Below are 67867 nucleotides of genomic sequence, written 5' to 3'. Positions count from 1 at the left end.
CAAATCTGTTAACACGTTCCTTCGTCTGAAGAACTTCCTTCTGCAGGAGATGAATTCTCTCCATCTGTGTCTGTTTGAATAAGTCTTTATCTCTCTTGCGTTTGGGAAAGATGTTTTTCTCCTGGGTATGGACTTCGGGGTTGCCAGTTCCTTCCTTGGAGTATTTTAAAGACATTATTATCCCTGGTTGGCATAGTTTCTGACAAGACATCTGCTTGGATTCCTATCTCTGTTCCTCTGTAAGCTGTGTCCTCAATTTTCTCTCTTTCTCCTACCTTTGTAGCAGTTAGAGTATGTTGTGTCTAGGAGGGGTTTTTTTGGGGGGAGGGGGTAGGTTTTTCACTTATCCTGCTTGGGGTTCTCTGAGATTTCTTGATCTGTAGTTTGATGTCTTTCATTATTAGGAGATATATATAGATATAGACATAGACACAGACATAGATATAGATATAGATAGATATAGATAGATATGTGTAATATCTATATCTATCTATCTATCTATATCTATGTCTATGTCTATGTCTATGTCTATATCTATATCTATATCTATATGCCATTCATTATCTCTTCCAGCTGTTTGATATCATCACAGCTCTGGTGCCCTATTGTTTTGTGTTTTTTTTTTCTTTCCATTCTTTCTTCTCTTTGTGTTTCAGTTTTGGTCATTTCTATTGACCTTCGAGCTCACTGCTTCTTCCCTCAGCTGTGTTGAGCTTACTGATGAGCCTTCGTCTGATGTATGTGGGTTTGTCTTCCGGTTTCCATGGGACTCTTCCTCATAGTCTCCAGCTCCCTGCTGAAGTTCCCCCATCTCTTCAGGCATGTATTCTACATCTTCCATGGGAGGCTTCAACTTATGAATCTTTTAATTATTTAAAAATTCCGGCCTAATACTGTCAACACCTAGATCACCTGAGTCTGGCTCTGTGGAGTGATCTGTTTCTGGGCAGTGGGTTGTTTTTACCTGCTGTCTGGCGTGTCTTGTAATATTTTTAATGAACTCCAGATCTGTGCAGGGCGGTGGGCAGACTGAAGTAAGAATGTGCCCGGAAACGGGCACGCCTTTTCTCCTGCCAGGCTGTCAGTGGGAGGGGGTGAGTCGCCCACGTCGTGAGCTGAGCTGGATCAGGGTTGGTTGGTGTTAGGTCACCTTCTGCGCCTCACTGGCTTCAAGTTCCCCTGGCGTTGCCATGTTCTTGGTGGCAGAGGGTGGCCGGGTTTGTAATGTTCCTGCTACACCCTTGGCTCTACACCTTCCCTGAGTGCCTCTGCCTAAAGAGGGTCTATCTCCATTCTGGGCCTTCCGTCGGGGGAGACTACCCTACTTGGTGCTTGCCAGCCTAGGCGGCGGCGGGAGCTGCCTGCGGTCCTGTTCCATCTCAGTGGTGGGCAGGCCACGTTCCTGGGCTGGGGGAATCAGCCTCGTCCGGTGATCCCTCCCTCCCTCTAGGAATGGAACCCCCTCCCATGGGTCGGGCCCACGACAGCTTCCTGCCCAGCCGCAGTAGAGGGTATGTTCCTTCCTACCGCCCGCGATGGGTTTGAAGTCCGTGGACAAGAACGTGCAAGTGGGTGCTGACGCCCCTTGTTTGCAGTTTCCAGAAGTTCTATGCTCTCATGCTAATCCATACTCAGTCTTCGGCAATTCTTTAAAGCATTGGAAGGACTCCTCTTGCCCACTCGCGTGGCGGCTCTGCCTTCTTCCCTGCGGCCGCCGTTCACGTCGCCACTCTCCTCGGAGGCACCTGCCTCCCTTAGACTTCAGGCTACTTGGTTGCCCTGTGGCTGCAGCTCACAGATGGGCTCAGAGAAGACACGGTTTGGGGGGTTATCCAGCTTATTATCACTTAGGGAGGAGTGGTCCTCTCTCTGGCTTCCTACTTCCTAGGTGCCACTGGAAGCCAGGGAGATCTGTTAAAAATAGCACTTACAGGGGCGCCTGAGTGGCTCAGTCGGTTGGGCGTCCGACTTCGGCTCAGGTCATGATCTCGTGGTCCGTGAGTTCGAGCCCCGCGTCGGGCTCTGTGCTGACAGCTCAGAGCCTGGAGCCTGTTTCAGATTCTGTGTCTCCCTCTCTCTCTGACTTTCCCCCATTCATGCTCTGTCTCTCTCTGTCTCAAAAATGAATAAATGTTAAAAAAATATATATATCACTTACATCCTGTCTTTTCGCGGCTTAAACCCCTCCAGTGGGTTCTCCACACAGAATCAAAGCTCAGCCTCTTACAAGGGCCTTTGAGCCCCATGTGCCCTGGCCTCCTCTCAAACTCCTCTCAAACTCTGCTCCTATCACACCCCATGGCACCCACCAGCCTCCAGCCCCACTCGCCCTCGTCCTCAGGGAGGTTTTCCTTTCCTCAGGCCTGCCCTGAGGCCTTGGCCTTTGCTGTTCCCTCTCCCAGGAATGCCCTTCCCTGCATCTTCACTCAGGTTGAAGGGGTGTTCCTATCGTGCAAGCCTCAGCTCAAACGCCACCTTCTCAGAGGCCCTTTCCCTCCACAGTTTCCCTTCTCCCTGATTTCCCAAAATTTCAAAAATCTCCCAGATACGATCTTGGAACAGAGGAGACAGGGAAGGGAGAGAGTTCCTCCAGCTGTCCTTCTCTGGCTCCTGATATTTTACTGGGGCTACCGGGCCGGCGGCTCTCAGCCTTAGCTGAACATTAGAACCCCGGGGCGGGGAATCTGTAAAAATTCCCGAGGCCTGGGCCACACCTCAGACCAATTAAACAAGATTATCCGGAGTTGGGGGGCAGGCCTCAAGAGGCTTTGTAGGCTCCCAGGTGGTTCCAGGCGGAGAACCAAGTGGTCTGGTCCTAAAACGGGCCCTGTCACCCACCAGCCTGACATTCGGTGTCTTTCGAACAGGACAGGTCCCACATCTCTGCCTCGCAAAACACCCTGCTTCTCCTTCCCAATTTTTGTTGACACTCTCATTTATAGACTAATCAAAGGAAAATCCCAAAACGTGTCCCAGGAAAGGGGCATCTGTGCTTGTTATGCATTTTCCTGTTGGAAAATACACCGCAGATCCCAAACAGCCCCGAGCTTTGCTCTCGGGCTTGGGGCTTTAGAGAAATATTTACAGAATTCTTACTACATGCCAAGCAGTTTTCCTAAGCAGGGTGCAATTGTTTTCCATAGAACAATCCTGTGAGAGGATGTTACTAATGTCCCCATTTTATAGGGGAGGCTCACGGTTACCCAAAGGTACCCAGAACCAGGATTCAGGCTCAGGCGGTCTGGCTCCACAGTCTGCCTCTTAATCACTGGAATATACTACAGAGAGGGTTCAAATTACAATGTAGGGTATTAGGGAAGCTGGAACTTCTATATCTTAGCACGCAGAGCGTGCCGCTGACACGGGGCAGGGAAACCACACGAACCCGCTGGTGTGGAAAGCATGAACCATCCTGGCTGGAGACCAGGAGGAATTTTTCCACCGGCTCCGGGTGAGAACCAGGTCACAACATCGGTCAGAGGTGCAGTGGTCACACAACGTGCTTCCTGCAAGCCCTCGAGACTCGGCTTTTGGAATCAAGGGGAAACCGCCAGTGTGAACAGGATTCAACGGGAGACGGCAGGGCGCTCGCTAAGGTGTGTCCCTCTGAGCCTCAGTTTACCCATCTTTGAGGACACGCCATTCCTTTTGCCTGGAACGTTCTACCTCTGAGAGCCTGTGCTCAGTCTCCCTTCATTCAGGTCCCTGCCCCGAGGTCGTCTAATGGGAGAGCCATTTGACCACCTGTGTCAACAGCATGCCCACTGCTGTCCCGCTCTGGCCCCCGAGCCTGTCTCTTCTACGCAGCCTGGCACATATGTGTCCCCATCAGACCGGACGCTCCACGAGAGCGGGACTGTGGCCTCTCCCTTCCTAGTGTCCAGAACAGTCCGAGCCCTGCGGGTGTCAAACAGTTGCCAAATGAATGAATTCAGGAGCCCAACGTGATCATTGCTAAAGTCATTTCTAGTTTGAACATCCTACAAACAGGCAACTTATTTACCCTTCCTCTTCCTCTCTTAGCTACTGGCATTTACATCCGTTGGTGACTGGTTTCACCACCAGGAGAAGCAGGGAGAAAAAAATCTTTAGACTCATCCAACGTCAGGGTTGGGAGGGAGATTCCCGACCACCCGTTTTAAGCTCTGCCTCTTCCTCAAGAGAGTCTCGAGCCGCTGGAGGCACTGCCAGAGAGCACGGAGCCCCAACTAGAGGGGTCATCTCTTGTCCCCTGAGAAGAGTCTTTCCTGCTACACCGAACCGCTCTTTCTGGAAGCAGACCGAGACAGGATGGAGGGGGTCTCGGGGAGCTCTCCTTGGTCCGTGTTAGTCTTCACAAATTCGTGGCATGAAGGGGCGCCTGGGTGGCTCAGTCAGTTAAGCGTCCGACTTCGGCTCAGGTCATGAGCTCACGGTTCATGGGTTCGAGCCCCGCATCAGGCTCTGTGCTCACAGCTCAGGAGCTGGAGCCTGCTTCAGATTCTGTGTCCAGCCCCCTCCCACCCTCCCCTGCTCGCACTCTGTCTCTCTCTCTCAAAAATAAACATTTAAAAAATTTAAACAACAACAACAAAAACAAATTTGTGGCATGAAGCGTATTGGTCTCAAACTTAGATGGCCCCCACATTGGGATAAAGTGCACAAGGTTTCAGGCGGATACATTTCTTCCCATGGAAAAGATGGAATACGCCTCCCTCACTGGCAGAGCTGTGTGTGTGGGGGGGAGCTGGGGACCCGGAGAGAGCCAGGGAGGAAACCGTCCTGCCCTGTGAAATTGGTCCAGGTTGATGCTTCAGGTCTGCTCTGGATTCCACTGGCCATCGTGCCTGCCGCGGGATGGGACCGTGTGCCTGTACTAATGCACGAATCTGAGAGTCCCAGGAGTCAGAGATGTCACTGAGCGTGATGGGCACTGTGGTGCACGCCCCAGGACCCCCAGGCCTGAAGCACTCGGTTCCTCCTCTGGAGAGCTGCTTGTCAGTGGCTCTAGTAACTGCCCTCTAATCAACAGAGCCACCTCACCCGCACCATTACCCTGTCCTGCTGAATGTCACTTCCTCAACTAGGCTCCCAAGAGCCCTGTAAGGTTTCCAGAGCACAGTCACCTGAGTTTGTCCGCATGTCTCACAGATACTATGTCAGCGCTTACTTCCCTTCCCGTAAGTTCCTTGGGGACAGGACCTGGTCCCTTTTTGCTCAGCGTCATATTCCACTGGAGATATTCTCTTGGGACCGGAGTCCCAGGCTGAGTAGGAGAGTCCACGAATATTACGGACCAGACACTATGTTAAGTGCTGTGGATACGAAAAGACTAGATCTGGCCCATCCGCATTTCTACATATCATTCTTTTATCGATGCAGCCCAAGACAATAGCTTTTTTTAAAAAAAAAAAAAAAAAACAAGTATTTTTTGCTCACGTAACCTGTCCGTCCAGCCACCTACAGGTTCTCCTCCATGTCATTCTTTATCCAGGACATTCTGGTTGATGGACACTCCTTAACCGAACACTGCCAGTGGAGGCAGAGGGGGAAAGAGAGCGCAGGGAAACATGTACCGGTTCTCAGAGAGTCTGTCCAGAAATTGCACATACCATGTTTTTTTAATGGAAATCTGTTCCATCCACTCTGGGGTTAATTCCCCAGTTCCCAAGTGTATAGTGCGTATCCTTGGCCATTAACAGGATCCCTGTATTGACTTTTTATCTGCTACACGAGGGCTACTGTGGTTGGAAGGATTATGTGGAGATTCCTGGAACTTCACCTCCCCAGCAGGACCACACACCAGGAAGCAATATGTAGTCGTGGGGGGATTTCCAAGGGTAACGCCCCATCAAAGAATTAAAAGACGCAGCAGTGATAATACCTATCACATTCCCACTTAACTCCCTTGCACGGCCTGTGCTGAAGATGTGAGAGGACAATGGCAGACTACTATAAACCTAATCCAGTGCTGTCCAACTGCAGCTGCTGTCACAGAGGTAGTGACAGCTTTCCTGGAGCAAACCAACATGGCGCCCGGCACTAACTATGCATCCACTGACCTGGTTGATGCATGTTTCTCCCATACCCATTAGTAAGGACCACCAAGGCAGTCTGCTTTTACTTGTCAGGGCCAACAGCATACCTTCATGGCATACACTTGGGGCCACATTAATTCAGCTTTCTGCTCCAAGAGTCTACATACACATTGACCACCTTGTTGTTCCAGAATTCATTGCTCTGGTCCACCATACTGATGACATTTTGCTGACCGCATCTGATAAGCAGGAGGTAGTAAATGCTTTAGTAAGGCAAGGGAACTAAAGCATGAGAAATACGCTCCCCAAAACTCAGGGGTCCCCAACTCAATGAAGTTTCTGGGGGTTCAGCAGTCTGAAGCCTATCAAGATAGCCTCCTCAAGGTGAAGGACAAATTGCCTCCACTCGCACCACCTACTGTGCAAAAACAATGGCTGACAGGTGTTGGGTGTTGGAGGCAGCTTATACCGCATCTGAGTGTGTTAACTCGATCCACCTACAGAGGCTCCATATGGCTCCCAGTGTCAAGTAGGACCCAAGTTCAGGCTGTCACACATGTTGTACTACCACTCCAATCTTATGATCCAGAAGATCCAAGGATACTTAAAATGTCCCTGGCAAGTAAGGATGCTTTATGGACACTCCAGCAAGGACCAATAGGAGAGAAACAGCATAGAGCTCCAGGATTTCAGAGCAACTCCAATCTATGTCCTCCTCTGCAGATATACGCACTTTCTAGAAACAGCTTCTGCTTGTTCCTTAGACGCAGCAGCCCGGGCGAGTAATCACAGGACACCAGTTGACCATGCAGCCTGGCCCTCCCATAACGAAAGGAGTGTTGTCTGACCCGTTCGGCCTTCAGGCTGGGCGTGCGCAGCAGCCATCCACCGTCTGGCAGAAAGCGCACGTCAAAGGGGGAGCGTGGGCACGTCCGGAAGGTAAACTGCAGGAGTAGGTGTCTCAGACTTTCAGCGGACACCTGCTGCATGGCATCGTTTTTTGTGGCCAGATGACTGAGGACGCTTAAGGACAGTGACGAAGGCAAGTCCTCCGAGGGGAACTCTGAGCCGTACGTCTGGTTACCCGCCTTGTCTGGAATGAGATGGGGCCAAAAGTACTGATCTACATGGACTTGCGGTGAATTGCTAACAGCTCGGCTGGATAGTCAAGCATCTGGAGCAGGATTCAAAGATTAGTGACAAGGTCTGGTTGGGGACAGACCTCTCAAAATGGGCACAGGCTGTGAGGATGTGTGTATCCATGTGTGCCTGCCAGAAAACCCCTAGAGGGGAGGCTATTAATGATCAGGGGGACAAAATGGCCTGCCTTGTAAATGTAGTCAGGGTCCTTCCCCAGTCACCATGCTTGCTGGATGGACCCGTGAACTAAGTGGCCATCAAGACGGGTGGGGACTAGAATAGGCTCAACATCTTAAACTTGCCCTGCCCAAGGTCACCAAACTAACGACTGCTACGTGACTTCTATGCATTTAACCAGAGGCTATTATCCACTGCAGATGCCCCACCACCCCCCCCCTCACTGCAGCCAGAATACAGGGGTCTGAGGATAAGGTGCAGGAGTGGGGTTGACACTTTCCAGTCTTATACTTAAGAACCCAATTACAGAATCTTTTTATTCTAGGCCAGGAAAGTTTGGGCATTGCTGGTTTGATGGTCTTAGACCTTAAGGGGGATAAACTTCCCCTGAGGGTCACAATGCTGGTTCCAGTTCATTTGAAGAGAGTGCCTAGGACCCAGAGTGATTCTCTGGCATCTCTTGGTATTTGCATGTAAGGGAAGTAAAGGAACTTGCAGCAAAGGTCTCTAAAAAAGAACAATTCCGCCATGAAGGTCTGGGTCAACCAGGTAATAACCAGCTGGGGGAGGTTCTGAGGACAAGGGAAGTGGGGAGGTTGGAGGGGAAGAAGGATGTCACGAATGTCAACTACGGTCCTGTACCAATTACAGAATCAAGGGCAGTGCAAACTGGACACATTTTCTCCTTATTTCTACACGCTATTTTCTCATTTGGGGAGCTGAATGCAAAACCACACGTATTGTTATACCACGTCCCAGATCCTGTCGTCGAACCCTGGTAAGGATTCCTGAATTTAAAGAAGCTCCTGAAAGCCCACGGTTGTCCTGAGTCCATGGATATGTCCCCACAAGAGGAGTGGGCCAAAGAGCAGTGAGCCCATCACAGGACATGAGGAAACGTGGGGTGTGTGGACTCCCCCACACTCAGAGCAGTCGCTAGACTGGTCCAAACCAAGCATGAGGTCTGGCCGCGGACCTTGGCGGGGTTCCCGTCACGACAAAGTGTGCCCAGGCATCCACACGGTGTGGCCACTCATCCACCGTGCCCTTTTCAGCTGCCGTCATTAGTAACAGAAGAGCTGGCCAGATTTCGGAAGAAAATGTAGCTTTATTATGACATAGGAAAGACTACAAGCCATTAAGGTAGAAGGGTCGACAGTTCCTTAAAATGACAGGTAAGAGGGGGGTGTAAACATCTTGGTAATAAAATCCACAGCACGATCATTGGAATCTTTTTCTCACGATTTTCGTTTTCAAGATTATAGTAAATGAAACAGTCACTTGAATCGTCAAAAGAATGGCAATTTTACCCGGTGAGAGCATACACACCAAGCCAAACTACAACAGCACGGGGCGACGTGTCGTGGGGGCGGGGGCGCTGCCGCAGGAAGGAGACCTCAGACTGTCCTTCGCCCTGGAGCAGAGGCCCGGCCGCTCGGGCCGCCTGCCCCGCTGTCCCGGCCCGGACACTGCTCAGAATGCACAGCAGACTCTGAAGATGGAAAGCTGGTCTCACCGTGGAGCATGGAAATGACTGCCAACATCTCAGAAAGGCAGGTGTTTTAAAAACACTGGTGGGGGCGCGGGGGTGGGGGTGGGGGGGAGGTCACCCAGTGATCCCTTAGTGTCAGACGCACTTGGTAACGACCTGAACACCTATACAGGGGTGGTTACTAGGAAATAAGAAAGCCATTTTCTGGAATTTCACAGCTGGATCGGGAGCAAAAGGAAAAATTCCCAGGTCCGTCACGGAGGATTTTGTTCCTAACGTGGTAAATTCACACGAAAACGCCGACGGCAGGATGCCCTGCTGGCGGCACGGGGAGAGGGCAACCCCTGCGGTAACAGCTTGGCCAGTTCCTCCTGCCACGGGGGGCTTCCCGGCACAGGCAGAGAGCGCCAGGGCCAAAGGGAAGGCAGAGGATTCATTTGGGTATAAGCATTTAATGTCTACAAAGGTTAACGTGGCCTGTCTGTCCCCAGTCCTCCTGTTCTTGGAGCAGCCGAGCTCCTGAACACGAGCAGCGACAGACGGGGGAAGCAGGGCTGACCAGACCACAGGGAACCTGCCAGAAAACCCAGAACAATCCAGTAAAGCCAGGCCACAAGGCAGCAAAGCACATGGCTCAGAACTCTGCAGGCCAAGTCAGCTCTTCTCCCAGGGTGCTCCTTATTAACGGGCAACGGCTCTCCCCAAAAGACATCTTCACAACACAGCCGGCCTCTCTCTCTGTCACACACACACACACACACACACACTCAGCACACGTGGCCATTTCTGGAAATCTGCGCCCGTCCGTATTTCTGATGACGCCTGCTATCTTCAAACACTTATTCCTAAAATGAGAACGAACTGAGCAAGTGCTTTAAAAACTGCATCACTAGGGAGTCCGTCACGTGTGATGCTGCTGCAGCAGATGACTGCTGTTTCACGTATTCTAGCATCTTCCACGCTGAGCAGTAACTACTCCACTCCTGCTGTTGCTACCACTTCCTCAATTGACTAGGCTAATGAGCTGGATGTGGTCCGCTGTTTCCGCACGGCCTGCCGGCTAAGAACAGTTTGTACATTTTTATGTAGCAGGAAAAAAAATTTCATGACATGTGAAAACTGTCCAATTTCAGCGTCCACGGGAAGGTTTCCTGGAACGCAGCCACACTCACGTCTTTATGTATTACCTGTGGCAGAGACCACTTGGCCCACAAAGCCTGAAATATTTACCACCTGGCTCTGTACGAAACGGCGTGCTGAGCCTGAAACAGGATTCTCCTCCTCTCCAGGAAAGAACATTCCACAGTTCAGATGCAGACCAGGCTCCCGGGACAAGCACTGCTTGTTGCACGAATCATATGCTAAAGCAGCATTTCCTCCCCCACATCTCTGGGTTGGTAAGTTCTCAGAAGCGGACAATCTAAGCTTGGGTTTGGACAGACAGATGCATGCAAGGTATCTTACAAGGAACAATGCAAAGTGTTTCCATCTCCTCAAGCGGCTCCTCCCTCTCCCCCCCAGCTCGATCACAAAGCCATTTTCTCCCTGCTACCAATTCAAACTACACCAAATACAGAGCAGAGGCACACGGCAATGAAAGCAGGCCCCACCGGGGGCCACTCCCGCTTCAGTCCCCCACGGGAGCCGCCAAGCGGCGACAGGACAAAGTATGAGGAAGGGAAACGAAGAAGCCACTGAAAACACTTCATTTACTCAAAAGGTTAATACGACAGAGACACTTAGCTGCAGCCTGATTCTCCTCTGCTGCGTCTGCCTGGTTAAAACCAGGACACGGACACTTCCGGAGGGAAGGGCGGAGGGGAAGCAACAAAATCGGCCCCGATTCAGAAGCAAGATTCACTCTCGAGAAAATAAAGGGAAACGACCTCAACTTCAGTATAAATTCAGTAATTCATTCACGTTACTACCATTACGTTTATGAAAGTCACCATCGTGGAAAAAGAGAGAAAAGGGGAGGGAGGATTAGAAAGTGCCTATTTCTAAAAAAAAAAAAAAACAAACCAAGAGAGAACACCTGGGCTGACGCTTCCACATGCAGTTTGATGCTAAGTTATCTGCAGAACAGATGTGCCTGGAAACCCCAGGGAGTGTGTCTTCGGTTCCACAGGCTCTGGGGGGGGGGGTTCTCTGTATCTGCTGACAAGACGGCGGCTAAGAGTTCCACACTATATATATATTTAATACTAAACTCACAGAGAGAAAGGTACTTGCAAAGTCCTTTGTCCTCACGCAGTGTCTTTGGCTCCTCTACTTTCCTGCTTTAATGGACCCATGATTTAAAAATGGACCCCCCCCCCACCCCGGCCCCCGCACATTTTCTTGAGGAGCACAGGAGACACCAGGGACGCGGCCACTCTGCCCCCGCCCACGCAGCGCACACCCGCCTTTAAATGCTTCCGTGGTGCGGTCCCCGGGGCCTCCTTCCGAGCGCAGCGCTCATCCATGCCAACGCCACGACCCCCCAGGCACCGACCCGGGCCGCCGCTGGGCCCAGGCCACGGAGGAAGCCGGCGCTCTTGGGGGCGCTTCCGTGGGGGGAGGTGGCGTCATGCAGTCGGGGAGGACGGGGACCGTTCTGTGAGGCTCTGCCAACTCATCGCCCTCATCTCTCCTGTCCGGCCGCAGATAAGGCTACTCGTATTCCAGGAACTGTTTGTGGTAGAACAGCAGGTACCTGAGGAGGCGAAGAGGAAAGCAAGCTTATGTTCTAACTCATGAGAAGGGAAAACAAAACCACCCCCCCCAACCTGCCACTGGCCTTGCACGGTGGCCTTGGCACACGCTGCCAGTCTGACTGCTCGCTTGGCTGGGTTTTGAGTCTTAGTTCCCAAGGGGGAGGGTCCTTGCCCCCGCCTAACGCTGGAGCCCCAAGCCCATCCTCCCACCTGCCCACCGGCAAGTCGTGAGCCCCATCAGTCCTGCCTCCCGCTTCTCTGGGTGAGACCCCGCAACGGCATCTAGTCCAAACCCGCCCCTTTGGGTGGCCTCCTCAGGCCCACAAACTGTGCTCTCAACACAAATTCCACACCGATTCTAGCAAGAGGCCTCCCTGCTGCAAGTAAACACCAAGGGCAGATGCCTCACAGAGTTCACGGCGGCTCATCCCAGCCCACCCCTGGGGCTGGGATCCCACTGACAGCCTTAGGAGGAATAGGGATTTAACAAAGCGGGGGGCCAAGGAGGAATACGATGGGTAGAGAAGAATGAGCTCCCCGAGAACTGATGTGTCAGCTCACGTCGTGGGTAAAATAAATGACTGCGTGGCCTGAATTAAGGTACGATCCAGAGTGACCAAGAGGTGTATCCTCTCCTGGCCAGCGACCGACCCAGGCTGGTGTCCTGTCCAGAACAAGCCTCATTACTTCAGCGACTGACGGTGAAAATCCCTGAATGGCTACACACTCGGGGAGTCAGCTGCTACCCAGACATACCCCTCGCTGTCCAGCACGTCCTCGATGCTGGCCTTGGTGATGATGGCATCGTCACATTTGAACCACTGATCCTTGTGCTGCCGGATGAAGCTGGTGTAGTGGCCGCTCTCCAAGGTCCCTTGGTGGTTAACTACCGCAAACAGGGAGTACCTAGCGTGGGAGCAAGGGTGAGGGGACAGAGGGGTGGGGAGGGGGCGTGGTTAGCTCAGTGGTATCACGGTCGGAAACCACAGAGTCTGAGGCGGCCAGAAGCCTTGCAGTCAGTAGCCCCCTGACACTAAATGGGAACACCCCAGGAATGAGAGCTGCAGCACGGAGGGAAAGAAAGCCTGCCTAGCCCCACTTGGCTCTCGGGCTGCTTTGCGGGAACCACATTTAGTGGAAGTGGGGACAGCAATCCGTCCTGGGGGTACTGGAACCACGCTCTGCCTTGTGCTTTCTACCACACCACCAGTAAAAAGGGTGGTGGAGGAAACAACAGAGGCTTTGGGGCGCCTGGGTGGCTCAGCTGGTCAAGCGTCTGCTTTCAGCTCATGATCTCATGGTTCATGGGTTCGAGCCCCACGTCGGGGTCTACGCTGACAGCTCAGAGCCTGGAGCCTGCTTTGGATTCTGTGTCTCCCTTTCTCTTCCTCCCTGCCCCCGCTCGTGCACGCTCTTGTGCTCTCTCTCTCTAAAATAAATTCAACGTAAAAAAAAAAGAACAGAGACCTTATTGCAATGCCAGTGAAGGCAGAGGCCAAGAGGCCTACAATTCAGACTCCGAGCCTTCGCTCTAGAAATGCAGGGGCCAGGATGACCCTCGTGCATGCACAGAAGCCAGGAGAGACGGGTCAGGCTCCTACATCAGGGAGGTTTATGGTGCAGCTGTGAAAAGTCCTTTCCTAACAGGGCTTAAGCGTCTTCAACAGGGGTCGGGGGGCAGCAAGACAGGCAGCGGGCCAGGGGCCGAAAGAAACAGGAGGGCTGCCACCACAGGGCCCTCCCTGCCAGGCCTACCGGAGGTCCCGCACCTCACCCCCCACCTTGGAGATGCCCAGGGCAACCCCACAAGGTGCCACTTACTTATTGTCATTATTGAGACTATCCGTTGGCTGCTGGTACTGTCCGTTCATCCTGCTCTCTTTGCTGTAAGAAACAGGAGCAAGACTCAGCATCGTTGGAAATAATAACCAAGCAGACGCCTGGCTCAAATGACGTACCACCACGACCGGGGCCTCCTACCCCAGACGCGGCACCAGGTACGCTCCAGACCTGCTTTCTAGGTCTTCCAGCAGCTCTCCCTTCTAGGGGCAGACTATGCCCAGGTGAAGGTGAGACGATGGGAGGCTTAGGCTGGCGAACTGACCTGCCCAGAGCGTCTGCCACGAGGCGCAGAGCCAGCCCAGATCGAACTGACCCCATGTCCCGGCAAGGAACAGAGTCTTCCCCAGGCGCTTCCAAGGATGAGCGGCTGTGGCGACACCTTGCTGCCTCAGGCCAAGTTTGTGGTAATTTGTTACAGTGGCCTAGGAAACTAACACATGTCTAACATATTAGGGAAGGTTGCCCTTACTTGGAGGATAGATTTGAGGTGGTCTCGGATATCAAGACTTGAAAACAAGAGAAATGGAATCTACAACTCTAAAATCAACTGTGTTTATCTGTAGCCAACATCAGTCCCACCGGCGATCATGCTGTTTTCTCGCGGTGATCCCACCTCGACAACCTGCCAAGTCTGAAACCTGATCGAGGATCACTAGGGAGAACCCAAAGCTGAAGCAGCACATCTGAGGAAACTAAAATGTGTCTTGGGTCAAGATCAGGATAACAATTCAGTTTTAGCACGTATGGATACATCAATGTCTAAACCGGCTCATCGGGACCCCAGTGCCAATCACTGACCCCATAGAACCACACCCTCCTGATCACAGATACGGCTTAACAAACCCTTTCATACCTGGACGCCATGAAGGGGGTCATGTCCAGTTCCAGGGGAAAGGACACATACGTGGTGATCTTCCTCCTCAGTTTGGCCGAGTGTTCAAATCGCTACAGAAATTTGGGGTGGGGGTGGGGGGAGAGAAGGAAGAGGATGAAGCTCTAAGGGTCTCCCCTGATGGTGCCTCTCTGTGCACTCCCAAAAGTGGGCTTTCCCTTTCTGAATTGCCCTTCGGCCACGTCTAGAGCTAACAGATTCAGCAACATGATATTAATCCATACAAATCTAATTTATACAGTTCAAAAACGAAGTCTTGAAACGATGGGACTGTTCAAAGTGATCGACACCAAGCGTACAAAAAAGTAATCCTACGACAAACGCGGCAAAGTGCAAGGTAGTAGAAAACAGAATATCCGTAACGTCTGGGAGCAAAAAGGAACATACTGTTCTTTTCACCAGACAAAGACATTCCTCTGCCTAGACTCGGGCCACCAAATCCAGCTAGAAAGCCAGGAATGGTTCGGTTTTGTTTTTTGTTTTTGAAAGGGCCATAAAATAAAACAAAGATTAGAAAACAAAGGTTCTGTGTGGCTGTGAAACCTAAAATATGTACTGTCTGACCCTTTACAGAAAAAGCTGACCCACCCCTGGACTGGATCATAATGCTAAGGGTCTTGTTTGCTTTTAAAAAGTAAAAGGACAACAGAAAACTGATGTCGAGGGGGTAAGAATCCGGGTGGGAGGAGAAGTAAAATTTTAACCCCCCCCCCACCCCAGTAGAGCAACTCACATCCTATTTTCATCATGAAGTCATTACTTTCGTTTACCACAAGCCTCTCTGGGCAACAGAAGACGGGGAAAGAGTTACAACTTACCACCCTCTGGTTTCTCCAGTGTTCTTTCCCGAGTCACCGCAGTTACAAGACATACTTCCTACACCAGACCAAGAGGCTCTCAGTTGTACTGGGGATTAAATATGGAGTCTGCCACTGGAAAACTTACTTTGAGATGAAAGCAGGCTACGATGGGCAGTTTCTTCATGGTGAGCTGCTTAGTGGACTCCTGGTAGCTATGGCAGCCGCTACACTTGATCTTGGCGCTGCTTCCTAAGTGCTCTGGTCTCGTAAATCTATGAGACATTTGTATTTTCAGGAAAAAAAGGTGGGAGAGGTGAGAAAAGGAAAAGACAGAAAAGAATTATTTTACCACTTTTGATCGGCTAATTTCCCTACTTAAAAACATGCATATAGTTAGGGGTGTTTGGATTTCAGAAAAAGGAGATGACGCTCACACAAAAACTGTACACAGATGTTCTGAGCAGCTTTATCTGCTTTAATAGCAAAACAAAAAACAAAAGAAAAACCACGAAAGAAGCAACCCAGATGTTCCTTAGTGTACGAAAGGTTACGTGACACCATGGAATACTGCTAGTCAGGAACAGAAAGGGACAAACTATGGATCCACACAACCGGAAGAATCTCCAGAGAATTACGACTGGGGAGGTAAATGGGGCCCTAAAATTACATGTCCCAGGGTTCCATTTACAGAACATTCTTGGAATACTGAATTTACAGAAATGGAGAACAGATTCCCGCTGCCAGGGGTTAAGAGACAGCAGCGGTGGGAGGGCAGGAGGAGTGGCTGTGAGTCGCGATGCAGGGCTGGGTACCAATGTCAGTACCGTGGTTGTGATCTTGAACTCTAAATTTACAAGATGTCACCACTGGGGGAAATGGTAAAGAGTAAAGGGTATCCAGTTATTTCAGATAAATGCATGTGAATCTGTCTCTCAAAAGTTAAATCTAAACAATGGGGAAACGAACATTTTCTAGTGGTGAAGACAGATCACAACATAGAATAGAAACGTTGCACTAAGTAAGTCGGCAAGCATTTCTGTCACAGGTGGTGGTTACTAGAGGGAAAAACGCATGAAACAGGATGTTTCAATAGGACTTAATGCCAAATTTTTTAAGTTTAAAGCTGAAAAACAAATCAAATTCATGTTTTCACATTGGGCCTGGAAATCTTTGTTTATGCTTTGGAAATTCTGGGATCTCACTAGGGGCACGATGACGCCCCCTTATGAACAACGCTGGCCCTGCCTGCCCCATGTGGTGCCCAGGAAGTGGAAATCTGAGGAGAGCAGTTAGATCTCATTGGGGAGAAGAAGGACGGAACAAGGCATCTGTGTTCGCTGTAACCTGCGAGAACTAGCCCACAAAGGCAATCAACAAAATCCAGAGTGTGCATAATTCTGTGGAAAACGAGCTTCTCGGCACAGAAACAGCAAGAAAACAAAAGGGGGAGCGGAAGCCTACGGATTGGGAAGGGACCTGTGAAAGCAACCAACCAAATGTAATGTGTGGTCCCAGTCTGGGATCCTGATTTGAACAAAGTGCACAAAATAGTTTTTTATAAAAACAATCAGGGTAGTTTGAATACTGGATACCTGACTGGAGGGAGAGAAGAATGCACCTGTGTTGAGAGTGAAGACTTTGGATATACCTGAATCGCCACAACCCTACCCCACGATCCAATTTTCCAACTCAAAACAGTCTGGCCCCATCCCAACCAGACTGCTCAGGGCCACCCCAGGGGCCACACCCGCCTCCCTAGCGTCTCCACAAGCTGGTCCAGCCAGCACTGGCGATGGCAGGCCCAGGCTCGAGTACTCAGACCATGCGTCACTACTGAGCAGAGAGCACTGTGCGCTCAGGAAGAACACTGACTTCTAGATCTGGAAGCCCGATGCCAACCCACAGCTAAAATTAGGCCTAGACTCTGCTGGCCTGCAAACACTCAGAAAGGTGATCGACAGCAGAAAGCAAGCGCCCAGGGCAACAAACCTACCAGGCCTGGCTGCAAAGAACACTTCCTTAGTGGAGCCCCCGGCCCGCACCAACCTCGCCAGAGAAGGAACGAAAGCCAGACACTCTGCTCGGTAACAGAGGCTCCAACTCCCCGAAACGCAGCGTTCTGGGGCTTGTCAATCAGACCGCGGGTGAAACATTCCATCTCTCCTCAAATCTGATTCACACACTTTATGCCAATTATATTCACTTGACTACCTAGTCTTGATTAAGCTACTGACCAATAAGCACACTGCTTCTCACGATGAGACGCTTATACAATGTGCACCAATGGGGGTGCCTGGGCAGCTAAGTCGGTTAAGTGTCCGATTTCGGCTCAGGTCATGATCTCACAGCTCGTGAGTTCGAGCCCCGTGTGGGGCTCTGTGCTGACAACTCAGAGACTGGAGCCTGCTTCGGATTCTGTGTCTCCCTCTCTCTCTGCCCCTCTCCCCCTCGTACATGCCCTCTCTTCTCTCTCAAAAAAAAACCAAAAACCAAAAAACAAAAAAATTACAAAAAAATAACATGTGCATGTAAGTCAAGAGTCATCTTTTGAGGTTTTCCCATTTTTAATTCTTCTGGAAGTTCCTAATCATCTGTCATTTTTCTTTCCATGTGCAGTGCCCCTAAGCTGAAACACGCCTACCCCCACCCAAATCCCTGTCATCTCTGCCAAACTATGTGAACTTTCTGACACGAAATATGTCAACCAAACCTGCTTCAGCGCCAAGAAAATGTACTGAACAAGTCCCACGGTGCCAGACACGAAGAGGATTTGGCTTCAAATTCACATAGCCGTAAGTAAAGAATGGAAGGACGACAGAGCCCAGGTCACAGATCTTGTCAATTATGTATCCGGCTCACCCTCCACTCGTGTTCGGGGAATTTCCAAACCTAGGTGGGAGGCAGGGCTGTCTCCCTTCATGGAGGTTTACCACAAAAGCCAGGTCGTTGCTTTTCCCACCCACCTGCATGGTGGGCACACGACCTAGGCTTGACCAGCCGGATGCCCGTCATTAGGCCTCGGTATCTGGAAAAATCATACTAAAGAAGCAAGTGCAGGAAGAACTTGTACTGTCAGGGAGCAGCATCTCAACTGCACCTGAGGGCAGCCGGCCCAGCAGCCGGCTGCACCTTCCGGATGCTGGTCGCCGAGCCTCTTCTGGAGACCACCTGCTTGCTGAGCAGGCTTTTCTTTAGCCTTCCTGTGGATTCTGCGAACTCCCTGGTACCTTTACCCACTTAAGCTCACCGGAGTCCATTTCTGCCGTCTGCCGCCTCGCAAGCCCTCCGGCCTGGCATACGCGGGCACGCACACACTCACGGGCACTCACTCGCGTGTCTACGAGACACCCATCGCCACGGGAGGGGCCGCGGGGGCGCACAGAGGTGGTATGAGGCTGTCTCCTCCGCACTGAGAAGACACAGCACGTAAACGCAGCAGAACTGAGAGCAACACAAAGAGTCGGAGCCCACAGAAAGGGGGACATGGAAACCTAGGAAAGCGACAGGCCCGTTCTCAGGAAGGCCTTCGTGGTCCCGCTGAGAGTCCACCTCCTCCGCAAAGGGTTCAGGGCGCACAGTGAGTGCTCCCTCAGGGCAGCTACAGAGGGGTGACCGCCTCCTAGCCGCGCCGGCACTTGCTGAAGACTCAGGAGGGAGGGTCTCTGCAGCCACGGAATCACAAACACCCCCGCCGGCTTCGTCATCTACTCCCACGGCGGAACTGGAAAAGGGACCCTTTGCAAGTGACACAAACTGGAGACAGATGTGCTCCGCCTCTTCTTGGCCACTCGGGCAGGGACCTGGCTCCGCGGCACTCCTGCTCCCGACCTGGCACTCCCTGTACATCTCAGCTTGCCGAGTGCTCCCTCCCTGCCTCTGCACTGTGGGCAACCTTCCAGTTTTACTGAAATTCACAACTAAGTTCAACGGAGTTGTAAAGACTCCCTTGGAAAATGGTGGGGTTTTTTGCTTTGAGCGTTCGCTTGTTTTCCAAATTACAAGTCTGATGCCCCATTTACATCTGGACCTACCAGTGTGACACAGCCGATGCACTGAAAAATTCTACACATGCGCCTGTGAGCCTGCTGATGTACAGGGCAAGATAAATGCCAAGAAGGTTGTCCCTCTTTTTAAGGAACGCCTCCGCCCAAGAACGTATCTACAGCAACCTTTAATTCAACAAAGGTTGTCGAACACTAAACTCAATTAAAATAAAGCGTGGGAAGGGCTTCCGTTCCACAACACTGCAGGTGACACCAGCTACCTTAACACGTTTCACAGCAACCCTGCCCTAAACCTCAGCACTTGTCGAAATCGGTGGTGTGGTAAAGGGACACACACAACACCACAATGGGCTAATCGCCTCCAGGAAGGGCCGTGTGCCACAGCGGGGGCCAGACTCGGGTGCAGAGCATTAGTCCCAGAACGTGAGGGAACTTCAACTTCTGCTCTGTGGCTCCCTGTTAACGGACACGGGGCGGGGCGGGGAGCGGGGGTAAGCAGCCGTGCCACACACAGGCTACAAGCAAAGCCGGCTGAATAGAAATCTCTAGTCATCGTGCAAACATGTGACAGACCACGGGAGCCACCTGCAGGCTGTCACATCTTTCCGTGTTGTCTACACAGGACATGTGAATAAAAATACTACTGGGGCCCTGGGGTAGCCCTGAACTTATCAGGACTTTACTCTGACCAACCACTACCCCAAAGAGCCTCAAGGCAAGGAGAGACAAGTGCCTGCAAGGAGAGACCATTCTTCTTCTACAAAAGCGCGGGCGGCTTTCTTACCTTCGCAAGCAGTCCGTGAGCGTAGTGGTTCCCGCTACGTGGCTTTCCCCATTCACCACGCTGCCCTCGCTGCCTGGGCTCAGGGGCCAGAACGGGGTGGAAGAGCCAGGCAGGTCTAAACTGATGTCCCAGAAGGGGTCGATGGTGGTGGAGACTCCACTAGAAGCAAGAGGAGATAAACGCAGAGCTGAGAAGGGACAGCCATGCAGCTTCAGGGGCACCCCCTGGCGGACGGCACCTCGACGTCCTCTCACAGCTCTGCCCCTTCATCCAAAGGGCATCGAAGGTCAGAAAACACACTGAGTGCCCCCACACACCACGTCCTGGGCCCCCAAGGTGGCCCTACAGAGGAACAGCACGCAAAGGCTGCTCCCAAAGCAACCATTTCCAAACCCAGGAGATCATCACAATCATTTTGGGGTTTTTGTGAAAAACAGAAACTTCTGGGCCCCACATCCAGAGACTCTGAATTGATGGATGTGTGGCCGCAGCATCTGAGAACCGCAGAATGTTTGCCTGGGAGCTGGAAACCGCGGGCCTACGTGGAATGGAGACATCAAGCACACCTGACGTGGAGAGAACACCGACCAGGCACAGCCCCACAGCCGGACAGCGGCATTTAATGCTCTATTTAACAAAGCCGGTTCCCTCTAGTGGAGAGGTTTATTTTATTTAATTAATTAATTTATTTTTTTAATGTTTATTTATTTTTGAGACAGACAGAGACAGAGCATGAACAGGGGAGGGGCAGAGAGAGAGGGAAACACAGAATCGGAAGCAGGCTCCAGGCTCTGAGCCATCAGCCCAGAGCCCGACGCGGGGCTCGAACTCACGGATTGCGAGATCGTGACCTGAGCTGAAGTCGGACGCTTAACCGACTGAGCCACCCAGGCGCCCCAAGAGGTTTATTTTAAAGGACACAGAAAGGAAACTCACAGACTGGAATGTTACTACAAATATTTAAGCAGGGTATTGGGGCCCCTGGGTGGCTCAGTCGGTTAAGTGTTGGACTCCGGCTCAGGTCACGATCTCATAGTTTGTGAGTTCGAGCCCCGCATCGGGCTCTCTACTGTCAGCGCAGAGCCTGCTTGGGATCCTCTGTCTCCCTCTGTCACTGCCCCTCCCCAGCTCGCACCCTTTCTCTCTTGCTCTCAAAAATAAACACTAAAAAAATAAAATAAAATAAACAGGATATTAATCCAAGACAACCTCCTGCTGAAGGAGTTCAGCAACACAGAGCCGACGAGGAGGTTCTTCAAAACTGTAAGTCTAGGGGCACCTGGGTGGCTCAGTTGGTTGAGCGTCCCACTTTGGCCCAAGTCACGATCTCACGGGCCCCACTTCTGCTGTCAGTGCAGAGCCCACTTCAGATCCTCTGTCTCCTCTCTCTGCCCCTCTCCTGCTTGCGCTCTCTTAAAAATAAATAAAACTTTTAAAAAAGAAGGAAAAACTGGGAGTCTAAACACTGCTTAGAGCAACGGCCCACGATGACACAAGCTGTGTCACAGAAAACGGTGTTCGTAACAGGCAAACTGTCCCTCTTCTGGTATCTAGTCCATCCTATACAAAGTGCAAGTGGTAATCCCATAGGTTCTGAAATAATTTTAACGGGATCATGACTAGGTTTTTTAAAAAACTGAAAAAAAAAAAAAAAAAAAAAAAAAAAAAACCAGGAGCATGAGCTGAGGTCGAAAGGGAGGGTTCCTGCAACCTCGCCAGTCAGTGCCTTCTTGAAGCTCCTGGAAATAAAAGCTCTGCATGCCAAGCAGAGGCTCCAGCTGTAAAGAATCAGGGACGCTACTCTGGAGAAAATGGAAAAGGAAACCGTAAAATAAAAAGCAACCCACTCTGGAGCACGTGTGCCAAGAATCTGCCGTGTGCGCCCCAGCCCCCCCGGAAGGCAGGGCTCTTATTCAGCTCCTGGTGTCAGGGACACCGGAGAGCAGAGATGGGAGGGGGGGAAACACAAGAACAAAGGGGGCCTCAGCACGAAGGGCCGCTGGTCCCTGGGGACCCTGCTCTGGACGACCTACTAATGTGCATCTTCTGTACTGGAGCTATTTTATCTCAACACATCTGGTGACTTGGCTGCTTACACTGAACCTCTCCTTCTACCATGGCGTATTACCATTAGCCATCAGAAAGAATGAACTCTTGGCATCTGTAATGACATGGATGGAGCTAGAGAATCTGACGCTAAGTGAAATAAGCCAGCCAGAGAAAGACAAACACCATATGATTTCACCCCTATGTGGAATCTGAGAAACAAAACAGATGAACACAGGGGAAGGGGGAAAACAAAAGAGAGAGGGAAGGAAACCACAAGAGACTTAACTGTAGAGAACTGAGCACTGGAGGGAGGTGGGTGGGGATGGGGGGTGGGCTAGATGGGGGATGGGTATTAACTAAGGAGGCAACTGTTGGGATGAGCATGGGGCGCTATATGTTAAGTGATGAATCACTGATTCTGTATCTGAAGCCTATTTTACCATATGTGTCAACTAACTAGAATTTAAATAAAAACTTAAAAAAACTATAAATTTCGAGAATTGTACGTTCCACAAAAACAAAAAGTAAGTATCAAAGCAAAATTATCAATCTAAAAAAAATAACAGAATCTGGTTCACAACTGCTTGCTGCTGCAGATGCTCCCCTATAAGGACCAAACGTTCTTTTTTTTTTCTCTTTGAATGTTTGTTTATTTTTGAAGGAGTGTGAGCAGGGAAGGGAAAGGGAGGGGACGGAGGATCCGAAGCGGGCTCTGCGCTGACAGCAGAGAGCCCGACACGGGACCTGAACTCATGAACTGTGAGATCAGGACATGAGCCGAAGCCAGATGCTTAACCGACTGAGCCAGCCACGCGCCCCACCAAACATTGTATTTATCCGCACGTCACCAAAAAGGCACTGTGGTGGCACCAACTTCTAGCTCTAAATATAAAACTTGTTAAGTTTGAGAGAGAGAGTACGCATGCGTGCACGCACACACAGAAGGGGCGGGGTGGGTGTGGGGGGAGAAAGAATCCCAAGCAAGCCCCACGCTGTCCGCGCGGAGGCCGACGTGGGGCTCCAACTCATGAACCACGAGATCCTGACCTGAAAGCAAGAGTCACGCTTAACCACCTGAACCACTCAGGCGCCCCTCTAAGTGTAAAACTTTTAAAAACTGTGCAGAACGCAGCAGTTTCGGCGGCTAAACATGTGCCACGATGTTCAACAAGCAGCACCCAGAGTAAAGTCGGCCTCACCGACAGGCCCCGGGGTCCCACATCACGGTCTGGCCGGCACGGCCCCGACAGCTCTCCGTGTTCCGGAAGAACCCTCGCTGCAGTGCGGGACGCCTCGCACTTACTGGCAGACTTGGCAGGTGACGTCCGACTGCAGTCCGCCCGTGAAGATCTGGTCTATGATGCAGTTGCAGTGGTTGGGGTTGTTGGCCTTCTTCCCGTTGTCATCACCTGGGGAAAGACCGCAGCTGTGTGATCTGCAGCTGTGCCCCCGGAGTCCGCGCGTTGCCGGGAGCCACGACCCAAGGGGCAAGGCCATCCGCCTACAGAGGCGTGAGGAAGCCAGAAGCGCCGACGCTTTCGAAAGGGCACAGGAAGACACTTCAAAGAGGGAGACTTGGCGGGCAAAGAGGAAAAACAACCCGGCTGGCTTCTTCTCAACTCTCCTCTTTGTCTCCACTCCCTAAGATCTGCTTGGCTTCTACCTTGGCACCAAAACGTATCTAATGCCCAGTAACTGGGGAGAGTTACGGATTCCCTTTTCCACGTATGGAATGACCGAAGAGTTTCGCGGTGGCGTGGCCCGGTGGACTGTGCCTGTGGCGAGCCCGGGGAAGCCCCCCCCCCTTCCCTGCGCTAGTCCTGCCCGGGGCCCTGACTTCAGGAAGTCCCTGTGCAGCACTCCTGCCAGTCTCTGCTCTTCTCGTCAGCTCCTGCTCTCCGGAACCTCAAGAACAGCTCTGCTTTCCTTCCGATCGGTTGGACCGAGGTAAGTACTATTCCCACCCTCTCTACTTCGATGTGTGTGCACACACAGGGGTACCAAGCTTACGTGGTGGAGCACGGTACACATTAAGAAATACTGTAAACACATACCGTGGAACTTTCATCCAACTAGACCACGGGGATAGACTATCTGTGCCTATCTATATATATTACATATCAAAAAGGTTAAATTATTACACAGGAATGAAGGATGCCCATAAGGTCTTTTGACAGCAAGAAGACACAGAGGAAAATAAGCCAAAAGACGCCGGATGGTCATAACCACACAAAGGAACACAGTCAAGGGCATGGCAGGCCTGGCTAACGGGCCTTCCTGTGTGCTGTGGCCTAGCAAGGCTGAAGGAGAATTCTGATGACTGCGCTTCTAATGAGAAGAGCCGGACGTTTCTTTTCACATGTGAAATGGGATCATGTCAGAGAACGGGATCACAATCACTGTATTGTGTTTTCATCACATGAACGTTGTTTTAACACCAGTGCATGGTCAAGCAGTTGATTTTCAGCATAGACTAATGCTGGTTACAGAAATTTCCTGATTATCCTCAAATGCTTGGAATAATAATTTAATAATCTTACACAGTGGCTCTTTTCTGTGTGTACGTTGTACTTCGTGCTGGGAAACCAAACCCTACCCGAGCCACGAAGCACTGTTTATTAGGCTTCCCAGGCAAGCACTGAAAGGATCGTGTGTGTGTCTTTCAGGAAAAAACAAATTAAGTACACAAAAAAGCCAGAACCCAAAGCCACGACAGCTGATCGGAACAAGCCGCCTTATTTCAGGTTTGGCTTGCCTCTAAGTTGTAATGTGAGACAACACAGGGCATTTGTGAGAGCAGCTCAGTGACCGGAGAGAGGCTGGGAAGGAGCCGTAGGAGGCCGTTCAACAAGACCTGGAAAAAGTGGACTCTGCTCTTTAACAGCATCCATGGAAGACAAAAAGAGCCAGTCAGGAACCCCCTACCACCGGCTGTACCAGCCTGGAGGCCACAGGTTACCCCGGCACACTCCAGCTACACTGGGGCGTGCTACCTGAACGGGCCGCATCAGCACCGCGTGGGAACGCGTCAGGAACAGAAACTCCTGACCTCACTCCGCACCCAGCAAAGAGGAACACCAGCAAGCCCTCCAGGGGCTTGCTGTTATTCAGCGGCGTGTTATTCGGTCCTAATCTCCTGTCCGCTGTCCCCTTTCTGAAACTCTCAAAACCCACACGCATCTGAGACCCCTGGGGAGGCTGTGACCCTCTGGGGCTGGGCTGTGAGACAGAAGCCAAGATCCAGGGAGCTCCTAAGAGAGATCTGAAAAAGCCCTTGGCTGGACCCAGAAATAAACGTGACTCAGGGTCAGGGAAACTGCCAAGTGTGAAGGTCTGGTTTGTGTTCTCAGCTGTCTGGCTATGTCAGAGCAATGACCAGTCCTTCTGGAGACCCGTGACGGCAGGGAGCCGGTTTTGATGGCGTCTGAAGCATTTTTACAGGCCCGCTGCCACGCTCTTCCACCCCAGCAAGGTCAGAAGACAGCACCCAGAACGTTTCCTCCGCCCTTAAAAACAAACTGTGAAGAACCTCTTTGAGGTATTAACGGCGTGTTTCTTACGGGAGATGAAAACCCCACCAGGTCATCAGGGAGCTGTAGCAGGCCCCCCACCTTTGCAGTGCCGGTGCAGGACGTCCAGCGCCGCGATGAGGAATTCGTGGGCGTCCTGCTGCTCGTACCCCGCCAGGTGCCGGGCGTGAGTCCACACCAGGTGCAGCAGCTTGTACGGGATGTGGGGGGACCGGTGCCCAGAGTAAAACTGCTCAGACACACACACACAGAGAAGGAAATGGGGGGAAAAAAAAAAACCTGTCAGGAATAAATATCATCCTCTGAACACAAAGCACACACAATAAAAAAAATAATTAACTGCCTAGAACTTCTTACGGCTACTCTGACAAAAAATGATTCCAGTTTACTCCCCCACTCTGTTTATGTTGCAAACTGCATTTTTCTCTGGACTCACTGGACTTTTTGAATCTGTCCTCTCCCTTCCGTTTTCTACAGATAAGCCAAAATGATGAATTAGGAGCGCCTGGTATGCAAACCAGGCGGGCAGCTGCTGAGTGGGAGTGAAATGCTGCAGCAAAGGTACCGACAGAAACAGACGAGGCTCCTCTGCCGGACCCCGAAGTACACCCGGGTCCTGTCGACAACCAATGGGGCGGCCGAGCAACTTCAGCCCAGGCACGCTTTTTGGCCACTAGGCGCACAGGATCCAGCTCAAGGATACCTGAGCCCAGGCCTGAGCCCTGTCACGCTCTAAGCGATGGTCAGGGAGACAAGGACAGGCACGACCTGGGAGCAGCCTAGGATCCAAACAGGACAGAACCCGATGACAGAGACGTTCTGGTGAAGCACACTCAGGTCTGGCAAGGGAACAGAAGGTCCACTCTCCTCGAGAACAAAGGAGGGAAGCGGTGTGTGCGTCCACGTGCGCTGCTGTGAATCGGGATGGCAGACCCGTCCCCCAGAGGAGGGAAGCGTGAGATGCCACAGTATTTACAGGCAAATGTCTTCCACCGGCTATGCCCCTTTCCAAGGGCTGTTTCGCATCCTCCCAGCCAGCAGTGTGCCTCGAAGTGATGCCTCCGGTCCCCACCTAACAGTTCCCTTTGGAAAAGGGCGATGTTCCATAGCAAGTGCATATGTTAAACACTCGCTGTGTGAGGTTTCAGAAATCTGCTTCCCTTTATTCCGTCAGCCTTATTATTTTTTTTTTTTAAAGGGAGAACACAAGTGGTGACAGAAACGTGACGCTGCCAGAGTCAACCGCGCTCACCTCCTGAAAAAGTGAGGACATCTCACACACCAGACACGAGCTGGGGCTCTGCATTTCACACCGGTGCCTGTCGGAGAGGAAGAAGTCCCGCAGGAGCGGCGTGTGGGTGAGAGCCTGGACGATGCAGTTCATGAAGCACGTGTTTCCAAGGTTGATCAGCCCCCGCAGACCTGGGCAGGAGGCAGACAGGACAGCAGGGCTGACGGGCACTGAACTACACGTCCCACTGAACCCCGATGGCACTGCTGTGCCTCCCTTTACATGTACACGCTCGTTGCCTTTCATGCATTCATTCAAGAGGCAAAAAGAAATGCAGTATTTTCCAATTTTTATGCCACTTTTATGGGAACTGTCCTGAGGAATGTTCATTATCACCCTACCCCTCAGTTCAGCTGTTATATTTAGATAGAACTGCTCACAAATATTCTAGAACGATGGAACAGGTCAGAAAGGAGCCTAACAAAACCTATTAAAAAGTTTCTAAAATGTATTCTTGAAGTCTTACCCCAGAGAACCATCTCACACACATCCTTTTCTCTCTCACTGAAGATTATGTACAGCCTCCATTTGGTCAGAATAAACTTGAATCTTTTCCCAGGAGAGACCATCAGGGCCACGGGGCAGGGACCATTTCCGCCCATCACCATTAGGCACGTTAGGCCTACTGCAGCCCCCCCCAGAGGACAGATGCTCCAGAAGTAGTTGGGGGTGGAGGGCAATTGATGGAATGAGTTATACACAGGTTTACAGAGAGCTGTACTATGAGGCCCACCTGTTTACATCTATTGTTAAACCCAGAGAAACAAGCCTCACTGGCAGCGAGGACAGACGACCGGCCGCTCCAAACACTGTCGCCCACCTACCTATGGTGCAGTTAGAGGTGATCTTTCGCCTTTTCGGGTTGTGTTTCAGCAGTTCAAGCTCCCGTTTGGTTGGTTCCCAAGTTGAAAACTTCTCCCCAACGCCTAAGCGGATGGAAGACAGTTCCAGGCGCCATGAGCTCAAATTTCATCAAGTGTGTTTATAAATAAAAGTGATGGTGATAGAATACTTAATCGGGTTGTATTTCAAAGCGGGGCATCCCATAACACGAGGTCTTTCTAGAACCATATTATATTGCAATGGGCTAAAAAGAACACTTGAAAGGAGTTTCTTTTAGAAAATGTGTGAATAAGTGGTTTTCCGTGAGAAAAGAAAGCAATACCTCCAGTTAATGCCACAGTCACGCTAATGCCAAGACGGGTGTTTTTTCAAAGCCTTTAATCCTTGAATAGAGAGCCTGTAGCATCAGCCCTGGGGCGGGGGTGGGGGGGGGGGAGGCAGTGCTGCACTTGGCACTTAGATGAAGGCTCTCCCGTGAGCGAGTGAGTTGACAGGGAGAAAATGCACTCGCCGTTTGAAAATACATGTCGAACAGCCAAGGACAATGGCGTAGATGCCACTAAGTGTCACACTTCATGCAAATACCGATTCACTCAAAGGTACTTGTTCCTTGCAACCTAAAATTTCTGCAAAATTTAATAAACTTTAAAAGATATAATATCTCATTGACGGATGGAATTGTAGAATGACTTTATGTAGAAGAGGTCGATTTTATTCTGGGACATGCATTTCTGAGCTCCTGTGCGTTAAATGTCCTTGCCAAAGAAACGATATATTCGGACTGAGTGGCAACGTTACTAAATTTCTGAGAGGGAAAAGAGTAGGAAGTTGGTAAAGAGACTGTTCTTCGGAAACAATCCTGATCACTGAGAGCACCTGTTTCTATTGTTCTGCTCTCAAAAAATGGGGTTGTTTTAAAAGCAGAGCAATTGGGGACGCCTGGTTGTCTCTGTCAGTCAAGCGTCTGACTCTTGACTTCAGATCAGGTCATGACCTCCGGGTTTGTGAGACCGAGCCCCACATCGGGCTCTGCGCTGACAGTAGGGAGCCTGCTTACGATGCTCTCTCTCTCTCTCTCTCTCTCTCTGCCCCTACCCCACTCACACTCATGCTCGCTCTCTCTAAAAAAAAATAAAAAAAAAAAAAAAAAGGCGGAGCAATTAAGGCCAAAAACTGTAAAACAGAGATGTTCTCCTTGTGAGCAGTGATGAGAACCGTCACCAGTTGAGAAATGCTCACCAGCCACACGGGGTAAACTACACCTACTACCATTGAAACCTGTGAGCATCTGCCTAAAGAAAGAAAAACAAATCAAGGAACCAAAAAATACATCAATGAACAATAAAGAAAACCGCTGCATAATGTTTGTGTCCATCCCCGACAGCACCCCTTGAAGAGAGCCCGTGTGAGGCCAGGGAAGCGACAGCAACAGAGAACCCCACGCTGGTACCATAGCCACTGTGAGAGCAGAAAACATATACTGGTCTCTGCCCCGGGTTGCTGGCACAGAGCTCCCCAAACTCTTGTAACCTCCTAAGTGATAAGAGCGTGAGCATTAGGAGCAGCTTCTGTTCTAATGAGGTGACTCTCGGTGGGTTCCTGGAGGCGGGCTGGTTGCCAGAAAGACGGAGCCTCGATGAGAAGCTTGGAAGGTTCAGCTCCCTCCCCACGTACCTGTCTGGCCAGTCACCTGACCTGCCTCTCGCCTACAGGAGGGAGTGAGCAAATCAGAACCCAACCTGCAAAAACCTAGCTGCGATCCTAGCTCTCTAACGCTCACTTCCTCCCTAGATGTTGGTCTTTCTCTTGGGAAGTTCTGCCCTTCAGACACACGAGGGGATGCAGGACTAAGAGACAAATCAGGCACACAAATCTAGGCCAAACCAAACCTTGCATTTTCCAAGCCTTCCGCTGTTCCTCTTTGGCGATGATTTCCATGTCTTTGTCGTATATGTAGTCCTGACACAAAAAGCAGTAGATCCCTCCATACATGAGATCTATGGCTGCAAAGAGAATGGAGAGAAGAGATCAGATTTAATTACAAATGTACAGGTAATGCTTAAGGTCACAAATGAAACCCCTAAGTGTTTTAGACATTTCACTGTTTATACCATTTCCCTACTCTCGAATCATAGAACCCACCTGTTGCAAAATGATTGGTCCCTCCCATTCAGACCTCTATCCCAAGCATGTGGGGTGTATACTAAGCAGGTGTATTTTCCCCCGGAAGCTCCTATGAAGGGCTGAGGAACCCAAGAGAGGGGTCAACGTCCACATCTCACAAAGAACCTAACTCTAAAGTATCAGGACCTTCTGTCTTTTCTCTGAAAGAGTGGGGTTTTTTTATTTTTAAACACAGGGGAATTTTATTTATTTATCTTGTAATGTTTATTTATATTTGAGAGAGTGAGAGAGACAGAGTGCCTGTGGGGAGGGGCAGAGAGAAAAGGAGACAGAATGAGAAGCAGGCTCCAGGCTCTGAGCTGTCAGCACAGAGCCCAACATGGGGCCTGAACTCACAAACTGTGAGATCATGACCTGAGCTGAAGCCAGGCGCTCAACCAACTGAGCCACCCAGGCACCCCGAAAGAGTGGGATTTAAAACAAGGGAGAAATTTCATGGAGTACGATCAGCTCCTAAGGATTCTCAGCCACCTGACACATATATCTATATGTTTTACTATATCTAGAATTCCTACAGGATTACAAAAAGGAACACAACAGCTACCGGCCTACTCTCACTTCAAGGACAACTGTAAAATACGCTCTAACCAGAGAATCTTGACTTCCTGACCCACAGAGCTGACTGCTGCTCTCACGCATTTTCTCAACCACCTCATCTATAGAACCCGGCCCTTAGTTACTACATTAGAAAGTAAGATAAAGTCCTTTAAGCACCTGGAAGAAAGGTACTATCTCCACTCAACAGTTAAAAAGAATGTTTTTGGCTGAGATTCACCAAGATGTTTGAGAGGCAATGCAGCATGAAGGCTTTACAGATTTACAGAAACTGGTATTAATCCTAGCTCTGCCTTGTACCTTTATGGACCTCTGATAAATTACTCCACTTCTCTGAGCCTCAGTTTCCTCTTTGGTATAATGGTGATAGTAACAGCACTAACACCTCATAGGTTTGTGTGATAATTTTATAACGTCACAGTACACCTAGTATATGGTGTCTTATCTTCATAAATCACAGCTCTGATCACATTCCGTGCCTTAAGTTACTATGACACAGATCGGTAATACTCTGGTGGATCTCTGAAGTCCTCTGTAGCAGGTGTACGAAGGCTCAGTTTAAGAATCACAATCTACCCTCGCCCCTCCCCGCAAACTGACAAAATTCCTACAAATTCTTTGAAAGTGCCCATCAAAGCTTTGCGGACAGCTCGGTTCCTCCTCGGCACTTCGTATTCCTTGAATGGGAAAAGTTCCTGGTGTGGAGATACCAAAGCCAGAGACAGACTACAATGAGGTGGTACAGAAATTTTCAGGAAAGCAGAGACATTCGATACAAAATATGCCAGGGGTGCCTGGGTGGCTCAGTCAGTTGAGATTCCGCCTCTTGATTTCAGCTCAGGTCATGATCTCATACTTCGTGAGATCGACCCCATGTCAGGCTGTGCACGGACAGCATAGAGTCTGCTTGGGATTCTCTCCCCCTTTCTCTCCCCCACGTGCTCTCTCAGTCTCAAAATAAATAAATAAACATAAACAACCAAATAAAGTGCCAAGCATGCAACCAACAGCCCAACTACCAGCCTGGGGAAGGCATTTAAACATTTCAGCGTGTGTTCAACTCGTCCTAGACAAGGTCTTCTTCAAGGCACCTTTCCACACCCTTTCCACACCCTTCACTCACTGTGTAAAATGAATGAGGTCAGCTGGGGTGCCAAGACCACTCAGTGGGGGAAGAACAACCTTTTCAACAAATGGTGGTAGGATGACCAGAAATCCAAAAACAAAAGAATGAAGCTCAACCCTTACATCATATACAAAAATGAACTCCGAATGCATCAGCAACCTCAATAAAATGCTACAAGTATAAAACTAGTAGAAGAAAACATAGAGGCTAAGTCTTCATGACCTCAGATTTGGCAATGGACTCTTAGGTTTGACAACAAATTCACAAGCAACTAAAGAAAAAAATAGGTAAGTTGGACTTCATCAAAACTAGACCTTCTACACCAATGGACGTTATTAAGAAAGTGAAAAGACAACCCACAGAATAGGAGAAAATATCTGCAAATCACGTCTCTGCTAAGGATTTGCTATCCAGAAGATATATACATATATCTCCAAGGTGTGTGTGTGTATGTGTGTGTGTGTGTGTGTGTGTGTATTTCCAAAAAATATATATATACATACACACACACACACACACACATATCTCAGAAAGTACAACAAAGAGACAAACAGCTCAACCCAATTAAAAACATGAACAAGTGACTTGAATAGACAGTTCTCCAAAGAAGATATACGAAGGACCAAGAAGCACATGAAAAAATATTTACCATCACTGGTCATTAGGAAAATGCAAATCAAAGCCACAATTAGACACCACTTCACACCCATCATGGTGGCCAGAGTTATTAAAAAAAGAAAGAAAAGAAGTGTCGGTGAGCATGTGCAGAAACAGCAACACTCAGGCACTGCCGGCAGGAACGTAAAATGGTGCAGCCACTGTGGGCAAGTTTGGTGGCTCCACAAAAAAGTCAACACGGAAATATCCTGTGACACCGCTAATTCGCTCTGGCGAATCCGCTCTAGGTATACATCTTAAAAAAATGTAAACGTATGTCCACATAGAAACTTACACATGGATGTTCATCACAGCCTTATCATAAGGGCCCAAAGGTGGAAACAACCCAAATATCCATTAATGGATACAAACATAAGCAAAATATGGAAGGTCCACACAATGGAGTGTTACTCAAACATACAACGCACGGGCTACTGACACATGCAACGGCGTGGATCAGCCCTGGAAACGTGCTAAGAGAGAGAAGCTGGACACAAAGGGTCATGTACCGTTTAATTCCTGTTATGAAATATTCAGAATGGGCAAATCCAGAGAGACAAAAAGCAGATTAGCGAGTGCCAGGCGTTGGAGGGAGGAAAGAATTAGTTCCTGGAGGTGGGGTATTCTTGTGAGATGACGACGAGGTTGGAGAGTAGAGGGAGGGGTGGTGGTTGCACAACTGGTGAGTGACGAAAAGCCGCTGGATTGTATGCTTTCAAATGCTTCATTGTACATCGTGTGAGTTTCACCTCAACATAAAATTTAAAAGCCCAAAGCAACACCTCCCATCAAGGTAGCTCCCCCGGAAAATTATTTCATAGTCAAGATGAGGGTACACTGGCTTCCTTGGGAATTCCCAAAGCCAACAGCTCACAGAAGCACCGTGCATGCACCATGCAAGGTCCTTTTCTGTTTGGTCGCAGGGTAACCTCGAGAATGGAGGAAAAACACCGGCGATTCATAAGCGAACTGATATCCCACACCCACCAACACATGCTCTAACTCTTGAAAGACACACGCACACACAGAACAAAGCTAAAGGCATTACTTTTACACCTCTGTGGCTCATACAGACCAAATCTAAGTACCCTTGGACTCAGCACAAAACTAGACCTGCATGAAACTAGAAGGTACGAACACAAAGCAGCTCCGAGTCTGTCACCTGACTCTGCTGTACCCGCCCCACAGCTGGCTGGAATATTCCAACACCCAGTTTGGGACACCAACCCGGACAGGTGGAAGCATACCAGCAAAGCTGAGTGACTACCCCGAAAGAGGGGAAGTTCTCTTCCCTGAAGTGTGTATTTATCACACTGCATTAAGGCGACTTGATAGGGCAGGACCTCAGACTGCTGTCAGACCCTCCTCGTCCCATGCCACACTCGCCCGTCCCTCCACAAGACCTCCGACAATGGCCTTACTCTACCAATACTCTGTTTTTAAGTGCATCGTCCACAATATTCAGACAAGACTCAGTTTAGGCCTCCGTGCTACTCCAACGAAAACCTGGATGCCTGATGAGAACTTCAGGTCTCAACATCGTACTACCACATATCCCCTGGGAGGCAGAACGAGTGGGCCACCAGGAAGTCGAGGCCCCTCACTCCCCATACCACTGCTCAATCACTTTGCCCTTGAACATCCTGCGAAATACTCTGTATGAAAGGACGACCAGAGTATCGCCAGCCTAGAAGTTGCTCTGGAGATGACGGGCGGGAGCAGCAGTTGGGACGCACGGGGCGGAGGACGGGCAGGTGACCTCCTAAGTGGGGGAAACGGAGACCAAACCGCCAGGCAGGACCGGGGCTGCCCATCCCCGTTCTTCTCCTCCAGCACTTTGCCGCTTCGGCCTCGCTCTCCTGTGCCCGCCACCCTCCTGTCCACCTGGACACAGAAACTAATTCTAGCTTTTGGTTAAACACATACACGTGCAATCTCCAATACGTTCACGGACTCAAACGCAGCACAGAACTGGATCTCTCTCCGATTTCAAGGTTTTGTGTCTGAAAGCAAGCCTTCTAAAACTTACTCATTCCAGCAGAAGTAGAGAAGGAGTGTATCAATCAGGTTAAAAATGAACGCATTTCTGAAGTGATTTTTGTAGACGATCCTGCGTAACAATGTAACTCTTCAGATAGCTTTTTCAAGTGCAAATATCCTTCCAATTCTCCATAACCCTCTAACCACATGGAATCACAGCCCGGGCATAACAGCAGAGCCGCCTAAACGGGGCTGGTCGGAGAACAGATACGGCAGCATACTCCTCATTTGTACCGGTAAAAGCAAAGATGTACAGTAAGTGAGTACTACAGAGTTTGATCACATCCACACGGTCCTGACCAGTGTCTTTTGCCTCTGGTTACTCAATGTAAGAAGAGATCACGAACTACCTTGTTCCTCTGTGGACAGAGCTCATGACAGCACTATTAGGTCCATTAGTTCTCCTTCCAAAAAGGCCAACGAGCTCAATGTCACAACCTGAACCCCTAGCTCCAGGCACCCTTTTCACTCAGGCTCACTCTAAGTTGTTACTTACAAGTAAGTCCAGCAGAGAGGACTGAGTCCTTACGTTCCATTTCTACTACCTAAAAAGGCCTAAAAATACCTTTAACTGGCATTGCCGAGCCGCCGTGAAGTAATAATAGCTCTTTGGCCTGGACCTCGTGAAAGTGACTTTCTTAAGGCCAGCCGAAGAGCCTCCCCATCACTCAAGAGAAAACATCACACATACTAAAGGAGAGAGACACTTAACGAACACGGTCAGAAAAGAAAGCCAAGAGCAAAACGCCGCTTCGTGTAATTTCCAGACTGTGCGACAGCTTGAACCTGCAACCACACGAAACAATTGATCTTGCTGCCACGGTGCCGTCAGCCTTTTCGTGACTCTGTATTATCGAGAACCATGAAAATCCATCATAGGAAGCAATAAAAATCACTCAACTCCACGCTGGCGTTAATAACTAACATTGCAGGGTTCCTGTTTGGCTCAGTCGGTTAAGAGTCTGACTCCTGATCTCAGCTCAGGTCACCATCTCACGGCTGGTGGGTTCGAGCCCCACACCGGGCTCTGTGTTGATGGCACAGATATTAACATCCACTTGAGAGCCCCAAGGCCAGCTGGGTGCATAAGCCTGTTGAGTTCATCTGTTCATCCACTCGCCCGTGGAGTTGCACGAGGACTTCAGACAGGGCCCCGGATGAGCTGGGAGCCACGACTCAGGGAACAGCAGGCCGGGCAGTGGCCGTCCCCACACCAGGGACGCTATTCAGAAGGCGCCTTACCCAGGTTGTGCCGCTTGGACTTCGCGTGCTCGTGAATATGTTTCTTTGTGAAACAGCCAAAGAAGACACAGTGCAGGCAGGAGTGGAGCCTGTTCAGGTGGACACCACAGACGTGACAGACACACGACTTTGCCTGAAATTGAGAGAAGAGAGTTAAGAGCCAGCACACGGCACGACAGGCCTTCTTACCGAGAAAGCGGTCGAGCAAAGTGACCGATGTGGGGAAAGGAAATCACAGCATACCCTGTATGACCTGAGAGACCCTCCGTTAATCCTTTCAACTGCCCCAAAATGTACATTAGCTCATTTAGCTCAAAACTAGGTCCATGTAAAAAACCTTAGCCCAGGGGCACCTGGGTGGCTCATTCGGTTCAGCATCCAACTTCAGTTTGGGTCATGATCTCAAGAGGGGCAGGTTCAAGCCCCACGTCGGGCTCTGTGCTGACAGCTAAGAGCCTGGAGCCTGCTTCAGATTCTGTGTCTCCCTCTCTCTCTGCCTTTTCCCTGCTTGTGCTCTGTCTCTATCTCTCAAAAATAAACAAACGTTTTAAAAAAAAAAAAAAAGCTCATTTACCACGTAAAGCTTGAGGAGCCATCAAAGTCTTCGTGTTCTCCTCCTGAGTCCCGGCAGGGCACCCCAACCCTCTCAGCTCCTATCCCCACCCCAGCCCGGCGGCTCCAAGCCTAGTCACCCTTACCATGGATGTCACTGCGCGTTTGATATTCCAGGTCACAAGACCACAGCAAAGTTAGAAGCAATCAACCAACCAACACACAGGGACGTTGAGTCAAAGTGATACAGAAGAAGAAGAAAAAGAAACAGTTTGTTGCCAAGAACTAGACCACAGAAACCTAAAACTCTAATCTCAGCAATTGTGAGTAGGATTCTCATACACCCAACCACCCAAGAACGCCACTGCCTTCTCGCACAATATGACAACCACACCGTAGTCACTATAAACTCCCTGCAGATTATCAAATTCAATTTCCAACCTCCGAGACGGCAGCACGGAATACAAGTCTCTTCTGTTCTGACAGGTGGGCAGGAAGCAGGGAGACGGAGGAAAGTGGAAAATGAACAGGGTCCGGGGAAGGGAAGGTTACAACAGAAAGGGCTGCCCACACAAGCAATCCGTACTACCCGCCACATGCACTCTAGACCCTGGTGCCGGGGGTTTCAGAGGACTTAACCTCATTCAGTCCTCACAACCCTCCCACCCCCCAACCCACCCCGGGTGGGGGAAAGGCTTTAGGCTCTTCCGACACCCGAAGAAAGTTATTGTATATGCTTGTGACCATGGGGGTGGGGGACACAGGGAGAACGTGGACTAGGACGCGCCTACCCCGGCAGCCCCCTCACCCTGGAGGCAGCCTACTCCTAAGCTTCACTCTGCACACACAAGAAGAAGGCAAGTGCCAAGCCCAGGGGTGACAGGCTGTGCCTTCACCTAGAACAGAGGGTGTGGAGGGAGGAGAGGGTCTGGGGACTAGGCTCAAACCACATTTACTGTAAAACACGAACCACAGTTTTTACTTAGATGGAAGCTGCCTTATGGGCAGGGAGGGTGCACGGATGTAACTCCTTGAAGACAACAGAGCCTAGTGCCTGAAGCCCGAGGTCGGAAGACAAATTAGGTGAGCCAGAACCGTACGCACGCTGTGGCCGAATCGCAGACGTTTCTGCACGTCAGGTTCTCCGAATGCCCACCCAGCCGGGAGCTGGGGAGAGATCCAGATCCTGCCCAGGAACACGGGATGGAACAAGGCCCGAGGGGCATCCCGAGGACCACAGACCCACACCACTCTCAGGGTGCCAAGGCTGATCCATCACCTTTCAGCTGCTGGTAGTTTCATCTCTGGGCCCAAATGTAAACCTGATCGTTAAGGGGCGCCTGGATGGCTCAACCGGCTAAGCGTCCGACTTTGGCTCAGGTCAAGATCTCGAAGTTCGCGAGTTCGAGCCCCGCATCAGGCTCTGTGCTAACAGCTGAGTCTGCAGCCTTCTGATTCTGTGTCTCCCTCTCTCTCTCCCCTTCCGCGTTCACACTCAGTATCTCTCAAAAATAAACATTAAGAAATAAATAAATAAACCTGATCATTAAAACCGTATTTCTTCTTGGGGAAACAATCACTCTCAATGGTCAGTACTTATGTTTGTTAATACGAAGAAGCTACCTCTGAGAACCCCGTAAGGTTCGCCCCCAATGCACGACTTCCCAGTAACACCACCACGGACACGTGGGGCCTGGTAATTCTTTGCGTGTGTGCGGGAGGGTGTGGGGTGTTTCCTGGGCACCAAGGGATGGCCAGCGGCATCTCTGGTCTCTGCCCACGAGATCACAGGTGGCACCCTCCCGCCGGTTGAGAGCCACCAGCCTAAAGCAAGGCCACAGGACGCTGCGGTCTGTGTGGAAGACTTTTCTGAAGTGCCGTAGTAATACAGTTAGCAGTTGTATCATCTATTTATTCTTCCAGTGACAAATCGAAGAGATTAATTCACTGTAACTGCTTTCAGGAATACAGAGGACGTTTTTAAATTACATATACGATTATATTTGATGTAAACAAATGATATAGGTATCAAGGAAAATTCCCCGTTAGTTATAAATACTATAAGACAACAGATTCCTGGAGATTCTTAGTTACCACCACAAGCTAGAATCTGTCTGCCATTCGCTACAATTACAGATAGAAAGAAAAGGAAAGATTAAGAGGTATCCTTTATTTTTACCACTCAGGATATTTTAAAGGCATTATCATGATTTTAAAAAATTCCTCTAAGAACTTGAAACAGCAAATCCAATTCTATAGAACAAGAAAATTCAACAGTAGCATTGCCCTGAAAACATAAGCTTATCTGAATAATTACATAACTATCACACTTATTAATTTTCCCTTAAAACACACAAAAAGGTTGTTTTGGGTTTTTTTTAACGTTTATTATCGAGACAGAGCATGAGGATGGGAGGGGCAGACAGAGGAGGAGACACAGAATCCGAAGCAGGCTCCAGGCTCCGAGCTGTCAGCACAGAGCCCGACGTGGGGCTCGAACTCACATACCGCGAGATCATGAGCTGAGCCAAAGTCAGACACTCAACCGACTGAGCCACCCAGGCGCCCCTACACACAAACAGTTTTTAAAACAGATAAAAATTAAACTCTGAATTTTAAATGTAAAAATATGCCACCTGTTCTTTTGCAGAATTTCATGAAAGAAAAATCTACCTAAAGAAAAAGATCCTGGGGCGCCTGGGTGGCTCAGTCGGTTGAGCACCTGACTTCGGCTCAGGTCATGATCTCGCGGTGAGTTCGAGCCCCGCGTCGGGCTCTGTGCTGACTGCTCAGAGCCTGGAGCCTGTTTCAGATTCTGTGTCTCCCTCTCTCTCTGACCCTCCCCCGTTCATGCTCTGTCTCTCTCTGTCTCAAAAATAAATAAACGTTAAAAAAAAAAAAAAGAAAAAGAAAAAGATCTTAGCTGCACAAAAAGAAACCAGCAATTACAAAGAAGCAGATCAGCTCCAACTAAAAACACAGAAGGGGCGCCTGGGTGGCTCAGTCGGTTAAGCTTCTGACTTCAGCTCAGGTCACTATCTCGTGGCTTGTGGGTTCAAGCCCCGTTTGGGTTTAGTGCTGACAGCTGAGAACCTGGAGCCTGCTTCAGATTCTCTCTCTCTCTCTCTCTCTCTCTCTCTCTCTCTCTCTGTCCCTCCCTGCTTGTGGTCTCTCTCTCTCAAAAAGAAAAGAAAAGAAAAGAAAACAAACCCCACAAGTAAATAAACAGTTAAGCACACAGAAATTGATCATGTCCTGATACTATCAGGTCAGGGAAAAAAAAGCCTAAAATACAAATAAATACACACACATATTCAATATTCAGCTAAATCTCTTCATTTAAATAAAGTTCATGCTCAATACTTTTTTTTTTTTTTAAGTTTTATTTATTTTGAGAGAGAAAGTGTGTGCATGAATGGGGGAGGGGCAGAGAGAGGGAGGGAGGGAAGGAGCGGGAGAGAGAGAGAGGGGATAGAAAGAGAGGGAGAGAATCCCAAGCAGGCTCTGTGCTGTCAGCACCAACTAAGCCACCCAGGTTCCCTGCCCCCACCCCCCACCCCCCACCCCCACCACTCAATACTCCTTTTAAGGCAGCAAATCAGATTTTATTACACGGTGTGCCCCTGACATGTTCACCACTGATGTATGTCACAAATCTATTATCCATAAACACGAATGACTTTGCCACACACCCTGGCCATGAACAATTCTTGAACTGGCGTCTGAACATAAATGGACACCTTTTATAAGCCACTGACTCTAACACCAAGGGGATCAAGTGAGAAAGAATGGGAGCCAGCTTGAGGAATTCCCACTAGGCAATTCTGGTACAATTTGAACATAAAAATGAATACGAATGGATTACAGTGCACCTGGGTAGCTCAGTCAAACAACGGACTCTTGATCTAGGCTCAGTTCGTGATCTCAGTTTGTGAGATCGAGCCCTACACAGGGGTCTGTGTGAACAGGGTGGAGCCTGCTTGAGATTCTCTCCCTCCCTCTCTCTCAAAATAAATACTTGAAGAAAAAAAAATGGATTATACACTGAATAAGAAAGAATGCCCAAGTCCATTCTGATATTACTACATACACACACACACACACACACACACACACACACACAGTCTTAACAGACTTGTTCACAGGAGAACTCCCAACTAATCAATGTAGTAGGAAGGACAAAAATACAAATGCAGAATCTTCACTTTATAATCATCACGGTAATAACGGGTTCAGGCAAGAATCAGCCATGGATGCTAAAACCACAGGGCAGAAAAATACTGGGTCACTCACAATAGTTAGAAAGAAGAAGAAAGAGCCCAAATGTCCATTAAAGGATGAATGCATACACAAAATATTACATATACACAACGGAGTATTATTTGGCCATAAAAAAGAATGAAGTTCTGATACCTGCTACAACACGGATGAACCTTGAAAACATAACGCGAAGTGAGAGAAGTCAGACACAAAAGGTCACATATTGTGTGATTCCATTAATATAGAATGCTCAAAAGAGGTAAATCCAAAAAGACAGAACAGACATTAGAGGCGGCCAGGGGCTGGGGAGAGAGAGAGATTGGGGCACAGATGAAAGTGATTTGAAAGTTGGTAGAGATAGGATGGTGACTGTACAACATTATGAATACATTGAGTTCATTTTATTTTTTATTTTCAAATTTTCCATTTTATTTTACTTATTTACTTATTTTTTATTTTAAAGAGAGAGAGAGCGCACGCGTGCGCACAAGCAGGGGAGAGAGGATCCCAAGCAGGCGCCATGCTCAGCGTGGAGCCCAATGCAGGGCTCAATCCCGTGACCTGAGCTGAAATCAGGAATCAGACACTCAACTGAATGAGTCACCCAGGTGCCCCATGAATACTTCATTCTAAAGTGGTTATTTTTTAAGTTATGTGAATTTCAACTCAATTTAAAAAAGATACACTGTATACACTGTATGTTAGCCAACTTGACAAATTATATTTTTTATTTTTTTATTAAAAAATATTTTTTAATGTTTATCTTTATTTTTGAGACAGAGAGACACAGAGCATGATCAGGGGAGAGGCAGAGAGAGAGGCAGACACTGAATCAGAAGCAGGCTCCAGGCTCTGAGCTGTCAGCACAGAGCCCGATGCCGGGCTCGAACTCGTCAACTGTGAGATCATGACCTGAGCCGAAGTTGGACGCTCAACCGATTGAGCCACCCAGGCGCCCTGACAAATTATGTTTTGAAAAATACACTAAATGACTTACATATCTGTGTGTGCATGCCCGAGTACACATGTGGATGTGTGAACATATGTCTGTATATAAGTGTACTGGGGCACTAGATATTTAATTTCAAAGTATCACCCCAGAGATCACTTCTGTTAATTGAAAAGGCAAAAGAGAACTCTGGCCAACAAACACCACCTCATTCAAACCCTAACGTTCCCCAAAACAAACAACTGCTGAATCTAGACAGATGTGTATGATACTCATTTTAGTATTCTTGCTATTTCTGTAGGTTTCATATTTTTTAAAATAAATCAAGGGAAAACAACTATTAAATAATACATACCTTAAGACTCAATTAACTCCATTCCTAAGTTTAGGTATAAGAGAAATGGGAACTTACACATGACAGAAATACATGTATCAAGGACACGAAAAGACACATAAAAGAATATCGTAATGGTAATACCCCAAATGTGGAAATAATAACATATTCATCTGTAGCAAGAAGAATAAGCCGTGGTAGAGCCACTGAGTGGGTACCAGAGCAACGAAAAGGAATTCATGGTACATCCAGCAAGGGTACATCCTCACCACATGGTACATCCTCACATGGTACATTCATGGTACATCCTCACAACAGAGCACGGAGGCGGCTGGCCACAGAAAATTACATACTGCCTGCTACCGTCAAACAAAGTCCTAACGCCAGCAGAGGTGATTTCGTGGTCACGCATGGGTGGATAGTAGATTCTCCTGAGGGAGGAGGGTTGGGACCAGGAAGGGGATCAAAGGGGACACCTGGAGCGTTGGGTGTCAACTCTCCTCTGTGCGGCCAGGATACGAACATGTTCACTTCACAGAAATTCACCAAGGAGTATGCTTCTTCAAGAGGAGAAATAAAAAGGGGCCCCGGGTGGCTCAGTCGGTTGAGCGTCCAACTTCGGCTCAGGTCATGATCTTATGGCTTATGAGTTCGAGCCCCGCACCGGGCTCTGTGCTGATGTTTCAGAGCCCGGAGCCTGCTTCGGATTCTGTGTGTGTCTCTCTCTCTCTCAAGAATAAATAAAAAACATTAATATAATAAAAAAATTAAAATTAACAGGAATAAAAACCCATAATACAAAATAATAAACAGAGAGATAACATATATGGTTAAGCTGAGAAACACAAACCAGATACTATGAAATCTACAAGGAGAACCACATCAGGTGAGTGAACACTGGGGAAGTCAGAAAGGTCTGTATACAAGAGCAGAAAGCTCAATTCCATGGAATTCTATAGAACAAGTGTTTCTTACAAGGGGTGTGAACTCAGTTCATATGGAGTCAAGAGAATTAACTCAAAATGGGAAGCCCTGCCATCACTAAGAACAAGAAGGAAAAGCGTTTCCACATGGACCTAATTGCTTCCTCTGGGTGACCATTGTTCATGTGTGTAAAACCCAGGACACTCAACTGCAGGGCACCTACCAGTGAAGGCCTTTTATTGAGTTGATGGATTCAACAATTAAGAGACCAGTTCTCGGGGCACCTGGGTGGCTCAGTCAGTTGAGCATCCAACTTTGGCTCAGGTCATGATCTCACAGTTTGTGAGTTCAAGCCCCACGTCTGGCTCTGCTCTGGCAGTGCAGAGCCTGGCTGGGATGCTCTCTTTCTCTATCAAAATAAATAAATAAAGTAAAAATGTGGACACGTATCTACCTCATACAGCTATTACGAGGGTTAAAAGATTCGATGCTTTTCATGGACTGAGAACACTGCCCATAGGGTTTGTAAGGCTGACAGTGGCTCCCTAAAAGGTGTGTCCCTGTCTTAACCTCCAGAACCTGTGAATGTTACCTTAGTTCAAAAAAGTATTTTGCATATGTAATTAAGGGTCTTGAGATGAGATGATACCTGATGATCTGGGATGGCCCTAACTGCCATCCTGAGTGTCCTTGAAGGAGACGCACAAAGACCCCATACACAGGAAAGAAGGCAAGTTGAAAGAGGAGGCCAGAAACTGGAGGGGATGGGGCTGGGTCGGCCACGGGCCAGCAGTGGTTCCCCTGTCCCCAGAGCCCCCTGGAGGGGCGTGGTCCTGCCAACACCAGATTCTGGGATCCTGGCCTCCAGAACTTGTTCTAAACTAGTTTGTGGTCACTTGCTAAAGCAGCTGCAGGAAATAATACAGGGTTGACGTTAGCTATTATTATTCTAACTCCCGCAAAGGCTAGACACCCCTGCACCACACACCGGCCATCTGAGTGGGCCAGGGAGAGGCACAGGGACATCTGCTTTCTGGAACAGTTGGCTGCCACAGACGGCAGGTTTCCCCGATCAGCTGATCTTACAGCTTCCTGCCAGGGAGGCACTGCACACAGTCCTGGATCTGCAGAGCCAGAGGGATTCCGGACGCTGGTGGGGGATCCAGGAAACTCAACCTGGAATCTACTGCTCGTGGAGTCCTCGAAAAGATTTTTGTATGAAATCCCTTTCTCCTAGGAGTTACTTCAAGTAGATTCAGGAGCCCACAAGTAATCCTGAAACGCAACGGGGATTTTTATCAATAGGAGAAGCAGATAGGATCAATGATTTAACAGTTCTGTTTGCAGCTATAGGGATGGGGCTAGAGAGGACTGTGCTAGGCAAAATAAGCTGGAGAAAAACAAGTATCATAGGATTTCACTCAAGTGTGGAATTTAAGGAACAAAACAAACGAACAAAGGAAAAAAAAAAAAAGAGAAAACAAACCAACAAAGACTCCAAACTATAGATAACTAATGGTCCCCAGAGGGAAGGTGGCTGGGGGTGTGTTAAATGGGTGCTGGGGGTGGGGTGGGGCAAGGTGGCTCAGTAGGTTAAGTATCCAATTTCTGGCTCAGGTCATGATCTCACTGTTCATGAGTTGGGCCCAAGTCAGGCTCTGTGCTGACAGCTGGGAGCCGGGAGCCTGGAGCCTGCTTCGGTTTCTATGTCTCCCTCTTTCTCTGCCCCTTCCCTGCTCACACTTTGCCTCTCCCTGTCTCAAAAATAAACATTAAAAAATTTTAATTAAAAAAATAGGTGCCAGGGGTTAAGGAGGGCACTTAGGATGAGCACCGGGCGATGTACAGGTGTTGAATCACTGTATTTTACAACTGAAACGAATATTACAGTGTATGTTAATTAACTGGAATTTAAATAAAAACTCAAAGGGGCGCCTGGATGGCTCGGTCGGTTGAGCATCAAACTTCAGCTCAGCTCTGACCTCACCATTCATGCTGACAGCTCAGAGCCTGGAGCCTGCTTCGGATTCTGAGTCTCCCTCTCTCTCTGACCCTCCCCTGCTCACTCTCTGTCTCTCACTCTCACTCAAAAATAAACATTAAAAAAAAAATAAAAACTTAAAAAAAAAAAGTTCTGAGTTTACATAGTACAAGAAATGCACTGAAAGTCCATTCATTTGGCCCCAATATTAACAGCATTTCTTTGGATACCTTAATCTCTATTATCTCCTTTCTCACACCCTCCTCACTACCCCAAGAAGGATCGGAGGGGGCAGAAGGCGCATGGCCCTTTAAGTCAAATACAGGTGGACTCACCCATAGGATGACTCAGGTGTGCAGTGAATTTTGAGTCCAGCTTAAAGAAAACTACAAACAGGAGACAGCACCTTAAGAACTAATGCACACTTCACATATTACCCGTGACCGGAACTATTACTGGTCTATTAAAATCTGACAATTGTAAAGAAGGTATGTTTAATTGTTACGCATTCTCTTCAATGACTTTTTCAAGGGCTCAATATACTGTTTTACCATCACAGACTCTGATCTAAGCAAAGGGACAGGAAGACGCAACATTTTCTACATGAACTGAGGCACTAAAAGGCAAAGACGTAACTGAAATTAAACAATCTCCTCAAATTTCCCAGTCTCAGAAAGCAAGACTTGGGCCTTTGAATCTCAACTAAAATAGATTTAGTCCAACTCCTTCAAGGTACAAATGTGGCAGCGACATCACTGTGATAGAAGAAAACACATACTGTATTCTGGTCTTCCTTCAAAGTTCCAAGCACAGAGCTCCTAAACCCCTTGGAATGTTTAAGTGATGAGATTGAAAAGGGTGTTTTTGTTATTGAAACAAGTCCCTTTCAACCAGTAAGTTATCTTAATGAGGGGATAAAGCTCAGGGAGAGCCTCAGGGTGGGGTCTGGATGTTAGGGAACCAACAGTGTGATCAGAGGGCTGGAACTTTCAGTCCTATCCCAACCTCCACCAACAGGCCAATGATTTGATCAATCATGTCTGTGTAATGATTTGATCAACGCCTGCTTGATCGATCATACCTTAACTGATCGTTATGAATGAAGCCTTCATAAAAATGCTAACAGAAAGGGTTCAGAGGGCATGTGTGTTGACTGATGCACCCACGCACTGGGAGGGTGAAGCACCCTCCCCTGAGACCCTCCGGGGATCCAGGACCCTCGTGTGCCCAGGACCCTCCCGGACCCCATCCTAAGCACCTCTTCATCTGCACCCTTTGGACTATCTTCTAAAATAATCTAGTAAACATGAGTAAATGTTTCCCTGAGTTTTGTGAGCCATTTTAACAAATTACTGAACTCGAAGAAGGGGGTCCTAATCAGTTGCAAACAGGTGACAACGTGGGCTGGATATCAGGTCTGTGTTTTGCTGAGATTAGAGTATACTTGGGAACACTGGAAAACATTCCAGAACAAATTAAGGGGGAATATGAACTCCGCACTCAAACTAATCTAATTTGAAGGTTCAGACTTGATGTTCACTCTCAGTGCCCTTGGATAGATTAGGAGACTTACCTGCCAAGCCTACCTAAAAAAAATGTATCATGAGTAAAAAAAAAAAAAAGTGTATCACGAGTAACAAAACCAAAATGAATTTGTATATGAAAAAATGCTTTACAAAATATAAAATACTATGTAAATATAAAGTACTATCATCATAATGAGAAATCAGTGAACTTTTAAGGCACAATTAGGCAGTCAGAGGGTGTCAGGATGGAGTGTGGTTATGACAAAAGAATCTGATTATATTACAAATAAATGTATGCTATAACTCCAATGTAACTGGTGTGGGGCAAGTTGCCTAAATAACTCGGAAATGAGTGGAGAGTGTGAAACTATAGCCCAAAGGAGCCATAGCTAACCCTAACGATGCTTCTCAAAGGTGGGGGGGGGGGGGGGGAGGCAGATTAACAATTCTGAAACCACTATTAAAGGGGAAAAATTTCCCTCTACCGTTTAAGATTCTTCCAGCTGGTCTAAGATTTAAATCGACACGAGACATATTAACAGAAGGAAAAAAAATTCACTTATGTGCACACGGAGACCCAATACTGAAATTAAGACCCAAAGAAATGAAAAAAGACTGGTAGTTTTTATACTTTTTAGACAAAGAAACAATAAATCTGAGAGGAATTGACAGGACAAAAACTTATGTTCCGGAACTTCAATTAAGAAGGAATTCCACACAGAATCTGGGCTGGGGTAGTAAATTGGTAAAAAGTAACAAAGGTTGTTCAGCCTTTTTGGTTCTAAATTCCCCACCTCTGACCATAAAGATGTCTCTTTAGCTCCTGGTACAAAGAGGGTACCTTTCGACATGGAAGATTTATTTCCTGCTTTCTGGAGACAAAGGAGGATCAGAATGTTCTTGCATAGGTGGTTTTTAAGGAACTTTTAATTAAAAATAAACAATATGCCAAAGTGTCACATTTGGGGGTGGCCTACCCTTGCCCCCTATACATGTACACTGAAATTAAACAGATAAGTACACGGATGGTTGGTAACTTCCTATGTTGGACAGAGAAGTTACAGATAAGTGAGAGGAGAAGACTATAATGACCCATGTGGTACTGGATTAGAGTTGGGAGACATCACTACAAACTCAACTATAGTTTACTAGGAGTGGAGGTGAATAACCACAGACTCGTGTGTACGTGAATTAGTGTATGCCAGCCAATTCAGAGCTGTTTCTTAGCTCTGTCCCCCGAGGGCTGAGAAGCCACAACATTGGTACCAACAAGCACAGCCACTGCCCAAACCATATATTCTAATTCTATTCTCCAATAAAAGGAACTAGGACTCCTTGGAGAAATGGCAGATTCTAAGACCGGGGCGCAAAATATACAACATAAGCCTAGAAAGTCTGACGGTACCAGAAAGGTTGTCCTCAAAAACCACCACCAACCGACCAAAAATTGGTGAGGGTATGTCAAAGTGACACAGAAGACAACCGGAAGAACTCTCACTGGCTAAAGCTGGAACAGCCTGAGCAACAAAACAGAGCACTGGATTATAACCCATAGTATAAAACATCCCTGAGTCCATACTGATACACGTGGTGGAATAAATACTAAAGGAACGAGAAAGTACAACTATTTCCTATATAAAATTTCCAAATAATTTCTATAGATATTCTGGCCTCAAGGAGGCATCCACTCCTCAAGTGGACATGTGCAGAGTGACTCTGTTCCAAAGAGGACAGTAGGGAGGGCTGTCTCCTTCTCCTCCTCTGAAAGGAGGGAAGGAGCCACTTCACAGAAGAGCAGCCTGACAGCCCTGTGGTCAAGTTCACCACCAACAGTGTTAAGTCATGTTGACCGCATCACCTCTGACAGAACCTGGTCTTCCCCAAACCTGTAACCACAACCAAGAACCATGAGAAAAACATCAGACAAGCCCCAATCGAGGGGCATCCTAGAAGATACCTGAGCAATATGCCCCCAAAACTGCAAAGGTCATCAAACACAAGGACCGTCTGAGCAGACGTCACAAGCCAGAGGAGCCTAAGGAGACATGACAACTAAATGTACTGTGGGATCCTGGGTGGGATTCTGAGAAAGAAAAAGGAGATCAGGGAAAAATTAATGAGATCTGAATAAAGTATGATTTCTAGTTAGTAACAACCTATCAAGCTTGGTCATTAGTCGTGACAAATTGTACCATGGCAACTAAGATGTTAACAATCAGGGACATGGGAGGGGGGGAATCTGAATAAAATAGGCGGATTACATCACAGATGATATATATCAATGTTGGTATCCTGATTGTTAATATTTTATTATAGTTTGCAAGATATTACCTTTGGGGGCAACTAGGTAAAGGGTACAGGGACCTCTCTGTATTATTTTTCACAACGGCATGGCAATCTACAAGCATCTCAAAAGGAAAATTTTTTTCTGCTTTGGATCTTTTACTTGCAATGACTTGTCCCCCGCTTCGTAGGAATTGTATAGTGTTTTGTTGTTAAGGATTTGAAAGATCCACGGCATCGATAAATAAAGCAAAAGTGAATTCCTCAAAGCAATAAAATTTGAAAAGAAAAAACTTTACTTAAAAAAAAAACATATCCAACAAATGAACTGAACTTAAAAAGTTCAAAAACAAAGGGCTTAGTGGCTTTCTCACCATCACGTTTAAGTGCCTGGCTGAGTCAGTGAGGACTAATCTGTTTCACTGGTGGGGCCAGCGCCCGGTTTATGACCTCCCAGTGTGTCCTGTCACCCCATGTAGTCTGTCTAAGCCAGTAACAGCAGAACTGTTATTCCCCAATGATGATTTCTATTAAAAAGTTCAAGTACTAGAGATTCACTCGGATCTCAGACTCAGGACTAAAGCAGCACTGATGAAGAGAGGACCAGTGTTGAGTCCTACAGCACATCTTTTCCTAAAACACAGGGCAAAAGTACCACTCAAGATAAGTAAGACCATTTCCTACCTCCTGAGCCACACTTCTACAACGCTGACTGTAAGAGCTACTCTCATTGTAAGCAAGTGTCCACAGGCTAACAATCTATATTGTTGCTTTGTAAAGATTCAAAATGAAAGGGCACTCCACTTTTACTCTAAAAACTACTACCCTCAACTTTTGCTGCACATTGTTTTTGTATGTTTCCTTTTAGCTACCTCCCTCCCCATTTTTTTCCATAAACAAAAGTGCACTTTTAATTTTTTAAAAAAATTTTAATGTTTATTTATTTTTGAGAGACAGAGCGTGAGCAGGGGAGGAGCAGAGAAAGAGGGAGACACAGAATCCAAAGCAGGCTCCAGGCTCCAAGCTGTCAGCACAGAGTGCAACGCAGGGTTCAAACTCACAAATCACTGAGATCATGACCTGAGCCTAAGTCAGCGGCATATCTGCCTGAGCCACCCAGGCGCCCCAAAATGCACTTTTTTACCCGCATCTCAGGTTTGATGTCAAGTAGACAAATCACGTTTCAGTACCTCAGCAAACAAAAACATAAAAATGTCTTGCCTAAGATTATTCCTTCTTTAAACGGATTACCAGGTTTAAGTTTTACAAATTCTTAGTAAATTCTCCAAATTGAAAGCTTGAAAAAATGGGGAAAATACACAACGCTATTTCCACTCAATGGAATATTAACTGCATGGCTCAATAGATTTATGGGTAACAAGTGAAAAACGGAACCAAGATACACAGCATGTATATTTACATAAATAAAAACATGCAGCTTTGCTTTATATGTACACACGTGTTTATAATTTTTAAAAAATTTGAAAGATCCAGGCATCAAACATACTGTCTGGAGCCAGAAATGACTCACCTTACATATTCAATAAGCCCAGAAGGTGTTTTATTTTTACACATTAAGAACATGTTCACATGGTCACTTCTGTTTTTTTAAAATACACAGATTCATGAATTTTAACCTTCCTCAGTAAAACTTACCAACAATTAAGCATCTAGAATTATTTACGCATTCTTTTATATATGTTCAGGCTCTAACTACCCTATGTGTAGGAACTATCATTAGGCATCCACAAATACTCTAAAAATTTAAAGCAGATATTTATTATCTTACTATGTGATACCTACTATTTAACGAGTTTTGACAATTCTGATTTTAATTCCTCAAGATAGAAACCCAGGGCTCCGAGTTGACTCTGGACTGAAGAGAAAATGAGAGGTCTAACAATTAGGGAATCATTCCACTTTCTTCCAGAGGGTACCTATTCCACATCTAAATGGTGGTGTGAAAGACCACAAATGTAGAAACAGAACAAATGACAGGTGTTTTCATTTGCTAGGTAAGTTTCCTTCTCTCCAGCCTCTTTCTCAAACAAAATATTTCCCTAAGAATTTCTACCCCAAAGAGCTGGTTGCTCTAGGCCCCAAATTTTGTGCCTCGGAAGCCTTCCAAAGCAGTTTCCTGTCCAGATTACTGACCAAATTAAACCAGAATCCATAATAATCCAAAATACTCACAGTATGTTTGACAACTCTTCTTCCCTTGTGGCAAAGTATATTTGATAAGAGAATTTACTACAGCTACAAAGAGGGCTGTGTTTTGAGGACAAGCGGCTGGAAAATTTTAGTCACAGAAGTCGTTCAAAAAAGAGAGGGGTCTTTAAAAAATATTACCTGTTCTCCCAAGGGTCCATGTATTCAAAATAAAACATAGACTATGTTAAGTCATAATAACCAGCAGCACTGTAAATTCTTGATGTTTTTATTGCCAGTTTCTTTTTCACACACAAAAACCCTAACGGTAAGACATGTGCTATATTTAACACATGCCAGAAATGCAGAGGCCACTGTGGTAGCACTGAGTCCTGAATGGTGGGAACAGTTTTTACATTCCGTAGTAGGTAAGTCTTACGGCAAACCAAGCCGAAATTGGATAGAAAGTTATCAAATCTGATCATGTTCTTCTCACTCTGTGCCTATCAAAAGAAGAATCAAAGTTGGATACAAAAACCATTAACGCTTCTACTTAAAGTTCTAACTCTCTTTTCATCCAGGGCTGCGTTTCTATGGTTACGCTGCAGCTGCGACTTCAACCTCAAAAGGCACTTTATTTACAAATATTATAACTTAAATTGAAATATTTTAGTAGGAAACTTCATATTGTTAAAATCAAAAATATACTAAGCCTACAGATCTGCTGAGAATCCCACACAAACAGACAAATGTGTATTGTTCATTGCTAATAATGGTCTGGGTTAAAGGATTTGTCAAACCAACTCTTCCTTGGCTGGGCCACTAGAGAGTGCTAGAAATGCAGTTATATAGGACCCAAAAGATACAAAATACCGCCCCCCCCCCCCCCCAAGTCTGGAGCATAAAAGATGAAGGACATTAAGATTCCTCGCTGGTATACTACCAAAAAGTATTGCCAACACTGACAGATCTGAAGTTTGAGAGTATTTATCACCACCTCTTACCTGTCTGTAGCTCGAGTTCTTACTAGTGAACAACAAACAAAGATGTGCTTCAACAGCTTTCAAACTAAGCAGCTGACATTAAAGGTTAATCCAAAACACAGTGAGCGCGCGCACACACACACACACACACACACACACACACACAGTGATTCCTTCCTTTAGGAAATGAGACAAAGTTAATGATGTGTTAAACTGGACTGTTAAACAAAAATTTTTTGTTAAAATATTACAGGGGTGGGGCGAGAGAGAAGAAAAAAGCAAAAAGCAGGGGATTCCTTACTTAATCCAATATGGAGAAGAATCTTACAGAGATCATATAAACCCCAACCAATGAACTAATATGCGGCGGTAACAATACAATCACCTGAACACCGATGGTTTCAACCAGGCTATTTTTTTAAAAGCATATAATTCCATTAGCAAGAATCTCACTCTGATCCTAATAGAAATCATTTCCGATTTTAGTTCATTCTCAGAGGTAATGCTTCCCAACACCGTTACTGTTAAAAAGAAATAAAACCGGTGCTTAACATTCCCTACAATCTCAGGGGATGTTAGTTCCCCCTCCCCCCCCCACCACACCAAAAAGCTATTCAAGGTGGAACCTAATACACCTCCCAACCTTCCTAATATGCAAAATCGCGTCACGCTGTACCAAGGTTTATTCAGATAAGAATGCCGTTATTTTCCGATTTCCAAATCATTAATAAGCCTAACAGGACATACATCTGAAAAATATAACGCTAAAAATGTAATTTCTTCAACATGTCACTGGAGGCGATCAGTTTCTGACTAAAGCCTCTTAACGAGAAGGCACGCCACTCTCCCACCTTCCCAAAAGACCGATCTTTTCTTGTAAATCCATTCCTCCGTAGCTACAAGCGGTTCTCCAAACCACAACCGTGCTGATAACGAAGTGGCTCTCCCGGATATAGGTCTGAACACTGGCTTGACTTGCTCCATTCCCAACGGTCATCCCCTCCACCCACGTCCAAATCTGAAATGAGGCGGGGCGTTGCCATTTCCCTACAGTCGTTCCTGCGGACCCGGGAGCCGGTGAGGTGTTTTGCCCAGGCACCAAGACAATTGTAGCTTCACCCTAACAACTCCCGATCCCGACACGTGGTTCCGTTTCCCTGACCCAGGTAAGCTTTGATGCACACTCCTTCTAGAGCCCAAAATGGTGGCAAGCAGCTGGCCCACAGCAGGCCACCCAACAGTCCCCGGAGTCTTTGTCCCTTTTTAGTTTTGTCTTACGTTTTCTTCACTGCCCCCACCCCCCCCCCGAACCCTCCCCCGCCCTGGAAGATTCCCGGGTGAGGCCCAGCGCTGGAACGTGGGACACCTGCTTCCTAGGGACCAAGCTTCCACCGCAACCCTGGAAGAGAAAACCTCCCGGTTCCCAGATCTGCACTCACCCACCCCCGGAACTGGACACGCCCCAAACCCCGCCCCTGCTCCGTCCCCACCCGCGCAGCGGAGGGGCGGAGGAAGGTGGGGGAGGGGAAAAGAGGGCGCGGGAGGGAGGGGGCGGAGGGAGGATGGGGGGGAATTGGAAAGGAGAAGCGGCCTACCCCCCCCCCCCCCCCCGCCTGCGAACGCCGCCCAAAGGGGTCGGCAAGAAACTAGCAAGCCCTCCCTTCCTTCTCTTCGCCCCCAACAGGGCCCAAAAGCTCGCCGGGCAGCGCTGCAGCACGAGGGGTCTCCTCCGGCCCCCAGCGCAGCCCGCAGTTTCCCGGGGGGAGAGGGGGTCGCACCTTGCGCTTGCGGGCCTCCGCCGTGCCGCTCCACACGAAGCACTGGTAGATGGCCCGCAGGTTCTGCTTCCAGTTGTCCACCTTGAAGCTGCTCAGGTGCGAACAGCCCGGCGGCGTCACCACCAGCTCCGCGTCCATGGCCTCGCTCTCCGGCTCCGGCCGGGAGACCATGGGGGGCAAGGCCCGGCCGCGCGCGGGGGGCGGCGAGGGGGACGAGGACGACGCCAGCGCGACGCGGGGGGCTGCTCGGCGGCGCGCCCCGGCCGGCGGGAGACGGGCGCCGGGAACAAAGCGCGGGCGGCCGCGGGGCCGGCGGACAAAGACCCGGCTGCGCGGACGCCAAGGGGGAGGCGGTGGCCAGCCAGGCGCCGCCCGCGCAGCGCTCGCCCGGTTCGCGGAGCGCGGCGCGGGGCGGGGCGCGGAGGCCGCAGGCGGAGGTTACGTCATCCCCCGCCGGGCGCGGGCGCCGCACTGCGCAGGCTCGGGCCGCTCCCGGGCCCGCCCCGCCGCCCCTCCGCCTCCCGAGCCCGCAGGCTCCGGGGTAGTCCGCGCCAGAGTGAACGGCGGGGCACGGAGCCGACGGTGGCCGGCCCCCCGCCTACACCCCGGCTCGCAGGTCTCCCCGCAGCGCCAGCGGTGGTTGTCGTTAGCTGTCAGCCCAGGCCGCCTGGTTCAGAGCTGCCTCTGGCCAAGCTGGCCACTTGCCACTCCCGGTCTCCCAAGGAGAACTAGGGAGGAGGGGGCGAGCGGAGGCTTGGGTGCTGCGGTCTGTCCGTCGGGGCACTGAACCGGTTTGCACCGGCCTGAGCTCTGCCGCAAAGAGGCGGAGCCACGGGCTGGGCCTTGCAAATCCACGCAGTCTCCCCTGGCCTCCGGCTCCGTGCCAAGCCCCAGCCTGGGCTTTCCCACCCCAGGCGGTACTCCTTGGTTCGCTGTCAGTTTTGTTCGCAGTAGGAGTCCCTCATCTAGGACTCCTCAGGCCTCTCCCATCTTTGTACCCTGTCTGGCAGTTGCCGGGCATTGAAATGATTCAGATCATATCCTACTTTGAGAATCCCACAATGGATGCTACGATTTCACTTACGCGGAATTGAAGAAACAAAACAAATGAACGAAGGAAAAAAGAAAACCTAGACTCTTCAAAACAGAACAAGCTGGTGGCTGCCTGACGGGGGGCTGGGGTGGGGGCTCGGGCAGGGGGTGGGCATGGGTGAAATAAAGGGGATTAGGAGTACACTTCTAGTGATGAGCACTGAGAAACTAATATAACACTTTATGTGAATTACACTTCAGTAAGAAAAAAATTCCACATTGGTATGTAAATTGATGAAGCCACTGGAAAACATTAAAAACACTAAACATGTAACATGGAAATACTACATGAGACGGTAAATCCACAACTGGGTATTTACCCAAAGAAAATAACACTATCTCGAGGATATCTGCACCCCTTTGCTTATTGTAGCACTATTTATAATAGACAAGATATGGAAGCAACCCAAGTGTCAATTAGTACACGAATAGATAAAGATGTGGTATGTATACACAATATAGTATTACTTGGCCATAAAAAAGATTAAGAGCTTGCCATTTGCGATAACATGTACGGACCTCGAGAGTATTATGCTAAGTGAAATAAATCAGACAAATATCGTATGATTTCACTTCTATGTGGAATCTAAAAAACAGACTGAACAAAGCAGAAACAGTCCGGTGAATACAGAGAACAATCTTGTGTTTGCTAGAGGGGAGTGGGAGATGGGGGGATGGGCAAAAAGGGGTGAAGGGGATTGGGAGGTACAGCTTCCAGTTATGGAATAAGTCACAGGGATGAAAGGTACAGCATAGGGAATACAGTCAATGGTTTTGTAATAGGGCTGTATAGTGACCGATGGTAGCTACCTGTGGTGAGCATAGCATAATCTACAGAGTTGTGGAATTACTATGCCGGAATGTGGAATTAGTTACCTGTAACTAATGTAGGACATTGTGTGTCAACTATATTTCATTAAAAAAAAAGAATCCCACAATGTAGTGGAATAAATAGCAATATTAGCAGGCAATTACAATAGTATGAAATTGAAGAGATAAAGGAAAGTCCAGGTATGAAAACACTCCAAAACACCTCTCACCCTAATCCTGCCCAGACAGTCATAGTGGAGGGGATCCGGAAATGTTTAGTATGCCTTGCATGAGTGTAGAAGGAGACATAGGAGTTGGCCGTTTTTAAAAATAAACAACATGTTAAAAACAGGGGGGGGGGGGCACCCAGGTGGCTCAGTCAGTTAAGCGCCTGACTTCTGCTCAGGTCATGATCTCACGGTCCAGGTCCGTAAGTTCGAGCCTGGCGTGGGGCTCTGCGCTGACAGCTCAGAGCCTGGAGCTGCTTCGGATTCTGTGTCTCCCCCTCTCTCTGCCCCTCCCTCACTCATGCTCTGTCTCTCTAAAAAATAAATAAGTAAAATAAAATAAATGACATGTTGAGAGATTTGCCTTCAACAGTATTGCCCACCACCCATGAGACTACCTTGGTCTAAAATGTTACTTTCTGTATCTGTTTTTTTGTTTTCAAATTTAAAGAAATGTAAAACACCCATGGAAATATGTTTCCAAGATGATCTAACCGTCCCTCAGATGGCAACTATGATCTCTGGAAACAATACGAAACCAAACACCTGAAAGTGTTGGAGAGTGAACCAAAGTGAGAGGTTTGGGACCTGCCCAAAGGAAGTAACCTGTTTTGTATGGTTTATACATTGAGTGCAGGCTACACTCAGAGGAACCCAAACAGGGAGGCTGAAACTCTGATAGAAGACTCCCCTCTTTCTTGACTGAGGAAGCGGAGAACAGAGTACAGACCAACCAAACCACTGAAAAGTGAGGAGAGAGAGAAGGGGAGCCCCAGAGTCTATGTGTAAACTATGTCTAAGTATCTAGTTGACCACTTAGCCATTCATGGCTGAGGCAAATTCCAAACAGCCCAAATAGAACAAAAAAAAGCAAGCAGAGATTTAAGCTGCCACCTAAGGAATAGTTAAATTCTAAATTAGTGCCAGCTGAAACAAAAATAGCTACTCTCTTTGGAGGTATATGACAAAATCCATACTGAAAACAATATGACATTTATAACATTCAGGATACGATTCAAAATGATTTGACATATGAAGAAAAATATGAAAATACAATTCATTTTCAAGAGAAAAGACAGAGGTGAACAAAATGGCTATGATAACTGTGCTTTGTGAAGGAAAGGACAATATCCTTGAAATGAATGAAAAGATAGGAAATACAACTTATATATAAAACCGAATGGAAGTCCTGGAACTGAAGTATACGGTATCTCCAATTAAAAAGGTCGCCAACAGGGCTTAAGACCAGAATAGGAAATGACATAGGAAAGTAAGGAAACTTGAAAATAGATCAAAGGAGGGGTGCCTGGGTGGTTCAGTTGGTTAAGCATCCAACTTCGGTCCAGGTCATGATCTCACGGCTCATGAGTTCAAGCCCCACATCGGGCTCTGTGCTGACAGCTCAGAGACTGGAGCCTGCTACAGATTCTGTGTTTCCCTCTCTCTCTGCCCCTTCCCCACTCACACTGTCTCTCTTTCTCTCTCAAAAATAAATAAACATTAACAAAATAAAAATAAAGAAAATAGATGAATTGAAATGATCCAATCGGAACAAGGAAAAAATATTGAAAAACTGAACAGAGCCTCACAGACCTGTGAGACAATATCAAAAGGACTAACATATGTGTAATTCAAGTCCCAGAAGGAGTGGGGAGAGACTATGAGAGTGAAAATATATTTGAGGAAGTAATAGCAGAAATTTTCCCCAGTTTGGTGAAGGATATAAATGTACAAATTCTACACTGCCATTGAATCCCAAGTAGAATACGTGTGAAGAAAACATGTCTAGGCACAACATGGTTTACTAAAAATAAATAATAAAGAACAAATCTCTTTTTTTTAATTTTATTTATTTATTTTGAGAGACAGAGTCTGAGCAGGGGAGGGGCAGAGAGAGAGAATCCCAAGCAGGCTCCATGCCAACAGCACAGAGCCCGACGCCCGGCTCAAACCCACAACTGTGAGATCATGACCTGAGCCTAAATCAAGAGTTGGACGCTTAACTGACTGAGCCACCCAGGTGCCCCAAGAACAAATCTTGATAGCTGCTAGAGAAAAACAAGACATTATATACTGGAGAACAAAGGAACAATGTTTTGAAAGTACTGAAAGATCCTTAGGTATTGCAAATGGCAGGATTTCTTTTTATAGCTGAATAACATTCCATTGTGTTTTTATAGACACAACACATTTTCTCTACTGTGGTCAATGGAATATTATTCAGCCATAAAAAAGGAAATCCATAACATGGATGGACCCTGAGGGCATTATGCTACGTGAAAGAAGTCAGAAAAGACAAATACCGAATGATCTCACTTATATGTGGAATAAAAAAAAACAAACAGAAAACAGCAGTGTCTGAGTGGCTCAGTCGGTTAAGCGTCAGACTTGGGCAGAGGTCATGATCCCACGGCGGTTTGTGAGTTTGAGCCCTGTGTCAGGCTCTCTGTGCTGACAGCACACAGCCCGCTTTGGATTCTCTGTCTCCCTCTCTCTCTGCTCCTCCCCTGCTTGTGCTCTCTCTTTCTCTCTCAAAAATAATAAACTTTTTTTAAAAACCTATGCTAACATTTAAAATAAAACAGAAAACCAAAAAACCCAAACTCACTGATGCAAAGGTTAAATTGGTAGTGGCCAAAGATGGGGATGGGTGATAGGCAAATTTGAACGGTGATGGACATTAATGAGACATTATTGTACTCACTCTGCAATATATATATTTATGTCAAATCATTATGTTGTACACCAAAAAGTAATATAATGTTATATGTCAGTTCTATCTCAATTTAACAATGGCAACAACAACAAAAATAGCAACGCCAAAGTTTTATTTAACTTATTAACAAGGGAACAACAGGAAGACATAGGTCAAAAGATGACATGGGAAAATGGGATTTTGATAATCAGTGGAAAAAAGGGAATGATAAAATAAGATTTTCTAATTATTGCTTTAAAACTGGGTTACTGTCCTAAACAATGGTTCTCAAACTGGAGCGTATAACAGAGGAAACTTGGGATGCTGGGCTTCACCCCTAGAGTTTGTGGCTCCCCTAGAGTGGAGCCTGAGAAACTTCATTTCTTATACATTCCCACCTGGTGCCGATGCTGCTGGTCCGGTAACGACACCCTGTTGTCTAAGAAAATGCAACTGCGAGCTTTGGGGTAGTCTTTTCTACTGGTCATAAAAGAAAATCATCATACCTTCCTACTGTCTATCATTAATTTTTAAGTTTCGAGAATTGTAAAATGTCTGGTTCCTAACTGATTAAATAGTAGGTTAAGCAGAGCTACGTTTCCTTAGAGAACAGATCATGTCTGGCACATTCAATGTCATGCAGCCATCTTTTACTCTGTTTCCAAGCCTTGGATAATATTTCTAGTCGTGCTGATTGCACAAATGTGTTGCCAAATTAGAGATTGCCCTAACCACCCGGGACAGTGTTTTCCGGTAACAGGAAAAACAGCGGAGAAGAAAAATATCACCATCCTTATGTGTCATCCTTTATAGGTTTCAAAGGGATAATACACATATTATCTCACTTGACCTTTGTCATAGCCCTATGAGGAAAGTGGTTTGATCTCGTTTTTTAGGAATAAGTAAACTGAGCCTCAAAGGAACTTAAGTCACCCACTCAAGGTCACAGCGAATGTGGAGCGTGTCCTTTGCATGGAATGAAATGTGAATGGAGTCCTGCAGTCCGTAAGCATGTGGCTCTGGCCACAGCCTTGCAGCCTCATTGCCCCTTATCATTCTGTTGTTTTGTTGCTAATTCAGTTTTACAAAATGAAAATCTTGCTGGTTTGCCCAGCAAACTGGGGCCTCTTGAAATAGCCTGGCTATTAAAATCCCTTCTGTATAGAAGAAAGGGCAGAAGAGGGGCGCCTGGGTGGCGCAGTCGGTTAAGCGTCCGACTTCAGCCAGGTCACGATCTCGCGGTCCGTGAGTTCGAGCCCCGCGTCAGGCTCTGGGCTGATGGCTCGGAGCCTGGAGCCTGTTTCCGATTCTGTGTCTCCCTCTCTCTCTGCCCCTCCCCTGTTCATGCTTTGTCTCTCTCTGTCCCAAAAATAAATAAAAAACGTTGAAAAAAAAATTAAAAAAAAAAAAAGAAGAAAGGGCAGAAGAAAGATTTTTCTACAATAGCTAGGAGTACATATACATCTCTGCAAGGGGCAAAATATGACATTCTGTGTCAGAAATTGCAACACCCTGTTTCGGAACCTGATGAATGTTTTATTAGTGAGAAATGCTTTTTTGACCACTGTGTTCTGTCACTTACCAGCCTGCTGAGGAGGCCCCAAAGCAAACTGCAGCCCCTGGCTGGTCTCTAGGCTCTGGTGATGGGACCACCTCGTGCTGAGTCTTGAGCTGCCTCTGACCAGGAAGGCGACCCTTTAGCAATCTGAACACGTAGCGAGCTGGGCTGGATGCTCTGCAGCCTAGCAACCGTGTCCGTTGCCAAGGGACGAGAGAGGGACAATGGCTCTTCCTTTACAGAGCCACCGATGCCTCCCCTCTCTCTCTGTCTCTCCTCGCTGCCTTTCTCCCTGCCATTTTGTACTCCTGTCTCCGTGTCATCTCTGTGGTCCCTGACAAGGCGTTTCTGCCTGTCTCTGGCATGCAGCGAAAACTGACGAGACATTGCAGTCGGCGAGGGAGGGGACAGCTCAGTGCTGGGCTGGCCACATACTCTTCCCTAAGTGCCCAAGACTCCCCTGCCTCCTCCCAAGGAAGGAGGTATGTGTGCGCGCGTGTGAGTGCCCATCAAGGCACATTTAGGGGTCATTGCGTGCTTGGACCAGACAACCTTTGTCTCATTTACAGCCCCCATCACCTTGCTGCCTACCCTCTGGGCTTCCATCCCGACCTGTCTCTGTCCCCACTTCTCATTCTCTCCTGAGCACAGGCGGCAGAGCATAGAGGATAAGAGCAGAGGTCTGGGGCCAGACCGCCTGGGTTCAATCCTGTCTCCGTACTTACGGGTGTGTGACTTCCAACAAGTTAATTGTGCCTCAGTTTCCCTGTTTGTGCCATGGGGGTGACAATAGCAGCCACCTCGAGGACCTGTTGTGAGGATTAAATGAGTGAGTTACACCGAGCAAAGAATTTGGGACAACGCCCAGCATATGGTAAATCTGAGTCACGCATTTGGCCCAATCATCATACTTACTGCACGATTTGGAAGTACAGAGACACAGACCAGATGGGCTCATACAAAAGTAAATATCAACACCACTAAAGCACTGATTATATCCCTACTGTGTGTCAGGCATCATACTGGTCATGTGAGAGCCAGCATCCTGCAGGGGGGTGATATTAACCCCCCCATTAGAGAAGGGACCGGGACTAGACAAGTTCGACCACCTGCCCAAGGTCACATGCCATCCAATCCCCAAAGCCAAAGTCTTCCCATTGTGCCCTGCTGCTCTGCCTGCGTGGCGGACCAAAAATGAGTCCCCCTCTGATTTTCATACTTCCTGTTAATTCCACTATTGTCCCATAATAAAACAAATGTAGACTGCCTTCAGCAAGCTGACCCCATGAGCTTCTGGAAAGACAGGGAGGAGGAATGAGTGGCTGCCTCCCCAGCCCATGAGTGGGGAGGGCTAAGAGGAAGAGCGTGTCCGTCAAGGCCAAATTCGGCAAACCTCACGCTTTCCGAGGCTCTAGCACGGAAGTTGTCCACGCTAGCGGCAACTGGGCAGGAGATCGCTTCCCTGGAAACTTCCAGCCCCCCATCCCCTGCAGTCCTTCTCAGGGAGTCCTTGACACTTGGATAGTAGGACACCAAGAAGTCTTCCTCGGCGTGAAGCGGGATCCGGCCATCATGTAACTACTTTTTGTGCTGGGCTCCTAACTTTTGCCAAGGGACGAGTGACCTAGGATGTGCCGACAGGATGGGAAGACCACTCGTTAGTCACCTCTGCGGGGAGCCATAAGGGAGTCACTCATGTGGGGTGCCTTCCCCTCTGGTATCGGGATGCCTGAGGCCCAAGGATGATGAGAGCTGAGCTGAGCAGACTGCAAAGTTGAGTCCTGTGAGGGCTGCGATGTGATGGATCCTTCCAGGGTCGTCTCAGTCCAGGTGGCAGCTGGGGAGGGTAAGTGTTTGCAGAGCACGGGAGGAGGAGGGCCACCCTGGGGCCGCCCCTTACCTCTCAAGTTAGGTGATTCAGCTGGCCCTGGGATGGGGGCTGGCGCCCGAGGCCCTTATTTCTATCCTCTGGATGTGCTTTTCAGTCCCCAGAGTTTTCCTGTTTGGATGATAAAAAGTTCTGTTTTTCATTTCCTCCACTGCTCCTACTGGACGAAGAAGACCTCTCTCTCCTCCACACCCAGGTGGCATTCCGGCGTGTTAGAGACCTGGCAAGACAGCAAGCAGAGCTGGCCACAGAAGGAGGGCTTACAGACAGGGTGAGAGGGCTTGTCTGCAGGGTGCCCACCCCGCCCTCCATCCCCCTTCCCCTTGTGGCCTCCAGACCTCCATGTCCAGAAGGAGGGCCGGCCAGCACCTCCGCTCTGGACCAGTCCCCCACCATCTCGTCCCTGGATGATCGCTCTCAACCCCAACGGGTGTCCCTCCCTGTCCACCCTCCTGCAGCAGTCGGGGGATGCTGTCGGAACAGGCACCCCCGGGTCCTGTCCTCCGCTCAGAGCAATGTCCAACACGTCACCCAGAATCAAAGCTTGGTCCTTGAAAGGACCCAGAGCCCATCAACAGAGGAATAGTCCAGTCAAAAAATTGTGGTGCATCTATCCAATGGCCCATTACTCAGCTATAAAAAGGCGTGAAGTTCTGACACACGTAAAACATTGTTGAAGCCTGAAACCTTATGCTAAGGGGAAAAGGCCAGACACAAAAGACCGCATATTGTATGATTTCATCTCTGTGAAATGTCCGGAAATCCATAGAGGTAGGAGGCAGATTAGTGGTTTCCAGGGGCTGCAAGGAGGGAAGAGTGGGGAGCGACTGCTAAATGGGAGTGGGGTTTCTATCTGGAACCATGAAAGTGTTCTGGAACCAGACGGTGAAGGTGGTTGCACAGCAGTATGAATGCACTTAATGTTGCCGAATTGTACACTTCGAAATGGCTAATTTTATGTTCCGTGAATTCCACCTCAATACAAGATGTTTTAAAGCCTCGCATTAAAATAAGAAAAGTGGGGGCGCCTGGGTGGCTCAGTCGGTTAAGCGGCCGACTTCGGCTCAGGTCATGATCTCGCGGTCCGTGGGTTCGAGCCCCGCGTCGGGCTCTGAGCTGACAGCTCAGAGCCTGGAGCCTGTTTCAGATTCTGTGTCTCCCTCTCTCTGACCCTCCCCCGTTCATGCTCTGTCTCTCTCTGTCTCAAAAATAAATAAACGTTAAAAAAAATAATAAATAAAATAAAATAAGAAAAGTGGCTAAGGTGATAAATATTATCGTTTGTGCATTTTACCACACACGCAAGAAGACGAGTTAAGATTTACCATGTGCCAACCCTCTACAGCTCTCGCCTCCTGCCGTCTTCTTGCTCTCCCATGCCAGCCACACTCAACTCCTTCCAGGCCCTCTCACGCACCAGGAATGCTTCTGCCTCAAGGCCTTTGCACCTACTGTTTGAGGCCTGGACAGCTCTTCCCCAGGTATGGCTTGGTCCCTCACCAAGTCTTGCTCAGCGAGCAGTTCCAGACCCTTCTATTTAAAATTGCAAACATCTCCTCACTCAGCGCTTCAGATGTCTCTTAGCCTGTTTTGTATGTCTTCTTATCATATCGCTTTTTTTATCTTATTCTCTCTCTCTCTCTCTCTCTCTCTCTCTCTCTCTCTTCCTGTACCAGAATGCAAGCTCTTTGCAGGTAAAATTTCTTAAACTTGATGTGCACCCAGGGTCTAACCCGTGCCCAATACTCAGTAAATGCTCGTACCTGGGTCAGTAGACTCACCCGGTGCCCCATCTGCCTGCCCAGAGGCTCTAGCACCATTCTCCTTGCCAATCCAGTCTCTCCCCTCCCCCTCCCAATCCTGTAGCCCCTCCTCCTCAGGGTCCCTGTCCTGCTCTTCCTTCTGCCTGAGGAGCCCACACTGTGCCTTCATGGGATTCTTCCTTTTTGTCCATCACTAAGCCCTTCTCATTCTTCCTTCAAGGAAAACCTGCTTTCTCCCCTTCCACATCCATCGTCAGTCCTGAGTCTCCCACGGCCAGTGACCCAGCCTGGTGTCTCGGTCCCGTTAGCCCCGAGCAATCTTGTACAAGCACAGATCAGATCATGTCTCTCCATTAGTTCGCGCTGCCCTTGGAATAAAATCCAAACTCCTTGCCATGCCCTTGGGGGTCCCGAGTGACCCCTCCCCTCCCTACTCCCAGCTCAAGGGAGTGGCACTGGCTCTCCCCCTGGTTTTTACTGTCACTCAGGTGCGCGCTGGGCAGTCAGACGTCAAGCGGCCTTCCTTGCCCTCCCTCAGAAGCCTCCCTGCACCCAGCAGGCACCCGGCCTGGTGTCCTGCTTCATTTCCAGCATGGCCCCAAATCTTCTCTCATGGTGTGAGGCTAGGAGAGCATGGAGTGGATATCTGGTGCAGACCAGCTCTCTGCAGCCCCCACTGCTCTCTGAGATCACCAGGGAACTTTTTTCCTTTTCAATTTTTCATTTACATTCTAGTTAGTTAACATACAGTGCAATATTGGTTTCAGGAGTAGAGTTTGGTGATCATCCCTTACGTACAACACCCAGGGCTCATCTTGCAAATGACATTTCTGTTAAAGGGTTAGTATCTAAAATCTACAAAGAACCTATCAAACTCAACACCCCCAAAACGAATAATCCAGTGCAGAAACGGGCAAAAGACATAAGGGACATTTTTCCAAAGAAGACATCCAGAGGGCTAACAGACACATGAAAAGATGCTCGACATCACTCATCATGAGGGAAACGCCGATCAAAACCACAATGAGATACCGCCTCACCCCTGTCAGGATGGCTAAAATCAACCACACAGGAAACGACAGATGCTGGTGAGGTTGTGGAAGAAAGGGAAATCCTCTTACGCTGTTGGTGGGAAGGCAAACTGGTGCAGCCACTCTGGAAAACAGTATGGAGGTTCCTCGAAAAGTTAGAAACAGAACTACCCTACGACCCGGCGATTGCACCACCGCATGGTTGCAGCTGGAGAGTATGATGCTAAGTGAAAGGAGTCCGTCAGAGAAAGACAAATACCGTATGATTTCAGTCATATGTGGAATTTAAGAAACAAAAGAGCAAAGGGAAAAACAAAGAGAGAGAGTCAAACCACGACATAGACTCTTACCTATAGAGAACAAATTGGTGGTTAGCAGAGGGGAGGTTGGTGGGGGGATGGGGAAGTAGGTGGCGGGGATTAAAGAGTGTATGTAGCACGATGAGTGCTGAGTAATGTATAGAATTATTGAACCACTATATTTTGTACCAGAAACCAACGTAATACTGTACGTTAACTATCCCAGAATTAAAATTTGAAAGCTTAATAAAAAAAAAAGTGTACTTAAAAAATAAAAAATAAGAAGTTTGCAAAGAATGAAAAAAGTCATGCAGCCATTCAACAAACATTATTCACCGTCTAGGAAAGAGCAGGAACAGGTTCTATTCAACCCCAGCGACACATTAGAGTGATTTGCGGGACTGAAAAATGTGTACATTGATGCCTCTTTCTTGCCCGAGAATGATTAAAAGGAGTTTGAAGGGCACGGGGTATGGACATTAGTCCTTGATTAAAAAGTGAGAAAAAAGTTCTTGGTGTTTTGATAAGGATTGCATTAAATGTGTAGCTTGCTTTGGGTAATATAGACATGGTAACAACATCTGTGCTTCCGATCTGTGAGCATGGAATGTCTTTCCGTTTCTTTGTGTTGTCTTCTTTCATCAGTGTTCTATAGTTTTCAGAGCACAGGTCTTTTATCTCCTTGGTTAGGTTTATTCCTAGGTCTCTTAACTCTTTTTGGTGCAGTTATCAATGCAATTGTTTTCCTTATTTCTCTTTCTGCTGTTTCATTCTTGCTGCATAAGAAACGCAGCGGGTTTCCGTGCACTGGTTTCGGGTCCTGCAGCTTTACTGAATTTATTTCTCAGTTCTAGTCCTTTTTTGGGGGGAGTCGTCAGGGTTTTCTACATATGTAGATGGTGTGATGTCATCCGCAAATGGTGAAAGTTTTACTTCTTCTTTCCAGCTTGGATGCTTTGTATTTCTTTTTGTTGCCTCACTGGCTAGGACTTCCAGTACTACGTTGAATAAAAGTGGTGAGAGTGAACATCCTTGTCTTGTTCCTGATCATGGTAGAAAAGCTCTCAGTTTTCCGCCATGGAGTATGATGTTGTCTGTGAATTTTTCTTACGAGGCCTTTCTTAGGTTGAGGTAGGTTCCCTCTAGACCTACTTTATTGAGGGTTTTTATCACGAATGGATGTTGTACTTTGTCAAATGCTTTCTCTGCATCTGTTGAAATGATCATATAGTTCTTATCCTCTCTTTCATCGATGTGATCTATCACAGTGATTGATTTGTGAACATTGAACTGTACTTGCATCCCAGGAATAAATCCCACTTGATCATGGTGAATGATTTTTTTTAAATGTATTTCTGGATTCAGTTTGCAAGTGTTTTGTTGAGGATTTTTGCAACAGTGTTCATTAGAGATACTGACCTGTAGTTCTCTCTCTCTCTCTCTCTCTCTCTCTCTCTCTCCCTCTTTTGTGGCGTCTTTATCTGGTTTTGGTATCAAAATAATGCTAGCATTCTAGAATGACTTTGGAAGTTCTCCTTCCTCTTTTATTTTTTTGAATAGTTTGAAAAGAATAGATATTAGCTCTTCTTTAAATATTTGGTAGAATTCACCTGTGAAGCCGTCTGGTCCTGGACTTTTATTTGTTAAGAGAACTTTGATTACTGGATGATAATTGGCCTGTTCAAAATTTCTATTTCTTCCTGATTTAGTTTTGGAGGGTTATATGTTTCTAGGAATTTATCCATTTCTTCTAGGTTGCACAATTTGTTGACATATAATTTTTCATATTCTCTTACAATTGTATTTCTGTGGCATTGGTTGTTATTTCTCGTCTTTCATTTGTGATTTTGTTTATTTGAGTTCTGTCTCTGTTTTCTGTTTGCTTGTGTTTATGAGTCTGACTAGAGGTTTATCAATCTTGTTGATTTTTTTCAAAGAATCAGCTCCCGATTTTATTGATTTGTTCCATTGCTTATTTAGTTCCTATATCATTTATTTCTGCTCTAATCTTTGTGATTTCCTTCCTTCTACTAGTTTGGGGTGTTTTTTTGTTCTTCTTTTTCTAGCTCCTTCAGGGTAAGGGTAGGTTGCTTATTTGATTTTTTTTTTTCCTTGCTTCTTGAGGTAGGCCTGATTGCTATAAACTTCCTTCTTAGAACCACTTTCGTTGCATTCCAAAGATTTTGCATCGTTGGCTTTATTCTCATTTGTTTCTATGTAATTTTTTATTTCTTCCTTGATTTCTTCTTTGACCTATTCATTATTAGTAGTATGTTGTTTACCGTCCATGTATTTTGTGCTCTTTCCAGATTTTTTCCTGTGGTTGATGTCTGGTTTCATACCACTGTGGTCAGAAAAGATGTACGGTATGACTTCAATCTTTTTAATTTGCTGAGACTTGTTTTGTGGCCTAATATGTGATCTATTCTGAAGAATGTTCCTTGTGCACTTGAAAAGAATGTGTATTTTGTTGTTTGAGGATGGAATGTTCTGAATATGTCTGTTAAGTCCATCTGGTCCAGTGTTATTCAAAGCCACTCCTTCCTTGTTGATTTTCTGCTTAGATGATCTGTCCATCGCTGTAATTGGGGTGTTAAAGCCCCTTACTATATTGTATGATTATTGATTAGTTCCTTTATGTTTGTTATTAACTGTTTTATAATAACAGTTAATCATAATATATTTTACATATTAATTGTTTGATATTGGTGCTTTCATGTTAGGTGCATAATATTTACAATTATTATATCTTCTTGTTGAATTGTTTATTATTACATAGTGTCCTTCTTTGTCTTTTGTTACAGTCTTTGTTTGAAGTCTATTTTCTCTGGTGTAAATATTGCTACCCCACTTTCTTTTGACATCCATTTGCATGATAAATGCTTCTCTATCCCCTCACTTTCAATGTGCAGGTGTCTTTAGGTCTGAAATGAGTCTCTCGTGGGACTCCTGGGGGGCTCAGTCGGTTAAGCGTCCGACGTTTGATTTCACCTCAGGTCACTGTCTCACATGAGATTGAGTCCCGTGTTGGGCTGCGTGCTGGGCATAGAGCCTGCTTAAAATTCTCTCTCTCCCTCCCCCTATGCCCCTCCTCCACTCACTCTCTCCCTCTCAAAAATGCAAAACCTTTTATATATAAATAAATAAATAAACAAGTCTCTTGTAGGCAGCATATAGACGGTCTTGTTTTTTAATCCACTCTGTCACCCTGTGTTTACATCTCTCTTTTTCCTTAGAGAGAGAATGTGAGCAGAGAGAGGGGCAGAAGGCGAGAGAGAGAGAGAAAGAGAGAGAATCTTAAGCAGGCTCCACACTTAGTGTGGAGCCTCAGGCAAGGCTCAATCCCATGACCCTGGGATCGTGACTCGAGCCAAAATATGAGAGTCAGATGTTCATCTGACTGAAATCGCCCAGGCCCCCCCCCC

The 67867-nt window shown here is 47.8% G+C and overlaps 1 protein-coding gene across 1 annotated transcript; it reads right to left on the bottom strand.

Annotated features, from left to right (window-relative positions):
* Positions 1-8422: 8422 nt before the first annotated feature.
* On the bottom strand, positions 8423-53481 carry USP22 (ubiquitin specific peptidase 22). The gene is made up of 13 exons (XM_053892240.1): positions 53080-53481; positions 35362-35494; positions 29447-29560; positions 27539-27640; positions 26676-26845; positions 25505-25652; positions 23197-23302; positions 19845-20003; positions 15202-15328; positions 14218-14309; positions 13344-13406; positions 12279-12428; positions 8423-11521 (listed from the first exon to the last, which is right to left on the bottom strand). The coding sequence occupies exons 1-13, from the start codon at positions 53248-53250 to the stop codon at positions 11479-11481; spliced, it is 1578 nt and encodes a 525-aa protein (XP_053748215.1). The 5' UTR covers positions 53251-53481; the 3' UTR covers positions 8423-11478.
* Positions 53482-67867: the final 14386 nt, after the last annotated feature.

Source organism: Panthera pardus, unplaced genomic scaffold (genome assembly GCF_024362965.1).
Source record: "Panthera pardus isolate Hobbes unplaced genomic scaffold, ASM2436296v1 HiC_scaffold_3, whole genome shotgun sequence".
Lineage (NCBI taxonomy): Eukaryota > Metazoa > Chordata > Mammalia > Carnivora > Felidae > Panthera > Panthera pardus.
This window is presented reverse-complemented; position numbering and strand designations above follow the sequence as displayed.

Coding starts and splice junctions, on each gene's coding strand:
- USP22 (XM_053892240.1), bottom strand. CDS start 53,250: ATGGTCTCCCGGCCGGAGCCGGAGAGCGAGGCCATGGACGCGGAGCTG. Junction 35,495..53,079: donor CGGAGGCCCGCAAGCGCAAG/GTGCGACCCCCT, acceptor TCTCAATTTCAG/GCAAAGTCGTGTGTCTGTCA. Junction 15,329..19,844: donor CTCACGGACTGCTTGCGAAG/GTAAGAAAGCCG, acceptor AATGTCTCATAG/ATTTACGAGACCAGAGCACT.